Source organism: Neoarius graeffei, chromosome 2, assembly GCF_027579695.1.
Source record: "Neoarius graeffei isolate fNeoGra1 chromosome 2, fNeoGra1.pri, whole genome shotgun sequence".
Lineage (NCBI taxonomy): Eukaryota > Metazoa > Chordata > Actinopteri > Siluriformes > Ariidae > Neoarius > Neoarius graeffei.
The window spans coordinates 14,639,372-14,700,647 of NC_083570.1; the positions used below are offsets into that span (position 1 = coordinate 14,639,372).

Sequence of the window (61,276 nt, forward strand, 5' to 3'; positions counted from 1 at the left end):
CTGCATTCTTTGAGGAGAACAACTTGGATTTGGCGCGCGTCAACATGCTGGTGACGGATGGTGCGCCCTCCATGGTGGGCAGGGATCAGGGGCTGGCCGCGAGGATGGCAGCCACGGCTCCGCAGATGAGATCGCTACATTGCCTTATCCACCAAAGCCTCCTGTGTGCCAAACTCAGTGGTGAGTTAAAAGAGACCATGGACTCTGTCATGGCAACTATAAACTTTATCCGTTGCACCTCCAGTTTACAGCATCGGCTTTTCCGCAAGCTGTTGACTGACATGTCTGCTGAATACAGAGATTTGCTCATTCACAATGATATGAGATGGCTTAGCAAAGGAAACGCATTGAAACGTTTTTGTGAACTAAGAGAGGAGATTCTGGTGTTTCTCCGGTCTTCAAAACTGAAAAAGTTTCTGTCTCTGATGGAAAATGATGAGTTTAATGCCACTGTTTGCTTTTTGAGTGATGTTTTCCATCATTTGAACCAGCTCAACATGGCGTTGCAGGGCAGAGATAAAACAGTTTCAGAACTTGTGGAGAAACTTCATGCTTTTCAAAGAAAGCTCTCACTCTTCTCTGCTGATCTTTATCCTAGAAAGACGCTCCACTTCCCCACATTAAGGAAATCTGGCCTGCAAATTACAGAGGTGATGTTAGGCTTTATTGACTCATTGAAAAACAACTTTGCCACCAGGTTTGATGATTTCAGCATCTCCAGTAAAGTGATGAGATTTGTTAAGGACCCTTTCTGTGTGAATGTTGAGGCAGACTTTGCATTGAAAGGAAAGGAGCTAGTACCATCATTGGATGAGGGTTTTTTACAGCTGGAACTCATTGACATTCAGTCATCAGATGACTTGCGACAGTCATTGCAGCAGGCAGGTTTTGAAAAATTCTGGACCCATGTAGTCAGTCGAGAGAAATTTCCACACTCAAGGGCTCTTGCACTTTTTCTTCTGACAATGTTTGGCTCAACATACACTTGTGAGTCGTCATTCTCACACATGAATGCCATTAAAACACACAATCGCATATCCCTGACTGACCAGCATCTGCAACACTGCTTGCGCATTGCCCTGACAACATATGCACCTGACTTCACTGCTCTTGCTAAGTCAAAAAAATGCCATTTCCCTCATTAGATGGCAAATGCTGGCAAAGTACATGCAAGATACAGACATGTTAGTCAAACAAGTAATGAGGACTGATTTTTGAATAGTATGATGCAGTTAACATGTTATTCACCTCATATTATGTACTGAACTGAATATTGAGGTGTCTGGTGCAATTTTAATACATGTATAGGCAGATCTCATCTCATCTCATTATCTCTAGCCGCTTTATCCTGTTCTACAGGGTCGCAGGCAAGCTGGAGCCTATCCCAGCTGACTACGGGCGAAAGGCGGGGTACACCCTGGACAAGTCGCCAGGTCATCACAGGGCTGACACATAGGCCAAGTTTACATTAGACTGTATCTGTCTTGTTTTCTTCGCGGATGCACTGTCCGTTTACATTAAACCGCCTGGAAATGCCGGGAAACGGGAATCCGCCAGGGTCCACGTATTCAATCCAGATCGTGTCAGCTCCGGTGCTGTGTAAACATTGAGATACGCAGATACGCTGTGCTGAGCTCTAGCTGGCGTCGTCATTGGACAACGTCACTGTGACATCCACCTTCCTGATTCGCTGGCGTTGGTCATGTGACGCGACTGCTGAAAAACGGCGCGGACTTCCGCCTTGTATCACCTTTCATTAAAGAGTATAAAAGTATGAAAATACTGCAAATACTGATGCAAATACTGCCCACTGTGTAGTTATGATTGTCTTTAGGCTTGCCATCCTTCCACTTGCAAGTGGTAAGTGATATGCGCTGGGATCACACACACAGCGGCTCAGTCCCGAATCACAGCTTGTTCACTTCACTCACGCGCTCTGTGAGCTGCGCAGGGCCGGAGTGCGCACCCTCCAGAGGGCACTCGCTGTTCAGGGCGGAGTGATTTGGAGCGCAGGATGCCTGCGGAGCCGAGCGTATCCGTGTATTGGTGTTGCTGTGTGCATGCAAATCGTGTATTGGTGTTGCTGTGTGCACACTAATCATTTTAAAAACGTTAATCTGATGATCCACTGATACGGTCTAATGTAAACCCCACCATAGACACAGACAACCATTCACACTCACATTCACACCTACGGTCAATTTAGAGTCACCAGTTAACCTAACCTGCATGTCTTTGGACTGTGGGGGAAACCGGAGCACCCAGAGGAAACCCACGCGGACACAGGGAGAACATGCAAACTCCGCACAGAAAGGCCCTCGCCGGCCGCGGGGCTCGAACCCGGACCTTCTTGCTGTGAGGCGACAGCGCTAACCACTACACCACCGTGCCGCATATAGGCAGATAAGAAAAAAAATAAAGAGAGGTCAACTAAGGGACTGTGTTTTTTTCTCATGTTAGCAGGGCTAAAATGGGTGAGGTGGTTATTGTTGAAAGCACTGAAATGTTTTGCCTTGATAAAGTGCCATGCACTGTTACATTGTTATAATTAGAAGCATACTGTGCAGTTTGGTTTTCTATTTGTTGATGCACTTGGAATTTAAGTTAAGTTGTCAGTTAAATTAATGAAAATGTAAACAACTGATATGGCTCACCTAAACTGGGTGCAATTTGAAATATATTGCCTTGATAAAATACCACGCACTGTTATGTTGTGATAATTCTTTTCTGTACCATACTACAGTATGCACTTTGGTTTTATTTTTGTTGGTGGAGATAAATTTGATGGTGCCTCTCACTTAAACAAGTGCAATCTTAAGTATCTGTGATATGGCTGACCTAGACTGATAGACTGTTATGATGTCTGATTTATGTTCAAAATGGACAAAAGTTATTACAGTAGCAGTCCATGTGTGGATTTATGTGCATATATTGTTCTGCATTTATAAAATATATTGACTCCTTCAGTATGTTGTTGTAATTTCTTTATTTGTTACTCATCTCATCTCATCTCATTATCTCTAGCTGCTTTATCCTGTTCTACAGGGTCGCAGGCAAGCTGGAGCCTATCCCAGCTGACTACGGGCGAAAGGCGGGGTACACCCTGGACAAGTCGCCAGGTCATCACAGGGCTGACACTTTTGGCCCTTTTCCACTACCCTTTTTCAGCTCGCTTCAGCTCACTTCAGCCCGACACGGCTCGCGTTTCGACTACCAAAAACCAGCACGACTCGGCTCGCTTCAGCCCTGCTTAGCCCCTAAAACTCGCACCGTTTTGGAGTGGGGCTGAAGCGAGCCAAAGCGAGCCGAGTGAGGCTGGGGGCGTGAGCAGACACTCCCCTGTGCACTGATTGGTGAGGAGGAGTGTCCTCACATGCCCACACACGCCCCGCGAGCGCGGTGGGATCTGTAAACACCGCAAACCCGGAAGGAGAAGAATTACGAATTACGAGAATTTCTGAAGCCTTATGCGCCTCGCCTCATCTATACGCTCTTGCCAGTATCTGTTGGCGTTGTCGGTGACAACAAGCCACAGCACCAAGACCAGCAACACTAACGACTCCATGTCCTCCATGTTTATTGTTTACTATTCGGGTCATGAGACTACCGCTTAAAAGCTCACTGATGTCACTGTTTACGCTGCTTAACGACATCACCTGACGTCCAATCACTTTCGCTAACTCCACCCAATGTGTCCACCCACTTCCAGCCATCACGGTTCAGCGCGGTTGTAGTCGAAATGCAACTCCAACAGCCCCGCTCAGCCTGACTCAGCCGCGTTTATAGTGGAAAAGCGGCAATAGACACAGACAACCATTCACACTCACATTCACACCTACGGTCAATTTAGAGTCACCAGTTAACCTAACCTGCATGTCTTTGGACTGTGGGGGAAACCGGAGCACCCGGAGGAAACCCACACGGACACGGGGAGAACATGCAAACTCCGCTCAGAAAGGCCCTCGCCAACCACGGGGTTCGAACCCAGGACCTTCTTGCTGTGAGGCGACAGCGCTAACCACTACACCACCGTGCCGCCCTTATTTGTTACTGTGATTACTTATATTCTCCAGCCCCTTATTTTGCCTCAGATTCATGAACTGGCCCCAATTCCAAATTATTTGAATAGCCCTGGATGAGATAAGAGGGTAGTGATCACTGAAGTCCTCTGTTTCAAGAATTTGAGTTGTGCACGTATCAGAAACCTCATAGCACCTGTAGTGTTCAACATACCACGATGAAAGCTTTCTACAAATGAAAGACACGGTGTTACCAGAATTCTGAAAAACTCTGGAAACCCACTCTGTTCTACAGAGGACAAAACCATGCCCTTACTGTAGTGAGTACCATTCAGATGTACATCTGGTGTGAGGCTCACATCTCTTCTATGAGGGTACTTTTGCAGCACTGCAGCCTTTTGTTGCACATCAAGGGTGCACATTCTGACATGTTTAACCTTTTGCACAGATATAACGGGAGGAAAGAGACTTGGGACATCCAGGTAATGGGCCATCATGAGCTGGTGTTTAGCTGCCAAGGTGAGGAGAATATTTTTGAAATTGCGCACATCATGTACAACACTTTTGAAGTAGCTATGTTTGGCCTCAAATCACATTGTCCATAGCTCGATCAATGGGCCAAAGCACTGACTCAAGTAAGGGTAGTGTTCAATAAAGTGGTGCTTGGGTTTGAATTTGAAGTCAGGGAATGTGTCTTTGATTAGCTGTCTGTGATCAAGAATTTTTCTGTGAAGCCAGGCTAGAGATGCTGATGAGAATTCTGATGAAACAACCAACTCAACTATCTCTTTCAGCTCCATTAAAATCTCCCATGATGGCTCCTGCTCTGGCACATAATGAGCAATCATTAATGGCAAAAGACGAAGCAATGCCCAGTTCTCATGCCCGTTCCCACGTATAGTTTTCTTTGCAAAGTTAGACTGAGTAATGACCCTGGGTCGATTCACCTTATCTGAGTGCATGTAAGGGAAGGACCTGATACACTTAATAAGAATGCTGTGTGAAATACCTCTTTCTAATGAGTTCCTTCAAGCAAACAGACAACTCATAAGGTACAACTCCCTCAAACAGGTCGTGTAATAGATCTGGAGGAAACCCTGTTGCTGGATGGAAGTAGGATAGGTGTTTACCAAGGACGCACTCTTGTTTCACACCCAGGTTACAGCCAAGTTCGTCATTGTCTCTCAGTTCTGCTAGGATGGTATTATGCTGTTCAATGGTTCTTAATGGAAAAGAGCCGGCATCCCTTGTCTGTATTTCGTCATAACAAGCTAGACAAAATCTGCAGGGATTTCCTGCCTGAAAGTTTTCTTGGAAGCCAGCAAGACTATGGGCTCCAAGATTGTCAGCACATACACAATACACAGTTCCCTTGAGGTTAGAATTGAGAAGTTTGACAAAGACACCTTGTTGTTCTAGATGACGTATGTCTTTCACCAGTGGATGAAAGAACTTGTCAAAGCCAAATCTCTTCACGCCAATGCTTTTTCCAAGCAGTGCAAGTTGTATTGAGGAAAGTGTGGAACGGAACTTCACTGGCAAATTTAGTAGTATCCAATATACAGCAGTGATATTATGAACCTTCTGTGATGTGCCCAGCGGATTACAGACCTCAAATTCATCAATGTATATGGCAATAGAAATAGCATCACTCTGAAAGCCTAAAAGTGGATTTCCTTTTAAATACTGTCCACTACATGTCGACTTGTACCATCCTGGCAACTCCTCCTCACTGAAAACTGCTTTTTCCAAGACATCTTCTCTGTTTAACAAAACTTCAATAACTCTTAAAATCGAGACATAGACAAAGCTATTTTGATGCAGTCCATCATAAAGGTACTCATCTGGGTCAATCACTTGAAAGTTTCTCCTGAAATATGCTTCTCTTCTATGTTCTGTTGAAAGGATACCTTTCTCTGAAGTGCTGTGATATGAAGGATTTGTAGTGTATACAGCCTCTGAAATCAGTTCTGTTAGTTCCTCTCTTAATAAAGCGTCAATGTTTTCGTACCTCTTTAAAACATCAATTGTTTCCTTTGCATTAAGTTTTGAGAAAGACAAAAGCATATGAATTCTACTTAATATTTCCCGTGTTGCACCTTTAGAAATGTGCAGTATAGTCTGCATGTAAAGTATCAGTGAAGCAAACTTAATTTCAAGGGTGGCATAGTCCACTGGCTCTGGGTAGGACGTTTCAGATGCAGGGCAAACTACTGGAAAAGGGTTATTCGTTGTGGGTTGTGGATCACATGGAGGATCGTCTCCAGCAGACAAGAGTGGTTCAATGCTTCCAGACACATCTTGCTGAGATGTTATAGATAATCTAAACTCTTCAAGCGAATGAGACTTATGCTTCCTAGATATGTGACTCGTAAAACTTGAAAGAAAATTTGTGCTAACCTGGCAGTTCCGAAAAGGACACCTCACAGTTTCATGATTCCTTAAATGGCTTTTGATGTGGTTTAAAAAGGTTTTTGGTTGGCAATTATCTCTAAATTCACAGGCTTCGCACACAAAATTAAAATGGGCTGCTTGTTGTGGAAGTTCTCTGTGTGCTCGTGACAAATGTGACTTCAACGCACCTGGAGTTCTGAAAGTGCAAACGCACTGAGGATAGAGACAGGGCAACAGACAAGTGCGTCCTTGATAATGACACAACAGGTAGTGCTTCAGAAGAACGTCAGGACTGGGACTCTCAAATCTGCACAGTTTACATTGAATTCCAAACCTGCAAGCACACGCACACACACAAATTAGTTAAAAGGTATTAAATTCAACAATTCTAAAATAAAACACTAATTCATTAACCAGACTTATTTCTGCCAATAAAATCTCTTACTGCAAATCTGTGTTGAGTAACTGTACTAACACTTTATAATTAACTCTGGATATGCCCAGGCATTCTACAACCCCGATTCCAAAAAAGTTGGGACAAAGTATAAATTGTAAATAAAAACAGAATGCAATGATGTGGAAGTTTCAAAATTCCATATTTTATTCAGAATAGAACACAGATGACATATCAAATGTTTAAACTGAGAAAATGTATCATTTAAAGAGAAAAATTAGGTGATTTTAAATTTCATGACAACAACACATCTCAAAAAAGTTGGGACAAGGCCATGTTTACCACTGTGAGACATCCCCTTTTCTCTTTACAACAGTCTGTAAACATCTGGGGACTGAGGAGACAAGTTGCTCAAGTTTAGGGATAGGAATGTTAACCCATTCTTGTCTAATGTAGGATTCTAGTTGCTCAACTGTCTTAGGTCTTTTTTGTCGTATCTTCTGTTTTATGATGCGCCAAATGTTTTCTATGGGTGAAAGATCTGGACTGCAGGCTGGCCAGTTCAGTACCCAGACCCTTCTTCTACGCAGCCATGATGCTGTAATTGATGCGGTATGTGGTTTGGCATTGTCATGTTGGAAAATGCAAGGTCTTCCCTGAAAGAGACGTCGTCTGGATGGGAGCATATGTTGCTCTAGAACCTGGATATACCTTTCAGCATTGATGGTGTCTTTCCAGATGTGTAAGCTGCCCATGCCACACGCACTAATGCAACCCCATACCATCAGAGATGCAGGCTTCTGAACTGAGCGCTGATAACAACTCGGGTCGTCCTTCTCCTCTTTAGTCCGAATGACACGGCGTCCCTGATTTCCATAAAGAACTTCAAATTTTGATTCATCTGACCACAGAACAGTTTTCCACTTTGCCACAGTCCATTTTAAATGAGCCTTGGCCCAGAGAAGATGTCTGCGCTTCTGGATCATGTTTAGATATGGCTTCTTCTTTGAACTATAGAGTTTTAGCTGGCAATGGCGGATGGCACGGTGAATTGTGTTCACAGATAATGTTCTCTGGAAATATTCCTGAGCCCATTTTGTGATTTCCAATACAGAAGCATGCCTGTATGTGATGCAGTGCTGTCTAAGGGCCCGAAGATCATGGGCACCCAGTATGGTTTTCCAGCCTTGACCCTTACGCACAGAGATTCTTCCAGATTCTCTGAATCTTTTGATGATATTACGCACTGGAGATGATGATATGTTCAAACTCTTTGCAATTTTACACTGTCGAACTCCTTTCTGATATTGCTCCACTATTTGTCGGCGCAGAATTAGGGGGATTGGGGATCCTCTTCCCATCTTTACTTCTGAGAGCCGCTGCCACTCCAAGATGCTCTTTTTATACCTAGTCATGTTAATGACCTATTGCCAATTGACCTAATGAGTTGCAATTTGGTCCTCCAGATGTTCCTTTTTTGTACCTTTAACTTTTCCAGCCTCTTATTGCCCCTGTCCCAACTTTTTTGAGATGTGTTGCTGTCATGAAATTTCAAATGAGCCAATATTTGGCATGGAATTTCAAAATGTCTCACTTTCAACATTTGATATGTTGTCTATGTTCTATTGTGAATACAATATCAGTTTCTGAGATTTGTAAATTATTGCATTCTGTTTTTATTTACAATTTGTACTTTGTCCCAACTTTTTTGGAATCGGGGTTGTATTAATATTAGTACTACTCAATACAATATCAAGATAGGCCTTACAGATACAGTGGGGCAAAAAAGTATTTAGTCAGCCACCAATTGTGCAAGTTCTTCCACTTAAAAAGATGAGAGAGGCCTGTAATTTTCATCATAGGTATACCTCAACTATGAGAGACAGAATGGGGGAAAGAATCCAGGAAATCACATTGTAGGATTTTTAATGAATTAATTGGTAAATTCCTCGGTAAAATAAGTATTTGGTCACCTACAAACAAGCAAGATTTCTGGCTCTCACAGGCCTGTAACAACTTCTTTAAGAGGCTCCTCTGTCCTCCACTTGTTACCTGTATTAATGGCACCTGTTTGAACTCGTTATCAGTATAAAAGACACCTGTCCACAACCTCAAACAGTCACACTCCAAACTCCACTATGGCCAAGACCAAAGAGCTGTTAAAGGACACCAGAAACAAAATTGTAGACCTGCACCAGGCTGAGAAGACTGAATCTGCAATAGGTAAGCAGCTTGGTGTGAAGAAATCAACTGTGGGGGCAATTATTAGAAAATGGAAGACATACAAGACCACTGGTGATCTCCCTCGATCTGGGGCTCCATGCAAGATCTCACCCTGTGGGGTCAAAATGATCACAAGAACGGTGAGCAAAAATCCCAGAACCACACGGGGGGACCTAGTGAATGACCTGCAGAGAGCTGGGACCAAAGTAACAAAGGCTACCATCAGTAACACACTACGCCGCCAGGGACTCAAATCCTGCAGTGCCAGACGTGTCCCCCTGCTTAAGCCAATACATGTCCAGGCCCGTCTGAAGTTTGCTAGAGAGCATTTAGATGATCCAGAAGAGGATTGGGAGAATGTCATATGGTCAGACGAAACCAAAATAGAACTTTTTGGTAAAAACTCAACTTGTCATGTTTGGAGGAGAAAGAATGCTGAGTTGCATCCAAAGAACACCATACCTACTGTGAAGCATGGGGGTGGAAACATCATGCTTTGGGGCTGTTTTTCTGCAAAGGGACCAGGACGACTAAAGGAAAGAATGAATGGGGCTATGTATCGTGAGATTTTGAGTGAAAACCTCCTTCCATCAGCAAGGGCATTGAAGATGAAACATGGCTGGGTCTTTCAGCATGACAATGATCCCAAACACACCACCCGGGCAATGAAGGAGTGGCTTCGTAAGAAGCATTTCAAGGTCCTGGAGTGGCCTAGCCAGTCTCCAGATCTCAACCCCATAGAAAATCTTTGGAGGGAGTTGAAAGTCCGTGTTGCCCAGCGACAGCCCCAAAACATCACTGCTCTAGAGGAGATCTGCATGGAGGAATGGGCCAAAATACCAGCAACAGTGTGTGAAAACCTTGTGAAGACTTACAGAAAACATTTGACCTCTGTCATTGCCAACAAAGGGTATATAACAAAGTATTGAGATGAACTTTTGTTATTGACCAAATACTTATTTTCCACCATAATTTGCAAATAAATTCTTTAAAAATCAGACAATGTGATTTTCTGGATTTTTTTTTCTTATTTTGTCTCTCATAGTTGAGGTATACCTATGATGAAAATTACAGGCCTCTCTCATCTTTTTAAGTGGGAGAACTTGCACAATTGGTGACTGACTAAATACTTTTTTTCCCCACTGTAGTTAGGGGAAATATCAATGTTCGACTTGCTAGTCATGCAGTCATTACTGAACCAGGTATATTCTGCAAACCTTTCCACTGTTCAAATGCTGCTACTGAAATCACAACGTCTCTCATTCAATCTCTCAAATAATTTTAGTACAAGAATAAAACACTTCATATCTGAGCATATTCCGAGTAGCACTACAACCATATGTATGGCAAAAGGCTTTTGAAATAAAACAGCGAATATCCATTGGTTAACACTAGTGTTAATGTAACGGCATCATGTCATGCCTCCCGCCACTTTATAGTTACTAAAAGCAATTTCTAATAAGATTTATTTAGCAGCATCGTGTAGTTAAACGTACACATGCTGTTACCAATGTCAATTGTTTCACATTCCAAGAAGAAATTTCACAACGAAATTACTGAAAGGCTTAAATTAATATTTGTTTGGTATTGGTGCTAGCAAGCGGGCTAAACTGGAAGCAAAGACCGACTCCGCTTGAAGCATGACCGCAAACAATGTTCGCTACTCACTCAAGCCAAGCCACGGTTAGCTATAGCTAGGAATGGCTGATGTTAGCAAGCATGGGAATGCTAAGCACTTGATGCAAAGCTTGGTTAATAATTTATCATTTATTCTCTGACTACAACTTTACATGGAAATTGTTTCAGTTCAAACTATCCAAAGTAATGACACATGACTGGATAAAGTGCAAAAGTAGCGGTGTCACTTACCTTCAGACCCATTGCAACAAGGTAGGCAGACTTGGCAATTGCCTAGGGCCCCAGCCCTCGAAGGGCCCCCGCTGCCGAACGACTGGTTATGTATTCAATAGCAATGACAACTTTTTGAGCGCAGCAGCACAGCGCCTAATGACACTTGTTGAAATACCCTAGTTCCAAGGGGGGCCCCCTAATGCACAACAGCACCTCCCTACATGCTTTGGCCGAAAAGTGCAATGACAGTCTGTTGTCAACCCCTCAATGCCCATCTCTGTCCAGTCAAGTGGTTGCAGAGCTCCGCGGCAAAAATAAAACAAAATCAAATATGAAGCGAAATTACCCCTCAGGGAGCCAGAAGAGAAAGAAGAAAAGGGAAGAGGAAGACAGAAAAAAACAAGACACTGGTAAGTGAGAATGTACACACTCATTAATACCAAGCGGGTCGACAAGCAAATTTGGTAGCTAGCTTACGTTAATGGTAGTTATCTTGTAGACAGTGTTTATAACAGTGATGTAAACGTTGTCATGCACAACAGGCTTACAAACTTGCAAGGACTGGCTAAAAATTCTAATATGTGCCACACAAATAGGTGAAAGACTGTCAACTTCTCCCAGATTAACTTATTGTGTTTATCAAAATGTCATAGTCAGAGTTAGTTTCAGCGAGCTGCATGGCTTTCATCAGAAGTAGCTAGTGTGTCGTGAGCATGAATGGAGTAGGACAGGGGATGGCTCACAAGAAAGCTCTTTTTTACATAAATAGCCTATTTATGTAAAAAAGTGGCACTGATGTCAATTGAATGTGATGTCCGCAGGTCTTTGGACATGGAGGGTATTGCGGCTGCCTTTACTGAAGCCAAAGCCCGCAAGCAGCAGTTTTAGACATTTTGCCCATGATTCTAGTTGTGTATTCTTAAATTTTTATGTGTTTTTCTATACCTTTTGCACTTTTCTGTGTGTGCTGGTTCTTATTAAGATTCTTATTCATGTTTGTAATCATGTTTGCACATTTTATATTACTTTGTCTTATTTTCATATTTTATATATATATATATATATATATATATATATATATATATATATATATATATATATATCATCTCATTATCTCTAGCCGCTTTATCCTTCTACAGGGTCGCAGGCAAGCTGGAGCCTATCCCAGCTGACTACGGGCGAAAGGCGGGGTACACCCTGGACAAGTCGCCAGGTCATCACAGGGCTGACACATAGACACAGACAACCATTCACACTCACATTCACACCTACGGTCAATTTAGAGTCACCAGTTAACCTAACCTGCATGTCTTTTGGACTGTGGGGGAAACCGGAGCACCCGGAGGAAACCCACGCGGACACGGGGAGAACATGCAAACTCCGCACAGAAACCCGGACCTTCTTGCTGTGAGGCGACAGCGCTAACCACTACACCACCGTGCCGCCCATATATATATATATATATATATATATATATATATATATATATATATATATATATATATATATATATAGTGGTGGTTGAAAGTTTGTGAACCCTTTAGAATTTTCTATATTTCTTTATCTACTTTTAGGACTTGTGTGAAAATCTGATGATGTTTTAGGTCATATTTATATATGACCTAAAACATCATCAGATTTTCACACAAGTCCTAAAAGTAGATAAAGAGAACCCAGTTAAACAAATGAGACAAAAATATTATACTTGGTCATTTATTTATTGAGGAAAATGATCCAATATTACATATCTGTGAGTGGCAAAAGTATGTGAACCTTTGCTTTCAGTATCTGGTGTGACCCTCTTGTGCAGCAATAATTGCAACTAAACGTTTGCGGTAACTGTTGATCAGTCCTGCACACCGGCTTGGAGGAATTTTAGCCCATTCCTCCATACAGAACAGCTTCAACTCTGGGATGTTGGTGGGTTTCCTCACATGAGCTGCTCGCTTCAGGTCCTTCCACAACATTTCGATTGGATTAAGGTCAGGACTTTGACTTGGCCGTTCCAAAACATTCACTTTATTCTTCTTGAACCATTCTTTGGTAGAACAACTTGTGTGCTTAGGGTCGTTGTCTTGCTGCATGACCCACCTTCTCTTGAGATTCAGTCCATGGACAGATGTCCTGACATCTTCCTTTAGAATTTGCTGGTATAATTCAGAATTCATTGTTTCATCAATGACGGCAAGCCGTCCTGGCCCAGATGCAGCAAAACAGGCCCAAACCGTGATACTACCACCACCATGTTTAACAGATGGGGTAAGGTGGTTATGCTGGAATGCAGTGTTTTCCTTTCTCCAAACATAACGCTTCTCATTTAAACCAAAAAGTTCTATTTTGGCTCATCCGTCCACAAAACATTTTTCCAATAGCCTTCTGGCTTGTCCAAGTGATCTTTAGCAAACTGCAGACAAGCAGCAATGTTCCTTTTGGAGAGCAGTGGCTTTCTCCTTACAACCCTGCCATGCACACCATTGTTGTTCAGTGCTCTCCTGATGATGGACTCATGAACATTAACATTAGCCAATGTGAGAGAGGCCTTCAGTTGCTTAGAAGTTACCCTGTAGTCCTTTGTGACCTTGCCGACTATTACATGCCTTGCTCTTGGAGTGATCTTTGTTGGTCAACCACTCCTGGGGAGGGTAACAATGATCTTGAATTTCCTCCATTTGTACACAATCTGTCTGACTGTGGATTGGTGGAGTCCAAACACTTTAGAGATGGTTTTGTAACCTTTTCCAGCCTAATGAGCATCAACAACGCTTTTTCTGAGGTCCTCAGAAATCTTCTTTGTTTGTGCCATGATACACTTCCACAAACATGTGTTGTGAAGATCAGACTTTGATAGATCCCTGTTCTTGAAATAAAACAGGGTGCGCACTCACACCTGATTGTCACCCCATTGATTGAAAACACCTGACTCTAATTTCACCTTCAAATTAACTGCTCCTAGAGGTTCACATACTTTTGCCACTCACAGATATGTAAGATTGGATCATTTTCCTCAATAAACAAATGACCAAGTATAATATTTTCATCTCATTTGTTTAACTGGGTTCTCTTTATCTACTTTTAGGACTTGTGTGAAAATCTGATGATGTTTTAGGTTATATTTATGCAGAAATATAGAAAATTCTAAAGGGTTCACAAACTTTCAAGCACCACTGTGTGTGTGTATATATATATATATATATATATATATATATATATATATATATATATATATGTATATGTGTGTGTATTTTGTCTATTCTTGTGTTTAATTGGGTTTGCTAATTATTTATAATAATGTAAAGAGTTCATTTATTAAGTAAAAATCGTAAGAATGATTACAATATGTGTGATGTTTATTTATTAAGTCTTCAGTGGGTAGGCGGCCATAAGGCCTTTCGTCGAGGGGGGGATAATTATGGGCCCCAGATCCCCCTTTGCCTAGGGCCCCCAAATAGCTTGAAACGGGCCTGCTTACCTTACACGTAACCAACGACCGAAAAGAGTACCACCATTGAAATTTAGCAGACATTTCCATCCGTCGTCGTCTTTGCAAGAGAGAGAAGACGTGTGCGTGTGCAGGGACAGAAAGTACGGAATGTCGACAGTGAAACTGAAGATCGCGATTTAATTAAACTTACTTTCTCATGTCACTTGAACATCAGATGAAGAAATATGCGTAAACTCATGTTTTAAAGTGATATTAACTTTTGCTAGGTATATTTGTTCATTCAACATTGCATCCTAATTTAAGTTAACGATTTTGCAAGTTTTACTTTTTACAGTGCATCTACAAAAGGATTTCATTGAACTCTCACCTAGTGAGGGAAAAAGGTATTGCTTGTTGATGGCTGATATGTTCTCCAAGTGGATAGAAGTTTTCCCTACAGCAAAACAGGACTCAGATGTGGTGGCCAAGGCCCTCCTACAAGATATCATTCCCCGATGTGGCATTCCAAGGAAGATTTCCAGTGATAATGGCACGCCATTTATAAGCCAGGCGTTAAAACAATTGGGTAACTATCTGGGAATAGACTTAAGACAACATTGTGCAGACCACCCTGCTAGTGGAGGAGTGGTAGAAAGGGAGAATGGGACATTGAAGAATAAACTGAGCAAATGCTGTGCTGAAACAGGACTAAGGTAGACAAAGGTCCTACCCATAGTATTAATGCAGATGAGAATGAGAGAAAGACCAAAGCATGGTTTGAGCCCCTTTGAGATATTGTTTGGAAGGCCCCCAAACACAGGAATAGGTCCCATTACACCAGGATGCCCTGACATGTCCTTATGTGATGATGTGATGCTGAATTACTGTGCAAACCTCTCTTCTGCTCTGAATAAGATTCACAAACAGGTGAGGACAGCCTTACCAGTCCCGGCACTGGGACCACTGCATGACCTGAAACCTGCTGACTGGGTGGTGATAAAGGACTTCAGAAGGATGAAGTGGAACAAGCCCAGGTGGACGGGACCATCCCAAGTGCTGCTCACCACACAGTAAGCTGTAAAGGTGGACAACAGAGCCACGTGGGTACATGCCAGCCACTGCAGAAGAGTACCTGAACCAACAGACAAGCAGCACAAGGAGGGCCTGGTACAGGAAGGAGATTAAGACAACATTCAAGAAGCCCTCAGAGGGCCTCGTCACGCCATGAGTGAACACTCTGCTATCAAGAGGCCCTTAGGGGGACCAACAAACACGAGCAACGACACATCCACACACACAGCCACATGACAGACTGTGCATTCCAACACATTCTTCATTCTGTACCTAATTGTGAACCTCACACATGGTATAAGTAGTATTTGGTAGCTTGTCCAGTGGCAGAGATTAATACACGTATTACAGGAGCAGTGTCTGGCACCACAGGTACTCCAGGGGACAGACTTCTCAGCTGGAAAGATAACATAGAAAGAGATCAAACTGTTAACTGGGTTCATGACATATTGACTGATAATACCAATCACACAGTGGTAGCTGAAATAATACATTCTGACTACACATACACTAGCGTACCATACCTAGCTGATTTAGATAACGGGACTAAGTGCCTTAGGCATAGAGACTTCTATAGAAAACAGCCCTAGCATTATTTCCTCATGACACTCCTCATGAAAGACCTGGTTGAATCATCTTGAATTCCAGGCAGTGATGTATCTGTTGTCATGAACTACCTCGATCTCATTTTGTCTGACAGTATTATAGATTTAATGTTGTGTTATCATTTACATGATAAAAGGGGGAATTGTAGAGTAAATTTTACTGTCATCTCATCTCATTATCTCTAGCCACTTTATCCTGTTCTACAGGGTCGCAGGCAAGCTGGAGCTTATCCCAGCTGACTACGGACGAAAGGCGGGGTACACCCTGGACAAGTCGCCAGGTCATCACAGGGCTGACACATAGACACAGACAACCATTCACACTCACGGTCAATTTAGAGTCACCAGTTAACCTAACCTGGATGGACTGTGGGGGAAACCAGAGCACCCGGAGGAAACCCACGCGGACACAGGGAGAACATGCAAACTCCGCACAGAAAGGCCCTCGCCGGCCACGGGGCTCGAACCTGGACCTTCTTGCTGTGAGGCGACAGCGCTAACCACTACACCACTGTGCTGCCCCTTACTGTCATACTGTTTTGTAATTTTCCTTTTCACTGAGTGTTGCCTCTTCAAGGACTAACGACTTAGAACATTCTGTACCGAAACATGTTCATCTTATCATGCTTGTTACATGCGTAGCAGATGTGCATAGCAGATGTGTGTGTAAGCCAGTGATTGGAGAAGAACCAATCAGCTTGAGAGCTGATCACGCTCCCGGAGTGTGATCAGGGCATGTAATGCAATAGATGTAATGCAGTAGATATCTCCTTTTTATCGAGTAAAGAGTATATATAGATTTGAGAATAAAGGGACAGTATGAGTGGTGTGCTGAACCCTCATCGCTGTGTCCGTTTCTTCAATAAACCTTCTTTGACTTACAAAAGGATGAGACTGGTGTTGGTGTTTGTCATTTTTCCATGACATTTTACAGCTTTACAATTTTTATTAATTTTAGATTAATGATCATTATATCACTTCAACAAACTTATCAGATTGTAATCTCAGAGGAATTGAAAATTAATCGCAGTAATGTGCTGTTCTTCTGTCTGTATCTCATGACAGTGGTGCTTGAAAGCTTGTGAACCCTTTAGAATTTTCTACATTTCTACATAAATATGACCTAAAACTTCATCAGATTTTCACTCAAGTCCTAAAAGTAGATAAAGAGAACCCAGTTAAACAAATGAGACAAAAACGTTATACTTTGTCATTTATTTATTGAGGAAAATGATCCAATGTTACATATCTGTGAGGTGCAAAAGTATGTGAACCTCCAGGATTAGCAGTTAATTTGAAGGTGAAATTAGAATCAGGTGTTTTCAATCAATGAGATGACAATCAGGTGTGAGTGGGCACCCTGTTTTATTTAAAGAACAGGGATCTATCAAAGTCTGATCTTCACAACACATTTGTAGAAGTGTCATGTCACAAACAAAGGAGATTTCTGAGGACCTCAGAAAAAGCATTGTTGATGCTCATCAGGCTGGAAAAGGTTATAAAACCATCTCTAAAGAGTTTGGACTCCACCAGTCCACAGTCAGACAGACTGTGTACAAATGGAGGAAATTCAAGACCATTGTTACCCTCTGCAGGAGTGGTCGACCAACAAAGATCACTCCAAAAGCAAGGCATGTAATAGTCAGTGAGGTCATAAAGGACCCCAGGGCGACTTCCAAGCAACTGAAGGCCTCTCTCACATTGGCTAATGTTAATGTTCATGAGTCCACCATCAGGAGAACACTGAACAACAATGGTGTGCATGGCAGGGTTGCAAGGAGAAAGCCACTGCTCTCCAAAAAGAACATTGCTGCTTGTCTGCAGTTTGCTAAAGATCATGTGGACAAGCCAGAAGGCTATTGGAAAAATGTTTTGTGGATGGATGAGACCAAAATAGAACTTTTTGGTTTAAATGAGAAGCGTTATGTTTGGAGAAAGGAAAACACTGCATTCCAGCATAAGAACCTTATCCCATCTGTGAAACATGATGGTGGTAGTATCATGGTTTGGGCCTGTTTTGCTGCATCTGGGCCAGGACGGCTTGCCATCATTGATGGAACAATGAATTCTGAATTAAACCAGTGAATTCGAAAGGGAAATGTCAGGACATCTGTCCATGAACTGAATCTCAAGAGAAGGTGGGTCATGCAGCAAGACAATGACCCTAAGCACACAAGTCGTTCTACCAAAGAATGGTTAAAGAAGGATAAAATTAATGTTTTGGAATGGCCAAGTCAAAGTCCTGACCTTAATCCAATCGAAATGTTGTGGAAGGACCTGAAGTGAGCAGTTCACATGAGGAAGCCCACCAACATCCCAGAGTTGAAGCTGTTCTATACGGAGGGAATGGGCTAAAATTCCTCCAAGCTGGTACTTGATACCTTAATATTTATAGTTGGTTTAGGGTACCAACTTCATATTTTGTGCATTTGCTAATCAAAACAAGCTATTTCCAGTGGTATAATTGCTTTTATGGTAGATCTTGTCATACATTTGTAATATGCATTTGAATTATAGGTGCAAAATGTTTTTTTTTATTTTTAAAGCCTAATAAATCAGAAAGTTTGATTTCTTTTGAACACATACCAAGTTGCCTAAAGAGTACTATAACATGAGTAATAAATAAGAAAATTTGAAAGATCTGGTGCGCTTTAATGTGGAGATATGGGGCGTCAAAGTTGCTCCAAAGGACGATAGAAGACTTTTTTTTACGATTTTCAGCAAGCCATAACTTGGCAAATATTGAACTGTGAACTTTCTATTTTAGTATTTAAAGGCATCTGGCATTGAAGAACAATCCTTGAAATTTTCATGTATCTTGCATGAATAGTTTAAAAGTAATGACTTATGGAAGTTAGGTCCGCTTTCTGTAGCATGTGTTTCAACAATGAAATTGGGGCCACGCCCCTTTTTTAAAGCCCCTATATCTCAGAAACTAATGAAGGTACAAGCCTAAAATTTCGTAGACTATTCATTGGGCACACTGACAATATTTCCAGAAAGTATGAAGCAAATCTGAGATAGTCAGTGGCGAACATTTTTCTAAATCTGGTGATTTGGGGCGGAATTACCCCAAATTCTAACAGAAAACGAGAGCGCCTGAAAGGGAAAACCTAGCCAAGCCGAGCCGCCATTTTGAATCCTCATTCATGGCTGTAATGCAAATTGCTTCCTCCTCGGTATACAAGTGCACTTCCATGGCAGGAAAAAAACTACATTTTGCGGCCTATGTAGTCCCCTATTTATACAAAATTGAGTCATTCAGGATTCAGCCATGTTTTTGCTCGGCGTTAGCAACAGTTACAGGTTTTTAGCTTTCTCCTGAAATGTTTTCTTTTATTTCTTCTTCTTCAGGGTAGTAAAACTCGCTTTCGCTGTGAAGACTGTCATTATCGCTATCCATGCTGTAAAATTAATGCTATTCTCCTGAGAAATGCAAAAATAAATGTTGACAAAAAATTGATACTATGTTTGTTGTTGTTGTGAACGAGCGAGTCGCCAGAGGTCCGTAACCGGGGTCCGTATCGTAGGATACGGACCCGCTCACCAGCCAATCAGAGTGCAGGATTTGATGGAAACCAGACCAAGAAAAAAAATAAAAAGCTGATCTTAACTCTCATTTCACGGCTCAAAATTCGCGGTGGTCCGGTCGCCCGAGGCAACTTAATTTGTCATTTGGCGGGTAATTCCTGTCACTAGCCAGCCCGGCTGGCTAGTTGAAAATAAAAAATACATATGAAGCGAAGATTCAGACACACCGTCAACTAAAGCCGCCACATATTAAGCGTGTGCCGTGTCTGTGTTAATCGATGTGTTTATCGGCAGGACGGAAAATACCAAAGAATTCCGAATCACATCGTGTACGAGTCAGGCTGTCGGTTTTTTCACTACTGCGCATGCATATAACGCATCTCGTTGAATATCGCGGTAATCACGTTATCAAAGTCAATAGATGTGGCCACATCATCGCCCATTTAAACACGTGTTTTTGTTGTTGTTTACATCTACATCTGCCAAAGCTACATTGCAACGTGGAATTTTCTGAAAGGTGTACAGAAACCGCCAGAGACGGGGACAAAGAGACCTCGGTCTGAAGAGGAGAAAAAGGCCGCCGATAAAGCGTACGAGAAGGAGAAACGGCAAAGGACTTATAAGCAAACGTGGAAGCAGGGTAGGCCTTGGCTGCGATATGATTTTTATGGAATAATTAATTTTTTTCAAGTTGATTCCTAGTCAATATGAAGCACCTAATGCTTTCTCTCTCATAAATGGTTAAATACAGAAAGCATGTTGGACATATTTTGGGTGCTATAGTCATGACAGTAAGTATATTTGTTTTCAATACTCATACACTATTATTTGTTGATATATTATGGTGCTCTGTGTTGTTCTCATTTATGTATTTAACATCAGTATCAAAATACTCGGGTATTGAAATAAATCCACATTAGTCATGAACAATGGTAACTACTCTCTTTTGCGTTATTTTTGACAGAAGTAAAATTCATACATGAACAAATTTTGGCTAGTTGATTTTCTGTTTGGCGAGTTACTTTGGAAGGTAACTTGTCTGGCTGGCTGGTGAAAAAATATATGAATTTCTAGGCCTGCATTTATACATCACAAAAAAGGAGAAATCAGTGTTAAGTATAAAATATACATCAATAAGCACTGAATGGGGGCGGCACGGTGGTGTAGTGGTTAGCGCTGTCGCCTCACAGCAAGAAGGTCCGGGTTCGAGCCCCGGGGCCGGCGAGGGCCTTTCTGTGCGGAGTTTGCATGTTCTCCCCGTGTCCGCGTGGGTTTCCTCCAGGTGCTCCGGTTTCCCCCACAGTCCAAAGACATGCAGGTTAGGTTAACTGGTGACTCTAAATTGACCGTAGGTGTGAATGTGAGTGTGAATGGTTGTCTGTGTCTATGTGTCAGCCCTGTGATGACCTGGCGACTTGTCCAGGGTGTACCCCGCCTTTCGCCCGTAGTCAGCTGGGATAGGCTCCAGCTTGCCTGCGACCCTGTAGAACAGGATAAAGCGGCTAGAGATAATGAGATGAATATTCACAGCCTTCAAGGTGAACCTGTCTGATCCAGCGAAGCGCGCACACAAAGCCATTACTCTCTCGGACACGCGCTTTGATTCCGCGCATGCGCAGTCCGGTCTGAATTTTGAACCAGAATGGCGGTGCTGCTCGAAACAACATTAGGCGACATTGTAGTGGATTTATACACCGAGGAAAGACCCAAAGGTACTGTTTAAGTGAAAATAATATTAGGTATCAGGCGTTCGTTTGCGTATTTAATACACGGAAGGAAGTAGGGTTTTTTTTTTGTTTGTTTGCTTCATGAATGCTAATTTGGCTAAACAGAGATAACGATATGCTAGTCAGCTAGCATGTTATTATCAAAGTGTATCTGTTTCCGGTTTATGTTCAAGTAGTATCATGAAAATTAATAAATTTCACACGTTTTCTCGTTAAACTGTTATGTGCTTATACGAGGCAGGGAGCACAGCTTTTCTTCTCCCTCAGTGTCGCAGCTCTTTTCAGGGGGAAATTAGCTTATGAGAGCTGAAAAGGTCGCTGGTTGACGTCATGGCGTCATTTACATATTCATCAGATCTCCAGAGTAATTTGCATATCAAAATGAGATGAAGTGTTAAAGCACTATTTACTAGGGCTGTAACGATACACCCAACTCACGATTCGATACGCCCACGATTTTTTTAAAATGTTTTTTTAAAGTAGTAAATTTGACTTATTAACATTTACTTACTTACATTAACTATTTAATAACAAATAATTCAGACCACTGCAGAGAATGAGTAATATGTATGCAAAAATGAACAAATGTATATCCAAAGTTTGTTTTATTTCTCAAAATAATACTGTTGAGCCGGAAGCTCTGGTTTTTTCGGTTCTGAAAAAGTCATTTTTCCAAATCGTGTAAATCCGTTAAGATTTTTTTTTGGGGGGTGGCTCTCTCACTGTCTCACTCTCATAGGGCCAATGATTTTCTGTGATCGCGGAAAACAGATGGAAATTACGGAATTTTTATGGTGAAACATTGCTCGCGTGTCAAAATGTAACTGCCGCAGAAGGCTTCCGCCCAAGCAGACATGCCTTCAGTGTTGCCAGATATTGCTAACGTTTTCCACCCCAAAATATGTTCAAAACCAGCCAAAAAGCACCTAAACCTGCCCAATCTGGCAACACTGCATGCCTTTCCGGTCAAGTGATTGTGATTGGCTTGTGGCACACCTAGCCAGCCAATGAGCTGCTTGTTTACAGATTCGCTCCCCGCGTCGCAACCAGAATGGCGACCGCTTAAAAGAAATGAATGCTCTGCCAGTGGCGAGTGTGGACGTTGCGTGACTCGCAGAAGATTGTCGCAGGTCGGCGAAAAAACGACTTACTAATAGATATAAAAAATAAAAGTAATTTAAGTAAGTTTAAAATGTAATTTAAATAAAAAGTAAAGTATTCATAAATTGAAGTTTGGAAGCGCCTCTGTTTTTGGGCTGAGGAGAAGTTTGAAAGGGTGTACCGCGATTCTGCCTTCTTGTATCGCGATACGGATCGTGGCTCTGCGTATTTCGATTTCGATACGCATATCGTTACAGTCCTACTATTTACAGATGAGAATAAAAGTGAATTGAAACTGTGTTTTTAAAAAAAAAAAAGTATGAAGGAGAGAGTTGTGTTTAAAAGAGTTGAATAAGCCATGTATTACTCAAAATATCAACAATTATCTTCTTCTTTTGGCTGCTCCCGATTAGGGGTCGCCACAGCGGATCTCAGGGATCCCAGCAGTAATTGAAAAAAATAGAGGAATGTAAGAAACTATCACCGGGCGACACGGTGGTGTAGGCTAGTGGTTAGCGCTGTCGCCTCACAGCAAGAAGGTCCGGGTTCGAGCCCCGTGGCCGGCGAAGGCCTTTCTGTGCGGAGTTTGCATGTTCTCCCCGTGTCCGCGTGGGTTTCCTCCGGGTGCTCCGGTTTCCCCCACAGTCCAAAGACATGCAGGTTAGGTTAACTGGTGACTCTAAATTGACCGTAGGTGTGAATGTGAGTGTGAATGGTTGTCTGTGTCTATGGCTAAGTTTACATTAGACCGTATCTGTCTCGTTTTCTTCACGGATGCACTGTCCGTTTACATTAAACCGCCTGGAAACGCCAGGAAACGGGAATCCGCCAGCGTCCACGTATTCAATCCAGATCGTGTCTGGTCCGGTGCTGTGTAAACATTGAGATACGCAGATACGCTGTGCTGAGCTCTAGCTGGCGTCGTCATTGGACAACGTCACTGTGACATCCACCTTCCTGATTCGCTGGCGTTGGTCATGTGACGCGACTGCCGAAAAACGGCGCGGACTTCCGCCTTGTATCACCTTTCATTAAAGAGTATAAAAGTATGAAAATACTGCAAATACTGATGCAAATACTGCCCATTGTGTAGTTATGATTGTCTTTAGGCTTGCCATCCTTCCACTTGCAAGTGGTAAGTGACTTCCGCACAGCGGCTCAGTCCCGAATCACTGCTCGTGCACTACACTCGCGCGCTCTGTGAGCTGCGCAGGGCCGGAGTGCGCACCCTCCAGAGGGCACTCGCTGTTCAGGGCGGAGTGATTTGGAGCGCAGCCGCTGAGGAGGAAGCGAATAGCCGCACTGACACATTTCAACTTACGTGCCGAATTAGTCATGTGATTAGCATATCCGTGTATTGGCGTTGCTGTGTGCATGCTAATCGTTTTTAAAAACGTTAATCTGATGATCCGCTGATACGGTCTAATGTAAACCCCACCTATGTGTCAGCCCTGTGATGACCTGGCAACTTGTCCAGGGTGTACCCCGCCTGTCGCCCGTAGTCAGCTGGGATAGGCTCCAGCTTGCCTGCGACCCTGTAGAACAGGATAAAGCGGCTAGAGATAATGAGATGAGATGAGAAACTATCAGCAGGGGTCAAGGGGGCTGCCTGAAGCTGTTGAGATTTTAACATTTAAAGATGCTATAGAACACATTTTTTTACATAGATTTAACATAGAAAAGCAACAGAATTTAACCATAATGTGTATCTATTTGATGCCATATTTTGTAATCCATGACATAAGTGGCAAAAAAAAAATTATAAAAATTAGACAAAAATGTAGCTTTGAAGAATATACTTGCCTAAATATTCCACTGATTTTGTTATAACAATAGTATCCAGAGTTCATCTCATTTGTTTATTTTTTTTTTGTTTCAAGTTAATGTCAAAACTAGTCTAATATAAGCCACATTCATTTTTCAAAAATCATAAATATGAGCAGAAATCAATGACTCAGTAATATTAGATATATACACATGTACAACAAATACTGGAGATATTTGATTTAAACCTCTCTTTTTGAAAGGTTTCACTGCAAAGGAATTTAATGCTCTTTTCTGGGGTGCATTCGGTCTTTCCTCCAGTTTTCTCTGCTTTTGTTTCTCTGATCTATCTTTCTGCTTTTCTGATGTTCCTGCAGTGCTCTGAATTAAGTTCAACGCATTAGAAACAAAAGCACGAACGGAGTTAAAACATGTTTTCTAGCAAATGGGCGCAGCCATATTGTTTTCTTGTCCTATCGCATACAGTCTCGCGGTCAGTGTTGCCAGATACTCCTGACGTTTTCCAGCCCAAAATATGTTCAAAACCCGCCAAAATGCACTTGAAACCCCCCAACTGGGCGGAGAACCGCGCAATCTGGCAACACTGCTCACGGTATTTACATCAGTTTAACTTCCGAGTGTTCCCGAATGTCAACGAGAACAAACGAAGCTGACGAAAACATCGCTAAACAAGCAAACCAAATCAGAACGTATTCTGCTGATCATTTTACTTAAACATATTTTTAATGGATATACAAGAAATGAAAAAAAACCCCACTTTCGCTAGAAAATAGCGGAATTCCGCTAAATAGCGGACGTCTGGGATCTTTCATCTCCATTGCTCCCGGTCTTCTGCATCCTTCTCTACCACACCTGCCACTTTCATGTCCTCTCTCACCACATCCATGTATCTCCTCTTTGGCCTTCCTCGTTTTCGCGTGCCTGGCAGCTCCATCCTCAACATTCTCCTTCCAACAGGATGTGCCCATACCGTCTCAGTCTCGTCTCTCTTAGCTTAACACTACGTTCAGACTGCAACCTGAAACGACCCATATCCGATTTGTTGTGAAATCCGATTTTTTTGTTAGGCCGTTCACATTACCAGTTATATGAGGCTTGTATGCGATCTCCAATATGAATGGAAAACGACCCAAAAGTGTCCCGCATGCACAAATTGACACGTAATAAGCACATCTACGTAATACGTAAACAAAAGGCGCACTCTTCAAGTTTGCAAGTAAAGCATGGAGATGAGGCGAGACCTGGCGATGTGGTTTTTGTGGCGGCAGCGGAACTCGCACAATAATCTGATTGTGGGCAGCAGACTAATGAGACCGAAGGTGTCAAATTACTGGAAATTTCCAGAACAATCTTATAATCTTGTAATACAGGATGGTTTAACATCCAGGTCCCTACCAAATCCACCATTAGCTTGATCAATTCTATAAAAGTCTATTTAAATTCTGAAAACTGTACAAATGTTGTTTTCCACCAAAGAGGCGGGATTAGCCAACGCAGAATAGTGACGTTTGTCTCTTGTTGATGACGTGTAGGTCGCATGAATGCGACCTGTCCGGTCAGACTGCAGTCGCATGTGAAAATAACGGATATGCATCGGAATTAGGACCACATATCCAAGCGGCCTGGGTCGCATGTGAAAAAAATCGGATCTGTGTCATTCAGATTGTCAATAACAAATCGGATACAGGTCGCATATGAGCAAAAAAATCGGATATGGGTCGTTTCAGGGTGCAGTCTGAACGTAGTCTAATTCCCAAGCTCTCCACATGTGCTGTCCCTCTGATGTGCTCGTTCCTTATCCTGTCCAACCTCCCATCGCAAACCTTAACATCCTCAACTTTGCCTCCTGTCTCTTCATTAAGGGTAAGGTCTCCAATCTGTACATCACAGCTGGTCTCACTACGGTCTTATACATCTTACCTTTCACTTTTGCTGGGACTTTCCTATCTCCCGAAATCCTTCTCCAACTGCTCCACCCTGCCTGCACTCTCTCAGGGTTTTTTCTAGAAAAATTTAGTATGAGGGCGCTCACCATGGCGAGGGAGCGAAGCGGGGGGGGAATGGTGCTGGTTGTCCCCCGCGCCGGTGGGTGAAAGGTCATTCAGTCTCGAGAAATCTCGCTCTACAAGTCAGCCGACCTTGTATGTAACCCATGTCAAATCTCGCGAGAGCAGCCGCGACAAGTAAACAACTAAACAACATGGTGCCTCAGTCTGGAAAACGCCAATTCGGATTGTTTTTGCACCGTCTGGCGGTGTATCTACTATGATTGGAATATTTTTGGAGTAATTATAACGTATTTGATGATCAGACACGTTGTCACGTGGTGTTGCTGGGATGTTTTCACGGAGAAAAGATCGTTTTGAGAAAGATTGCATGTTGTGCAGTAGCATATAAGTGCATGGCCTAAGTGTGACTTGGGGTTCAATCGGCATTTCGGTAAGGGGGCGCACGCCGAGAGTAAGAGGACGCAGCACCCCTGTTCCCCGGTTTAGACGAAAGCCTGCTGCAGTGCCCGCAAGGTCCCCCTGCTCAAGAAGGCACATGTGCAGGCCCGTCTGAAGTTTGCCAATGAACACCTGAATGATTCTGAGAGTAATTGGGAGAAGGTGCTGTGGTCAGATGAGACCAAAATTGAGCTCTTTGGCATTAACTCAACTCGCCGTGTTTGGAGGAAGAAAAATGCTGACTATGACCCGAAGAACACCATCCCCACTGTCAAGCATGGAGGTGGAAACATTATGCTTTGGGGGTGTTTCTCTGCTAAGGGCACAGGACTACTTCACCGCATCAACGGAAGAATGGACGCGGCCATATACCGTAAAATCCTGAGTGACAACCTCCTTCCCTCTGCCAGGACACTGAAAATGGGTCGTGAATGGATCTTCCAGCACGACAATGACCCAAAACATACAGCCAAGGCAACAAAGGAGTGGTTCAAGAAGCAGCACATTAAGGTCATGGAGTGGCCTAGCCAGTCTCTGGACCTTAATCCCATAGAAAACCTATGGAGGGAGCTGAAGCTCCTAGTTGCAAAGTGACAGCCTCAAAACCTTAATGATCTAGAGATGATCTGCAAAGAGGAGTGGACCAAAATTCCTCCTGACATGTGCGCAAACCTGGTCATCAACTACAAGAAACGTCTGACCGCTGTGCTTGCCAACAAGGGTTTTGCCACCAAATACCAAGTCTTGTTTGCGAGAGGGTTCAAATACTTATTTCACTCAAAGAAATGCAAATCAGTTTATATCTTTTATATGAAGTTATTTTCTGGATTTTCTTTTTGATGTTTTGTCTCTCACAGTTAAAATAAACCTACCATTAAAATTATAGAATGTTCATTTCTTTGTCAGTGGACAAACTTACAAAATCAGCAAGGGATCAAATAATTATTTCCTCCACTGTACATGTATTAATCTAAATACAGGTAAACAACGAGTGGTGGTGTTGTGATGTAACCAAATGAGAGTCGGAGCTTACCCGTCTGTGTTCTTGCTTCTTGAAGGCCGAGCTTGTGGCCGATTGTTTTGAAACAATCTGACTCTCAGTTCTTCGTTTATTCGCTTCTTCCACGTAAGAGTGAGATATTGCTGCTGAGGCAAGCAGATCCAGCGGAGAAATCTGACGACTGGTCCACTCATTCTCCATTTTCTCTAATCTGAGTACTCCGCCATTACTGCTCGGCTCACACTCCGGGAGAACTGATGCAACTGAACTTGCTTTCCTTTTCTTGTAGTTTTCTTTTCTTTTAATTGTTGGTACTGCACCCGCTTTCAATACGGGCTTATAGCTCCTCAACAGATCAGAGGTCTCGTACAAGTCATCGCTAAAATGTGCCCGTGAATTTCTTGCAAAACGCGTCCAAATTTTTGCAGTTTGAACATTCTTGGACCATGAATGCAACGTAAATCCACCTTCTGTCTTGTTGCTGCACCCGCCAGCAACACATCTACATGGCATGGCGCTAAATTAGCTCAAAATGGAGGATCAAAGTTGTAGTCAGCTCTGTGTTTTAGTATAGCGGAAATGGCCATGAGACCGATAGACTTCCTGCTGTCACTTCTAAGGTCGAGTCCATGCCAGGAAAAAAAAACAAATTTAACTGAACTCTACCACGAAGAGTTGTGAAATATTCTGCCAGAAGCTTGTTCATGGTAAACAATAAACGTTTGGTCAAGGTGAATCTTGCGAAGAGACATTTTACGGATCTCGAGAAAACAACACAACTAATTCGAGATCTCGAGAAAACAAAACCGTTATTTCGAGATCTCGAGTAAACAGCTGAGAAATGGTTCATTCAGTTACGCCAAGAGACTTGTGATATGCTGACTTTGGGGCTATTTCTCATTCTGTATAGACGCAACTTTGGTCATTAATGTCTGGAATAATCGATCACCTAATAAGGCAATATTTTGATCAGGGGTTGACACAGGGAGAGATTGCATTAAGTCTTTTAATAAGGGATCATTTCAAAATTAGTCCGGGGGCGCAGCTCTGCTAGAAATCTCAGCTGTTTTCTCGAGATCATGAAATAATTGTTTTGTTTTCTTGAGATCTCGAATTAGTTGTGTTGTTTTCTCGAGATCTCGGGATAACAAGGTGAATAAAAAAAGATTATATGAAGGGCCTCTCGCGGCTTCCGTAGATTTCAGAAAACCCAAAGGAAATTAAAACTTGTGCACCAAATTCTCGTGTTTTTTTTTTTAATTAAAGATGTATGCTGTACAATCGTTCTGCCACAGAACAGTTCAAAGAAATTACTGAAAGCCCAAATATTGCCATGACATTCATATCGCTGTATGTAAACTTCTGACCACAACTGTAGTCATGGGGGTATCTGGTTATTTAGCACAAAAGTCTTTTTGCACAAATCCAAAGTCTCTTGGCACAACTCTGGATTATGGTCACAATAATGGGGGGGGGGGGGAATACTCCTCTTGATATACAGTGGTGGGCAAAAGTTTACATACCCCAACAGAATGTTTCGTTTCTTGCCTATTTCTAAGAGAAATTGAATGATAATGCACAAAAACCTTTATTTCACTTGTGGTTAATGGTTGGCTGAAGTTATTTATTGCATTCATTACTGCGTTTACTCTTTGAAAACCATGAAAACAACAAAAACTACCTAAATGACCCTGATCAAAAGTTTACATACCCCTGTGAATTGGCCTGAAAACCTGTACACAATTTGACAAACAGGACTGAATGGCAATTAAAGGCAACTACCTTCACCTGTGATCTGTTTTCTTCTAATTAGTGGGTGAAAATAAGAGTCAGTAAATTGCTGGACTTTTGAGAGAACCTTTTATCCCTCATCCAGTGCTGCGCGTCATCTTTGAGATTGAGCCATGGGAAAATCAAAGGAATTGTCAAAGGACCTGCGTGAAAAGGTAGTTGAACTTTATAAATCAGGGAAGGGATATAAGAAAATATCAAAGCAATTAAAAGTGTCAGTCAGCACTGTTCAAACAATAATCAAGAAGTGGAAAGTCAGGGGCTCTGTAGACACCAAAGCCCGTTCAGGTAGACCAAGAAAAATTTCACCCACCACTGCTAGAAGAATTGTGCGTGATGTAAAGAAGAAGCCCCAAATAACATCTGGTGAACTTCGAGATTCTCTGAAACAAGCTGATGTGGATGTTTCAAAGAGTACAATTAGGAGACTCTTGAGAAGAAATGAGCTGCATGGGAGAGTTGCCAGAAGAAAGCCCCTTCTACGCAAATGCCACAAAGAAGCCCGTCTATGATATGCCAGACTGCACAGAGACGCACCCCAAACCTTCTGGCAAAAAGTTGTGTGGAGTGATGAGACCAAAATTGAACTTTTTGGGCACAACACTAAACGCTACATCTGGCGAGGAATCAACAAGGCCTATGATGAAAAGTACACCATTCCCACGGTGAAACATGGTGGTGGATCTCTGATGTTTTGGGGATGTGTGAACTACAAAGGCACTGGAAATTTGGTAAGAGTTGATGGCAGGATGAATGCAGTCACTTATAAAAAAATACTGGAGGAAAATCTACACGCCTCAGCCCGGAAGCTGCGCATAGGACGAACTTGGACATTCCAGCACGACAATGATCCAAAACACAAGGTCAAATCAACTCGTCAGTGGCTACAACAGCATAAAGTGAAGGTCTTAGAGTGGCCATCTCAGGCTACATCCACACGACAACGGCAACGAGATGTTGTTATTTAAAAATATATCGCGTCCAAATGGGCAACAATCAGTAAAATATCAGGTCCATATGGCAACGCAACGCTTGCTGAAAACGATGCAATACACATGCCACACCTCTAGGGGCGCTGTAAGACGGACCCTTCGGAGACACCAGAACAATAGAAGAAGTAAGGACGCATGCGCATAAACTATTATGCGCGAGACTTCATATTAGCCACAAAGTCAGAAAAATCTGTTCGTAAAATTACATTATAATGACCAAATACAATGAAAAGTATTTTTCCAGTCTCACCTGTGAAAGGTAATCCCATGTGATCTCGTTTGGACAGAAAACCTGTTGGTACAGTTAAACGCAGCTAATCTTTATTCTCCGCTTTGACCTATCCAAAATGGCGGCGAGGATGACGTATGATTCTACGCGGAAGGCGGCGTCTTCAATGGTCCGGAATAAAGTGAATGATACACGTTGATGGAATTAATTTGTTGTTTCTCACCTGTGAAAGGTAATCCCATATGATCTCGTTTGGACGGTAAACCTGTTGGTACAGTTAAACGCAGCTAATCTTTATTCTCCGCTTTGACCTCTCCAATATGGCGGCGAGGATGACGTATGATTCTACGCAGAAGGCGGCGTCTTTAATGGTCCGGAATAAATTGGATTAATTTGCTCCTCTACGCCCTTTTTAAGGAATGTATTGTCGGACTTAAATCAACATCTGAAGAGGTGAGATCGCTCCTTTTTTCCCCTATTTTTGCTGGCAGGATTGCACCATTACACAATAAATATTCACAGTGAAAATATTTTGTAAGCGCGTTTCATGAACCAAGTTATAGGATTTGTTGACAACTCGCATCGCATCGCAATGAGAAGATCATTGGCACTACTGGTGTTAAGAATCAGACCATTTCATAAATGAATATTTTGCTGTAGAGCTGCAGTGTTTGTACAATTGCATGTTTTTGCTTCACTATTACTGTCACTATTCTGCTTCTTGCATTACTACTGTGAACTAACACTGAACATTATAATAATAATAATATCCAAGCTCGTGTTTCACTCTCACTAGTGCTCTGTAAGGCTTTTTCCTGGTGATATTCGTTACACTTCTACCCGGCGTGAAGCACTCACAGTCATGTGGTTGTGACGTCATCGTAAACAAATCCGTTCTACTCATCCAGACGACTTCACAATGGCAACGTTGCCAGATCTTTCCACTCTGGAACCCGTTCTCAAAAAGATTGCGTTTTGGGCACCCAAAACGCCGGTGCCGTGTGGACGCCAGGCCTAAACGATAAGCAATTGTATCGGAGTCACCTGAATCCGTTGCCATGTGGACAGGGCCTCAGTCTCCTGACCTCAACATTATTGAGCCACTCTGGGGAGACCTCAAACGTGCAGTCTATGCAAGACAGCCCCAGACTTTACAGGAACTGGAGGCTTTTTGCCAAGAAGAATGGGCAGCTTTACCATCTGAAAAGATAAAGAGACTCATTGACAACTATCACAAAAGACTTCAAGCTGTTATCGATGTTAAAGGGGGAAATACACAGTATTAAGAATTGGGGTATGTAAACTTTTGATCAGGGACATTTGTGTAGTTTTTTTTGTCGTCATAATGGTTTAAAAAGAGTTAACATTTTCTTGACAATAAATGGCTTCAGCCAACCATTAACCACAAGTGAAATAAAGGTTTTTGTGCATTATCATTCAATTTCTCTTAGAAATAGGCAAGAAACGAAACATTCTGTTGGGGTATGTAAACTTTTGCCCACCACTGTAAGAAGGGGTTTATGATCTAAAATGTAAATAAAATAATTGAAATGGCTGTACATAGGTTGTTTTTTTTGTAAAAAATGTAAAATGAAGAACAAACAAAGCTTTCTGTAAACTCGTCTTGTAAATTTCGCTTGAGACTTCATTCTTTTTCAGATTGTAAATAATAAATATGATATATAATTTAAGCTTAGCACTTTAATAAAGACAAAACAAACCTGGAAGTTGGCTGGAGCGGTGTACTGGGTCAGGGTGCGTGCTGTGTTAAATAATTTGGAGGGAGGATTGGTGACTAATCTACAGGCGCCATCGAACACGGCAGTTTCAAGATGGCGGAGCGGGGAAAAGCAGTCACTCGCTTTCGATCGGCAACTTTCGTTAAAAAAAACCCGTGAAACGTGATCAGTAAGTATTCATGATTTAAGATTGTGTTCTTGGATCTTGTGCTAAAGAACTTAGAGTTGTGCTGAGACTTTAGAACTTGTGCTAAAAGACTTTAGTGCTAAATAACCGTAAAGCGTCACGGGTTAGGGTTATTGCAGAGCTTGGGGGCCATGGCGCTGAAGGACCTGCCACCCAGGGTGGCAGCAAGGAGATCATGGCTAGAGGATCTGAGAGAGCAGGATGGAGTGTAAGGGGTCAGAAGTTTAAAAAAAAAAGTATTATTAGGATATCAGAGATATTTCCGTTAAAGCAACTTACTGTTTTGTGAAATTTTATTTCCTCCTTTGGCAGCCTGCTTGAACTTCTTGAAGCTGTGTAAGATCAAGTACTACAACTACTGCCTCGTTCACAATGTCCAGGTAAGAACTTCCTAACCCGAAGAGACAACATTTTCCCCCCGTTAAACTCCGTATTGTGTGCCGATGTTCTACCCATCACTGTTACTTGTTACCGTCTTGTCATCGATCACAATTAACTTCGTGATGTAATCAGATTGCTACAGCGCGGTTTTAATAATTATTCTCAAGCAAATGACATCACCAGCAAACCTGACCTTTATTGCTGGGTTTCACGTGACGTCACATCCGCCTCATTAGTTATTCCAAACTTTAGCTGGTGGTGAAGGTGCATTGCTCGCGTGAAAAATGCCGTACGGTCGCGTTGTTTTAGGTCGATCAAACCGTAGAACTGATTAAAGTTTCTTCAGGGTTCCTCATGAACTAATAAAAAAGGGTGAACCAACACAGGACGTGGAGAAAGGTGGCTTTCGAACCTCAGTGAGCCGAGTCGAAGCGTGCTCGAGTTTGCAGTGATCACTTGGTGAAAGGTTTGTGTTTCCCTCTCAGCTCTGGCCTTGGTGGTTTCCAAGGACTTTTCTTGCTATGTGTCGTTATTTTGCAGTACTGTTTTTAGTCACGAAGCGCTAAAGTCCCCAGCTGTTTTGTTCACTCCTCACTCCTCTCAAAGTCCGTATGCATGAAGGTCGCGACAAAACTCTTCCCCAGCCATACAGTTACAATGCGCCGTGAGGCCATCCTTAAAAAAAATCCGTTTCCTGTCCACCGGGTGGGCAAAAAAGTATTTAGTCAGTCATCAATTGTGCAAGTTCTCCCACTTAAAAAGATGAGAGAGGCCTGTAATTTTCATCATAGGTATACCTCAACTATGAGAGACAGAATGGGGGGAAAGAATCCAGGAAATCACATTGTAAGATTTTTAAAGAATTTATTTGCAAATTATGGTGGAAAATAAGTATTTGGTCAATAACAAAAGTTCATCTCAATACTTTATGTACCCTTTGTTGGCAATGACAGAGGTCAAACGTTTTCTGTAAGTTTTCACAAGGTTTTCACACACTGTTGCTGGTATTTTGGCCCATTCCTCCATGCAGATCTCCTCTAGAGCAGTGATGTTTTGGGGCTGTTGCTGGGCAACACGGACTTTCAACTCCCTCCAAAGATTTTCTATGGGGTTGAGATCTGGAGACTGGCTAGGCCACTCCAGGACCTTGAAATGCTTCTTACGAAGCCACTCCTTCATTGCCCGGGCGGTGTGTTTAGGATCATTGTCATGCTGAAAGACCCAGCCACGTTTCATCTTCAATGCCCTTGCTGATGGAAGGAGGTTTTCACTCAAAATCTCACAATACATGGCCCCATTCATTCTTTCCTTTACACGGATCAGTCGTCCTGGTCCCTTTGCAGAAAAACAGCCCCAAAGCATGATGTTTCCACCCCCATGCTTAACAGTAGGTATGGTGTTCTTTGGATGCAACTCAGCATTCTTTCTCCTCCAAACACAAGTTGAGTTTTTACCAAAAAGTTCTATTTTGGTTTCATCTGACCATATGACATTCTCCCAGTCCTCTTCTGGATCATCCAAATGCTCTCTAGCAAACTTCAGACGGGCCTGGACATGTATTGGCTTAAGCAGGGGGACACGTCTGGCACTGCAGGATTTGAGTCCCTGGCGGCGTAGTGTGTTACTGATGGTAGCCTTTGTTACTTTGGTCCCAGCTCTCTGCAGGTCATTCACTAGGTCCCCCCATGTGGTTCTGGGATTTTTGCTCACCGTTCTTGTGATCATTTTGACCCCACGGGGTGAGATCTTGCGTGGAGCCCCAGATCGAGGGAGATTATCAGTGGTCTTGTATGTCTTCCATTTTCTAATAATTGCTCCCACAGTTGATTTCTTCACACCAAGCTGCTTACCTATTGCAGATTCAGTCTTCCCAGCCTGGTGCAGGTCTACAATTTTGTTTCTGGTGTCCTTTGACAGCTCTTTGGTCTTGGCCATAGTGGAGCTTGGAGTGTGACTGTTTGAGGTTGTGGACAGGTGTCTTTTATACTGATAACGAGTTCAAACAGGTGCCATTAATACAGGTAACGAGTGGAGGACAGAGGAGCCTCTTAAAGAAGAAGTTACAGGTCTGTGAGAGCCAGAAATCTTGCTTGTTTGTAGGTGACCAAATACTTATTTTACCGAGGAATTTACCAATTAATTCATTAAAAATCCTACAGTGTGATTTCCTGGATTCTTTCCCCCCCATTCTGTCTCTCATAGTTGAAGTGTACCTATGATGAAAATTACAGGCCTCTCTCATCTTTTTAAGTGGGAGAACTTGCACAATTGGTGGCTGACTAAATACTTTTTTGCCCCACTGTGTATATGGATGGATAAGAATTTGCAATGCTTTGTTTGCTTTTTCTTTCAGTACTTTTTATTACAAAAGCAGACACATTTAATAAAATATGACAGTTTAATCAACTGAAACTTGTACAAAAACTTTAATATTATTATAAAACCTACCGTGCAGGAACAGGCGTCACCACAGACGGTCCTCGACATTTCACTGCCTCTTTGATTATGTCCTGGCGGCCGTCTAAATACCACAAGCAGTGTGCAATGTTCATTACTACATTTGTTCCTTCAGTTTGGCCAATATGTCTAGATAGACAAGGTCCTTCTCTCTGGATGTCTTTTATAATTTCGTTGTGTAATTCGTTCTTTTTATTTGCTACAGACACAGTTTTTAATTCTGTCCAGCCAACCTGCATTAGTTCCGTAAACGCATTTTTTTTTTTTTTGTTCAGTTCCGTTCTCATTTTGAATAGATCTATTAGGTTCTCCTCCAGATCTGTCAGGGTCATTAACAAAGTAGGTAATGAATTTCACATAACAAAACTCAAAAGCTGTTTGTAACGTCTCGGATGGATCAAGATCAAACGAATTTTCCAGTAACGGTTTGTGACGGTCCGACACACGGACTTTTTGTAGTTTTAAATCAAGCGTTAGGCCTAGTTCGGATGAAATTACACTATTAAAATTATCACTGAATGATTTGTTTTTCTGAATCTTTACTATTTTGTTGTTCGCTAGAATACCATTTTGCGCAGAGCTGATTCGATTCTATATTCTGCGCGGAATGCGTAAATGTCAAGTTCGATTTTAGATTTTACAAACCTGAAAAAAATGTCGAAAAACCGGCGTTAAAAAAAAATTTCAACTGCACAAACGGCACTCACCCGGCCGGTGGACCGGAAACAGAGCGTTTTTTAATAATGGCCTGATCACTTGTTTAACTAAGATCCAGGTCTTTAAAGGGGTTTCTGATGATCTTTGTGAATGATTTAGCTGAGAGATAAGAGCCAACACAAGTGAGAATCGAGCCAGCTGTTTGTTTGTTTGCGCTTCGTTGTAAAGACACGAATGAAAAGCTTAAACATACGTACACGGGCAAAAACAATCCAGGATTCATTCGGCAGCAACTTGATCCCGAGGTCCTTTACCCAGCCATATAGAAAAAAAGTCGTAAGCTTCCGTACTTTTCCACGCTTTCATCTGTTTTGCGGTGTCGAAGGACGTCTGCAGCACCAGATAGTTTGAGATGTCGGAGAACTCGACTGAAGGGTAGTTTTCGAGATCGTATGACAAATCCACCTTTCCCAGACTGTAGGGGTCGATTCCATTGCACATAGCAACCTTCTGAATATATCTAAAGCCAGCAGTGGCTTCTAGATTACGAGCGTACTCCGATAACTTATCGCTAGTTGTTTGCACTACGGCAGCCGTTTAGACCACCAGCTATTTCACTTCCGGTAAAACCTTCCGCTAAGAAACGTCACGTGACTGAAACCCAGCAATTGTGATGTAATTCGGATCACCAGTGTGTTCATTAGGACTGGGCACACTTTTCTGAGATATTGCAGATTGAAAAAAAAAAAAAAACAGTCCGACAAATTCCGATTGAAAACTTTTGATTTGAAAATTTAAATTTATGTAAAATGTCGATTGTTTGAATTATTACATTTAGACTTGTATTAAGTATTTAATTTTCATAGATGTATGATTTATTCATTTGTTGGTTGTTTGGTTTGTTTTTGAAATGCAACACTGTGGTTCGGCTGAAGATTTGTTAGCAAGCCTGATATATAAATATCCAGTGCTGTGCAAAAGTCTTCGGCACATGCAAAGAAATGCTGTCGATCTAAAAAATAATGAAACGAAATGTTTCAGCGTTTAAAAAAAAAAATACTGTAAGTAGTAAGCCATAATAAATGAGACAAAGTCAAGATTTGGTGTGAGACGACTCTTTGCGTTTTTTTTTTTTTTTTTTTTTTTTTAAGTCTGAGGTCCAGTGAGTGCAGTTTTATAAGGAAATGAGCTGTAGGTTTTACTGAGCATCGTACAGAACCAGCCACAGTTCTTCTGGACACTTTGTGTCCGGGGTGGCACGGTGGTGTAGTGCAGTGTTTCCCAACCACTGTGCCGCGGCACATTAGTGTACCGTGAGAGATCAGGTGTACCGTGGGACATTATCCAATTTCACTTAATTGTTCTGAAAATTATTTATTTACTGCAAATAATTGGTCTTCGTTCGTCTATGCCAGCGACATATACTGTAGTGACCGGCAGAACAATTAAATACTCTTCCAATAGATGGCAGCAGGTAGCTAATTAACCTGTGTATCTACCTGTTGCCATTCAAACAGTAGAATTATGGCCCTTTTCCACTACCCTTTTTCAGCTCACTTCAGCCCGACACGGCTCGCGTTTCGACTACCAAAAACCAGCACGACTCAGCTCGTTTCAGCCCTGCTTAGCCCCTAAAACTCGCACCGTTTTGGAGTGGGGCTGAAGCGAGCCGACTGAGGCTGGGGGCGTGAGCAGACACTCCCCTGTGCACTGATTGGTGAGGAGGCATGTCCTCACATGCCCACACACGCCCCGCGAGCGCGCTGGGATCTGTAAACACCGCAAACCCGGAAGAAGAAGAATTATGAATTACGAGAATTTCTGAAGCCTTATGCGCCTCGCCTCATCAATACGCTCTTGCCAGTATCTGTCCGCGTTGTCGGTGACAACAAGCCACAGCACCAAGACCAGCAACCCTAACGACTCCATGTCCTCCATGTTTATTGTTTACTATTCGGGTCGTGAGACTACCGCTTAAAAGCTCACTGAATCAGTGACATACAGAGCATCGTGGACGAGTTCGCGGAGCGCAAGGCTCGCCGTATGCCCTTCAAATAATGCGCGCAGTAGGCTATTGATGTTTTATTATGAGCCATGTACAGTATGTCGCCGAATGTTTTTTTGTTTCTGAGTTACATGTTCGTTTGAAGGACTTAATGTACAAAATAACATAGTTGCACCCCGTAGTGTTGAAATTGGTAAACACAGTGCATTCAGTGAGGTTTGCACCGCCCTCCTTTTATTTCTGACTCTTCCTGTCACCACTCTGAGCGCTCATTCGTATGCCCTTCAAATAATGTGCGCAGTATAGGCTATTGATGTTTTATTATGAGCCATGTACAGTATCCTAATGTTTTTTGTTTCTGAGTTACATGTTCGTTTGAAGGACTTGATGTACTAAATAACATAGTTGCACCCGGTAGTGTTGAAATTGGTAAACACCGCAGTTGCGGACATTTTGTAGCCTAAAATGATGTTATGATAAGCTTTAATAAAGGGCCCGGTCATTTGCCCCGCCCCCGGCCCGGCTCTGACTTGTTCCGCCACTGTCACTGATGTCACTGTTTGCGCTGCTTAACGACATCACGTGACGTCCACCCACTTTCGCTAACTCCACCCAATGTGTCCACCCACTTCCAGCCAGCACGGTTCAGCGCGGTTGTAGTCGAAATGCAACTCCAACAGCCCCGCTCAGCTCGACTCGGCACGGCACGGCTCAGCCGCGTTTGTAGTGGAAAAGCGGCATTAGTAATGCTTCGGGTGTGACAGCGGTGATGGCGATAGCAGGGATGAGAGTTTTCTGCTTTTTCTGAGTAAAAATTGACCTTTTTATATTCTGCCAAATCCATTGAGATATATATTTTTTCATTTATTGAGGGGGGTTGGGGTATGTTCCTTCGTGATACTCAAGCGTAATTCATTCCTACGACGATCTTACAGGTTTACATTTGCGCGTTCTTTAGTCTCGCAGTAGAATACGCGTTATCTACAGTGTAATTGGCCAATCATCGATGGCGAGAGCATGATAGCCAATCATAACAGTTCTTACAAAAGAGAGGCCCGACAAGCTCTTGTCTTTGGCCAAAAAGCTGAAGAAGTCGTCGAAATGATTAAATGAAAATGAGAAGCGACTGAACTATAAATAATTGTATAAAGTGTACATGGACATTTTCCCATAAACTTGGCATTTGTTTGATTTAATACGTTGAACATGTATATGATAGTCAGTAAATCTGAATTAATGCTGACAGTTTTGAAAACTTAAATATTTCAAAAGACTTCTTGAAGAAATCCTATGCAACTAATGAGGACATGCGGAGAAAAGGTCAGTCACCCTAAAATTTTATTTAATATATGAACATTTCGATAATTAATAGAACTTAAGTTGAATGTGAATTTAGTTTGTCATTTTTGTTGATCATAAATTATAACCATACCCTTGAATGTAGAATGTGATTTTATTTTGAATTCAAACAATACTCCTATTGATTTTAAACATACAGTGGTGCTTGAAAGTTTGTGAACCCTTTAGAATTTTTGATATTTCTGTATAAATATGACCGAAAACATCATCAGATTTTCACACAAGTCCTAAAAGTAGATAAAGAGAACCAAGTTAAACAAATGAGACAAAAATATTATACTTGGTCATTTATTTATTGAGGAAAATCATCCAGTGTTACATATCTGTGAGTGGCAAAAGTATGTGAACCTTTGCTTTCAGTATCTGGTGTGACCCCCTTGTGCAGCAATAACTGCAACTAAACGTTTGCGGTAACTGTTGATCAGTCCTGCACACCGGCTTGGAGGAATTTTAGCCCGTTCCTCCGTACAGAACAGCTTCAACTCTGGGATATTGATGGGTTTCCTCACATGAACTGCTCGCTTCAGGTCCTTCTGCAACATTTCCATTGGATTAAGGTCAGGACTTTGACTTGGCCATTCCAAAACATTAACTTTATTTTTCTTTAACCATTCTTTGGTAGAACGACTTGTGTGCTTATGGTCGTTGTCTTGCTGCATGACCCACCTTCTCTTGAGATTCAGTTCATGGACAGATGTCCTGACATTTTCCTTTAGAATTCGCTGGTATAATTCAGAATTCATTGTTCCATCAATGATGGCAAGCTGTCCTGGCCCAGATGCAGCAAAACAGGCCCAAACTATGATATTACCACCACCATGTTTCACAGATGGGATAAGGTTCTTATGCTGGAATGCAGTGTTTTCCTTTCTCCAAACATAACGCTTCTCATTTAAACCAAAAAGTTCTGTTTTGGTCTCATCCGTCCACAAAACATTTTTCCAATAGCCTTCTGGCTTGTCCACATGATCTTTAGCAAACTGCAGACGAGCAGCAATGTTCTTTTTGGAGAGCAGTGGCTTTCTCCTTGCAACCCTGCCATGCACACCATTGTTGTTCAGTGTTCTCCTGATGGTGGACTCATGAACATTAACGTTAGCCAATGTGAGAGAGGCCTTCAGTTGCTTAGAAGTTACCCTGGGGTCCTTTGTGACCTCACCGACTATTATACGCCTTGTTCTTGGAGTGATCTTTGTTGGTCTACCACTTCTGGGGAGGGTAACAATGGTCTTGAATTTCCTCCATTTGTACACAATCTGTCTGACTGTGGATTGGTGGAGTCCAAACTCTTTAGAGATGGTTTTATAACCTTTTTCAGCCTGATGAGCATCAACAATGCTTTTTTCTGAGGTCCTCAAAAATCTCCTTTGTTCGTGCCATGATACACTTCCACAAACATGTGTTGTGAAGATCAGACTTTGATAGATCCCTGTTCTTTAAATAAAACAGGGTGCCCACTCACACCTGATTGTCATCCCATTGATTGAGAACACCTGACTTTAATTTCACCTTCAAATTAACTGCTCATCCCAGAGGTTCACATACTTTTGCCACTCACAGATATGTAACACTGGATCATTTTCCTCAATAAATAAATGACCAAGTATAATATTTTTGTCTCGTTTGTTTAACTGGGTTCTCTTTGTCTACTTTTAGGACTTGTATGAAAATCTGATGATATTTTCGGTCATATTTATGCAGAAATATAGAAAATTCTAAAGGGTTCACAAACTTTCAAGCGCCACTGTATTTTCATGTAAATATATAAAAAAGACAACAGATATATTTTTTATCTACTACAGCTCAGATTGCAGGAAAAGTGGTTTGTAAGGCCTTATTTTTCAAAATTTTCCTGGGGGGGTATCCCTCCCAGACCCCACACACACACACACGGTGGCTTTGGCTTTATATGCAGTGGTGCTTGAAAGTTTGTGAACCCTTTATAATTTTCTCTATTTCTGCATAAATATGACCTAAATCAACAGCAGATTTTCACACACATCCTAAAAGTAGATAAAGAGAACCCAGTTAAACAAATGAGACAAAAAAATTCTGCTTGGCCATTTATTCATTGAGGAAAATGATCCAATATTACATATCTGTGAGTGGCAAAAGTATGTGAACCTCTAGGATTAGCAGTTAATTTGAAGGTGAAATTAGAGTCAGGTGTTTTCAATCAATGGGATGGCAATCAGGTGTGAGTGGGCACCCTGTTTTATTTAAAGAACAGGGATCTATCAAAGTCTGATCTTCACAACACATGTTTGTGGAAGTGTATCATGGGACGAACAAAGGAGATTTCTGAGGACCTCAGAAAAAGTGTTGTTGATGCTCATCAGGCTGGAAAAGATGACAAAACCATCTCTAAAGAGTTTGGACTCCACCAGTCCACAGTCAGACAGATTGTGTACAAATGGAGGAAATTCAAGACCATTGTTACCCTCTCCAGGAGTGGTCGATGAACAAAGATCACTCCGAGAGCAAGGCATGTAATAGTCAGTGAGGTCATAAAGGACCCCAGGGCGACTTCCAAGCAACTGAAGGCCTCTCTCACATTGTCTAATGTTAATGTTCATGAGTCCACCATCAGGAGAACACTGAACAACAATGGTGTGCATGGCAGGGTTGCAAGGAGAAAGCCACTGCTCTCCAAAAAGAACATTGCTGCTTGTCTGCAGTTTGCTAAAGATCACGTGGACAAGCCAGAAGGCTACTGAAAAAATGTTTTGTAGATGGATGATACCAAAATAGAACTTTTTTGTTTAAATGAGAAGTGTTATGTTTGGAGAAAGGAAAACACTGCATTCCAGCATCAGAATCTTATCCCATCTGTGAAACATGGTGGTGGTAGTATCATGGTTTGGGCCTGTTTTGCTGCATCTGGGCCAGGACGGCTTGCCATCATTGATGGAACAATGAATTCTGAATTATACCAGCGAATTCTAAAGGAAAATGTCAGGACATCTGTCCATGAACTGAATCTCAAGAGAAGGTGGGTCATGCAGCAAGACAACGACCCTAAGCACACAAACCGTTCTACCAAAGAATGGTTAAAGAAGAATAAAGTGAATGTTTTGGAATGGCCAAGTCAAAGTCCAATCGAAATGTTGCAGAAGGACCTGAAGAGAGCAGTTCATGTGAGGAAACCCACCAACATCCCAGAGATGAAGCTGTTCTGTACGGAGGAACGGGCTAAAATTCCTCCAAGCCGGTGTGCAGGACTGATCAACAGTTACCGCAAACGTTTAGTTGCAGTTATTGCTGCACAAGGGGGTCACACCAGATACTGAAAGCAAAGGTTCACATACTTTTGCCACTCACAGATGTGTAATATTGGATCATTTTCCTCAATAAATGAATGATCAAGTATAATATTTTTGTCTCATTTGTTTAACTGGGTTCTCTTTGTCTACTTTTAGGACTTGTGTGAAAATCTGATGATGTTTTAGGTCATATTTATGCAGAAATTTAGAAAATTCTAAAGGGTTCACAAACTTTCAAGCACCACTGTGTGTGTGTGTGTGTGTGTGTGTGTGTGTGTGTATTTATTTATTTATTTGTGATATTTTTGTTTGGTGGTGTGCCATGGGATTTTTTCAAATGTAAAATATGTGCCGTGGCTCAAGAAAGGTTGGGAAACACTGGTGTAGTGGTCAGCACGGTCACCTCACAGCAAGAAGGTTCTGGGTTCGAGCCCCGTGGCCGGCGAGGGCCTTTCTGTGCGGAGTTTGCATGTTCTCCCCGTGTCCGCGTGGGTTTCCTCCGGGTGCTCCGGTTTCCCCCACAGTCCAAAGACATGCAGTTAGGTTAATATGGGACGGCCTTGGGCTGAGGTGCCCTTGAGCGAGGCACCGAACTCCCAACTGCTCCCCGGGCGCTGTTAGCATGGCTGCCCACTGCTGTATGTGTGTGTGCTCATTGCTCACGTGTATGTGTGCATGTGTGTGTTCACTGCTTCAGATGGGTTAAATGCAGAGGAAATTTCACAAGTTTCTTTCTCTCTCTCTCCCTCCCACCCCCCCAAAAAAAGTATCCTTCATTATGTTTTCTTCTTTAATCTTTAAGTGCTCTCTTAAAAGTGGTAATATGCTGCTCAGACATATTACGAACTTTTTTTTTTTTTTTTAATCCCCCGCTGGCTGAAAGGCCCGAAGGGGGATTATGTCGTGGTGATTTCTGTCTGCCCGTCCGTCCCGGGAAGGATGCTCACCTTCTGAAATCAACTCCTCTCTCAATTTTTGGAGGAATTTCACGAAACTGGATTCTTTGTTATATATCATTAATACGCGTATTCAATTTCGTTCAATTCAGTCACATTTTACCAGAGTTAACAACCTTGTACTTTCACAGTTTCATGAAGGTGCGCTCGCCTTTTGACATCAACTCCTCTCTCAATTTTTGGACGAATTTCTCGAAGCTTGGCAAAAGGCCTTGTTATATGATGGTAATACGCAGATTGCGATTTAATTTCATTTGTGAACATTTTTCCCAGAGTTTTGACCCTTGATTAAATAACTTGTCCTTTGACAATTTCACAAGGGTGTACATTCTTCTGAAATCAGCTCCGCTTACAATTTGTGGAGGAATTTCACCAAACTTGGCAACAGGCTTTGTTATATGGCAGTTTATACGCATGTTGAAGTTTCGTTTAATTTGAGCCAATTTTATCAATATCCGTCCGTCCGGGGAAGGGTGCTCACCTTCTGAAATCAACTCCTCTCTCTCAATTTTTGGAGGAATTTCACAAAACTTGGCAGGGTTCTTTGTTATATGTTGGTAATACGCGTCACATTTTAATTCGGTCACATTTTACCAGAGTTCCAGCCCTTGATTAACTACCTTATAATTTGACAATTTAATGAGTGTGTTTTCTTCTGAAATCAACTCCTCTCACAATTTGTGGAGGAATTTCACCAAACTTGGCAACAGGCTTTGTTATAGGACAGTTATACGCAGATTGAAATTTCGTGTAATTTGGGCAAATTTTCCCAGAGTTATGCCCTTGATTATTAACAAACTTTGGTAATTTCATCAAGGTGTGCTTGCTTTCTGAAATCAACTTCCCTCACAATTTTTATTATCCCCCACTGGCTGAAAGGCCCGAAGGGGGATTATGTCGTGGCGATGGCCATCTGTCCGTCCGGGGAAGGCTACTCACCTTCTGAAATCAACTCCTCTCACAATTTTTGGAGGAATTTCACGAAACTGGGCAGGATTCTTTGTTATATGTCGGTAATCCGCATATTGCAATTTCGTTCAATTCAGTCGCATTTTACTGGAGTTACGGCATCGTTGCCAGCAGGGGATATTGTGCTCTCAGAGCACTCCTGCGTTTTTTTTTTTTTTCCCCCTCCTCCCCTGTAACTTTCAGTTTTGTGCTGGAAAATAAACGAACATTTGGAGCTCGACAATGTTTTGACTCAGTGTACAAGTCATGAAATAGAAATCGATAATGAACAATTTATATGAAGAAAATAAAAATAGGGTGCCTAAGACTTTTGCACAGTATATCGTGATGCATACAAGTATCGTGATGTGATACTCTGATCGTATCGCCCAACCCTGGTGCTGTTCGTCTCCCAATAACTGAAGCAGTAGTTCATGTAGTAACAGTAACAGTTAATTTCACTGTAAATACCTGTTTTGTTTGTGAGAATAGAGTTACACAGAGGTACCACTGGTGCTGTTTGGTTTTATTTCCTCATTTCAGAGAGATTTTATCATTCAGACCGGTGACCCGACAGGCACCGGCCGAGGAGGAGAGTCCGTGTTCTGGTCAGTAAGAAACACCTCACAACGATCATGATGATGATTTTAATCTGGTTGCCTCTTCAACAACTCTGGACTGACAACTGACATACAATTGCTATATGTTTTTTATAATTAAATAAATCATTTCGAGACCTGGGATGAAATTTTGAATAGAATCTATTGTCTAATTAAAGAATGAACACCACGTAGGTAAGAAATAAAACACTCCATGTTATGCTGTTTTAGGAAAGTAATCAACACTAGAGTGGTCTGTTGAAGTGCAGTGACTGCCCCCACCCTGAGGCTGATTGTTTTCTTTCCTATACACTGTCCAACACAATTATTAGCACCCCTTGTAAAGATTAGTGAAAAGGGGGGAAAAAAATCACCTTTTAGTGAAGTCGCTTCATCTCATGCTGAAAAAATGAGAAAAATCCAAGCTTTAATTGAAAAATTTCTCATTAAGAAATATTTTCAACAAAAGCACGTGCCACTGGGGGGGTTTGCTTTTCTTACCCTCCTCCTTACTGTATGTGGGGGGCAAAATAAACTTTGCTCCTCTTCCAAGCGAGTTTGGAACAGTTCCAGTTGGTCGTCGTCGTCGTCTTATTATCGCCCTAACAGGATTATAAGAAATGGACATCTTCAGTTGAGTAGCTATTTTTTTTTTATAACCATTCCCTTACTTATGAAGGTCAATACACTTCTTCTTCTTCTCCCTCATTTGGTTTGTGTGTTCTCTTATCTTTCCCATGTTGATGTTGAGAGAATTTGGCTTCTGTGTCGCCTCATATTTGTTCCCCAGTTAATCAAGAAGTCATGCCCTGTGTCCGAAATCGCTCCCTAGTCACTATCGGGCACTATATAGTGGGGACGCCATTTTGTAGCGCTGTCCGAAACGATAGCGAGGATTATTTACACCCTATATAGTGCACTCAAAGTATCCCACAATGTATCACGAAAAGTAGTGTACAACCGATTGTCACTAACCAAAGCAATATATAAGCCATTCCACCGAATCGGTGCCATTTCCGTCCCTAGAAAATTATATGTATAAATGCACATAAAAATGTACTTTAAAATGCATTTCCTTATTACGCAGAATGCCCTGCACATTGATCTGATTTCAAATTTAAGATATATAATTGTAAGGATTAATAAAAACTACCTACAACACTGAAAAATAGCATGTTACACCTGTCCCCGCACTCTAACTTTATACTTGATTATGTGATTAAAATCCTTCAGAAACAGTATTTCTTTTGCACTGTTGTGTGACTCCATATCCTATCCATGGTTTAAATATATTTCTTCATAAGAAATCCACAATATCTTAGTTAAAATACACATTTTAGTCGTGTCCCTGGGTTTTCACTCAGTCCTGTTACCCAAACATATTACCCCGTCTGACAAATTTGGAACATTCCATAAATCACATGCTTAACAGGAAGTTAACAGTTGTGTCTTCTGAAGGCCATGGGAAGACCAACAGTTAGTTCTCTCATTTACTTTTCTGTATATTTGATGATTTTTTTTTAACTTTGATAAGGTCAATGTCAACATACAGTACTGTCCTGTTACTTAAATTATTTCTTAGATGATATTTGTTTTATTTTAAAAATACAGATTGTTGGTAAATCACTAGAATGTGCTAAGTAGAGGTCTGTGCGGGTCGGATTTTTCAGTCCCGCTCCCGCAAAGAATTATGATTTTCAGTCCCGCTCCCGCCCGCAAATCCCGCATGATGCAGACGTTCGCGTTATTTCTCAGGAAAGTTCTTGTCTTGACACAGCGTGATGGTGCCCCGCCCCCTACTTTGAGTGGATTTGAGCATAAATATCTGCAGCTCACGTTCACGTTTGTTATTATTTACCTTGTTTCTGAATTCGGAATGTTGAAATGGCAACATGTAGACCTAATAATAATAGTTATTTAAGTAGGCTAATCATTTAAGTATGCGCTCTCCCGTGGTGCGTCTCCTATGAATAATTAGTGTGAAAGGAGAGATGGATCGCACTCTTGAACTTATTCTTTTAGTTACATTTCTTTTCAGTTGTTTTTAGCAGCAGAAGGAGACAAACGTTTTGGCTGTTGCCTTCGTCAGTGTCTCTAATAATAATAATAATAAACAATAAAAAAAGACAGGCGAGCACGTAATTCCAAGTGGAAATTTGGTATATTTATTGTTCAGCCATACAAAACATTAGGCTAACCCAGTTTACATTTGTAAAGCATTTCTAACTAGAATATCCTAGCATGTCAGAACCTTTTGGCACTTATCACAGCAAGCAAAGGGCAGCTGATTTCCCTCCGCGTCGTACACGAGTGAGAATGATTTCCAAATGTCCGACTTCAGGACTCTTGACTTTTTAACGGTAAATGTACCTCTTTTTAAAGCAGCACTTACTTTTGAAGCACTGTGAGCTTCAGTAGAGGAGCTCTGCTCTTCTGCCATGATCGGAGATCTCAAACACGGAAGAGGAAAGGAATCGGAAACTTACGAGAGTTATTGATCCTCTCCTGGATCAGAATCAGAATTCTGATGACCAGCTCATCTAAGGTGTCATTGAGGCATCATGTTAGTGTGGGTCACTGGAGGCTGGGTGTGAACGGCGAGTCATTAGAGTGATCAAAGGATTGGCCGTTAGGGTGATCAATGGCAATCTGACTCTCTCTGCAAATTTAGGCATCTTAAAATGTTTTTATTCATGCCAAATAAAATATCCAGCACAAATTATATATGATAGACATAAATTAATAATTTATAAATTTTATTTTAAACACGTTTTTAGTTAGCGGGACTGCAGCTTATCACCGCTCCCGCCCGCGCCCGCATTGTGCACTCCCGCCCGCGCCCGCAATGAGCTTTCAAAATTTGTCCCGCGCCGCACTGCTTTGCAGCGGGTCCCGCGGGACTCCCGCGGGAGTGCAGGGCTCTAGTGCTAAGTGTAGTCATGCTATTAGCGATGACGCCATGTGGCTTAATTCCATGTATTAGCTAATCCTAGGCTAAAAACTCAGTCCTGTTACTTTCAGTCCTGTTACTCATATAAAGAGTATGCAGCCATCTTTGACTTCCAAACCTTGTAAAAAAAAAAAAAACGTAGCCTGAGGTTGACCAATACACATTTTGAATAGTTAAATATGTGTGTTATTATAATCAGTGTTGAAAAGATATAACAAATTAAGTTTAATTTGGGAGTGGTACAACAAGCAAATGGCACCCATTCGGTGGAATATCCCATATCCCATCATGCATTGCGGTCACTCTGAAGGAAATCAAATTTAAAGTCTCAAATTTTATTTAATAAAAGGTAGTGGCGAAGAAGAAAAAGTGTTCAGCCTTGATTTAAAAGAACTGAAAGCTGCAGGTACTTTGTATTGATTAATGTTGGAAATACGCTCAGTATAATGTGGATTTATCACAAAAACACACACGTGTTTATTATTTTGAAACCCACCAGCCGACTGATCTGGCACGTTTTAATTGTGCGACAGTAATGACGTAAATACCAGCGCGACCGCCTAGTGTCCGAAAGCGTGTTTGTTTTTTTTGTTTTGTTCTCCCCCCGTTTTACCAACGAGCTCAATATATATTCGTCTATATAGTGATTCCCTATATAGGCAGTAGTGAATGAGTGAGCGATTTCAGACACAGGGATGGATTCAAAGTTACAGCTTGAAAGTTCCTACACACTCCAATCAACTCAAACATGCTGTACAATTTAAACGGGAAACGTGCTTCAGGCACGTGTTTTTGTTGAAAGTACACTACCGTTCAAAAGTTTGGGGTCACCCAGACAATTTTGTGTTTTCCATGAAAAGTCACACTTTTATTTACCACCATAAGTTGTAAAATGAATAGAAAATATAGTCAAGACATTTTTCTGGCCATTTTGAGCATTTAATCGACCCCACAAATGTGATGCTCCAGAAACTCAATCTGCTCAAAGGAAGGTCAGTTTTATAGCTTCTCTAAAGAGCTCAACTGTTTTCAGCTGTGCTAACATGATTGTACAAGGGTTTTCTAATCATCCATTAGCCTTCTGAGGCAATGAGCAAACACATTGTACCATTAGAACACTGGAGTGAGAGTTGCTGGAAATGGGCCTCTATGGACCCTTTTCACGTGACGTCACGACAAACGCGGCCGCCATTTTGGACATGTACTACCAGTAGTTTACCACAGCCAGCATTGAGGAATGGCAGCAAAGAAAGTGTTTATTTTCAGCAAGACTTCCATCATGCCACTATATTGTTGTGCACCTGGATGTAGTAACCATCAACAAACAAGGCAAGGGTTATCATTTTATCGGATCCCGGTAGATGCTGACCGACGGAGAAGATGGATAGCGGCATACCAATGCTTGTGTAGTGACCACTTTGTTGGAGGTAAGACGAATAAAATTAGCCAGAAAAGGCATTACATTGCTGTTAACATTCCATTCTAGTTTACTGTAATTATGATCTGGCAGCTATTTACACCGGATCCAGTGTAAATAGCTGCCGGAGCCAACGTCCGAGCTTGCCGGAGCGCGCTCCGGCGGCCGCGAGCTAGCGCGCTCCGGCAAGCTCGGACGTTGGCTCCGGCAGCTATTTATACTGGATCCGGTGTAAATAGCTGCCAGATCATAATTACAGTAAACTAGTAAATACAGTTTTCTGCATCTCGCTCCTTTTTCTTTTATGTTTGTCGCCTTCCTCGCATTCAAACCGATTCGAGCCGAAGTCCACTACATGTCCGAAATGGCGGTTGCGTTTACGAAGGTCACGTGACTGAAAAGGGTCTATAGAGATCTTGCATGTGACGTCACAGCCGATCCAGATTGTGACAGACGCCATCTTGTCAGTCAAACGCCATATTTCCGCCTTCTACTTCTGCTTCTAGCTTTTCTTCTGGAAAACCCTACTATATACAATTCTACTACAACGGCTGCGGCTACAAGCTCTCCCTACCTGTGCACGTTTTTTGTGTTTTGTGTGTATTTTTGCGTGTTGTTCGTCTGTACCGGACTTCAATATCCACTACAACCGTATGGACTTACTGGACATTGGTTTCCAGCGGAAAATGATGGTTTGTAGCGATTTCCATCGCATGCACAACATTCCGGACGAGATAGCGACACCAGTGGGGTCTCCGTGGATTGTTATCGGAAGCAAAGCTAAGGAGGCGGCGCCGGGAGCAAAAGCGAGGCTGCAGGCAGAGCCGGCCTGTTGACTAAGCTCAGAAAACAGCCACTCAAATCTCCACTGCTAAGCCTCTACCTCTCCAACGCCAGATCCATGGTAAACAACACGGACGATTTGGAATTACCTTATTCTATTCTATAATCGGCTGGTCAGTGCAGTACTAGTAATACTTAAGTGACTTACCCATCCAATGAGGATTGTTTTTTTCTTGTTTACAAGATGCCACATCTGAGTCGCTGACAAATCCTGAATTTCTATAAAAATAACTGTCCAGAGATTTATAAGCACGCAGTGCTTCACCACTGAACAGCGAGGGAAAGTTAATGAGGTAATTATACACGTCCGGGTATTCCACCTCCGGCAGTTCAAAATCCACTGACACGGTCGTGAAAACTCCGTCCGGTAAGCCATAAGGGTCACTAATCTGTAGATCGTTTATTTTAGACATATATCTAGTTATCTGTTCATTAGAAAAATGAGCCGTGTAGTCCGTCGGTTGAAATTGATCCATCCTGTACACGAGTGCAGCAGTATTCAGCTGTGTTTTTTACCGACAAGATGGCGGCTGTTAACTTTCCGGTCACGTGACTGCAAGGTCTCTATACACCTATGGAGATATTGCACCAAAAACCAGACATTTGCAGCTAGAATAGTCATTTACCACATTAGCAATGTATAGAGTGGATTTCTGATTAGTTTAAAGTGATCTTCATTGAAAAGAACAGTGCTTTTCTTTCAAAAATAAGGACATTTCAAAGTGACCCCAAACTTTTGAACGGTAGTGTATATTTCTTGAGGAAGGATTTGTTTTTCTCGGAATAAATTTATTTCAATTAAAGGTTGGATTTTTCTCATTTTTTCAGCGTGAGATGAAGCGACTTCACCAAAATGCGGATTCCCCCCCCATCTCTTTTGACTAATCTTTATAAGGGGTGCCAGTAATTGTAGAAGGCACTGTAACAGCACATCCTGAAACGTTTTATTCCTTTTATACCACAGCACTTTCCCAAAGATTAGAATGTTTAACTTATTAAATAAGGACACAAAACCACCATGACACTAGATTCCTTCCATGAACGTTAAATTAAAAACGTCTCTTTACAGAACCTTCTCTGTAACAACAATTTGAGTGCGTGTGTGTGTGTGTGTGTGTGTGTGTGTTAGTAAGCTGTATGGGGATCAGGCACGCTTCTTCGATGCAGAGAAGGCTCCCCGGATCAAGCACAAGAAGAAGGGGACCGTCTCCATGGTGAACAACGGCAACGAGCAGCACGGCTCTCAGGTTTGATTTATTTATTTTTTAATATATGCTAGTTTATTTTACACGCACGTCTTCTGATGATAAATGATTTACTACTTTGATGAACATAAATGCATTTATGTAAATGCGCTGGTAGTAAGACGTGTGTGTGTGTGTGTGTGTTTCCTCCTCACCAGTTCCTGATCACTACCGGAGAGAATCTCGACTACCTGGACAGCATTCACACCGTGTTCGGAGAGGTCACAGAGGGAATGGACGTCTTGGCCAAAATCAACGAGATGTTCGTCGACAAAGACTTCGTTCCTTTCCAGGACATCAGGTGAGATGAAAAAAACAAACAAAAAAAACCCTATATATCGCGAATAAATTTCTTCCGAGACTCATTTTGGAGGATCGCTGGTATCCGTCATGTTAAACTCGCGTGCTGTGGTTGCAGAATAAATCACACGGTCATTCTGGACGACCCGTTTGACGACCCTCCAGACCTGCCGGTCCCGGATCGATCCCCCGAGCCCACGAAACAACAGCTGGATGTGAGTATGGTTCGTTTAGAGCGTCAGAATTCACTCGAATTCTGACCGTCACCGAACCACATCATAGTTCATTACCGTAAACCTTCCTGGACTTCAGCTTTATTCTGGCGTCCCACTGCCTAAGACATGCCGCCAGCGGTCATGCTGCTGCTCGACGCTGACTCGCGTAGAAACTGAAAGACTTCCGATGGCTTTGATGTTCTCGCTGTGTTTGGTGTGAACACATCATGAGATGAGCTTCAGGAACGCCATGCTTTTGCTCGGACAGGTGTAAATCGGCTGGTGAGGAGTGTGTGTGTGTTTAAGCAGTGGGCTAAACGCAGCATGGACCTCCTGACTGTAACAGTTTTATAAAATGTATAAAAATAAGGTAATCGTGTGCTCACGGTTACCGGCTCACTGACTGACTGATTCACTGATGGATTTCCTGACTGACTCGCTGCCGTAGTTACTGACGAGCACACTCTGACTGAATGGATCACTGTGTGATTGGTGGATTGATCGATCAGTACAAACTTGTTACTTTTTTCCTTCGTAGTCAGCTTGTGGTGCTGAAGTTTTCCCCCCCATGTGCCTGTCAGCTCAGATGATTAGTACAGACTGAGAGTGAAGGGATTTTCCATCTTATTTCATAAACTGATCCCACATACTCGAGTCGATTAGATTTGCATGACATGGACATCATAAGCAAATTGTTAAACAATAATAACAACATGAGATGTGAGAAATTAAGATTAAAGTGTGTGTGTATGTGTGTGTGTCTCAGAGTGGCCGTATCGGAGCTGACGAAGTGATAAATGATGCTGAAGGGAAGGATGCAGAGGAGCTGGATGAACTGATAAAGGAGAAGGAAGCAAAGACACAAGCCATTCTGCTGGAGATGGTGAGACTCTGTCTGTCTGTCTGTCTCTTGCTGTGTGTGTTTCTGTCGCTCTGTCTCGCTCTTGCTGTCTCTCTCTCTGTCGCTGTGTGTCTCACTCTTGCTGTCTGTGTTTCTCTCTGTCGCTGTGTCTCGCTCTTGCTGTCTCTCTCTCTCGCTGTGTCTCGCTCTTGCTGTCTCTCTGTGTCTCTCTCTATTGCTGTCTGTCTTGCTCTTGCTGTGTTTCTCTCTGTCTCTCTGTCGCTGTCTGTCTCGCTCTTGCTGTCTTTCTCTCTTTGTGTGTCTCTATTGCTGTCTCTCTCGCTGTGTCTCTCTCTCTCACTGTCACTGTCTGTCTCGCTCTTGCTGTCTCTCTCTCTCTCTCGCTGTTTGTCACTGTGTGTCTCGCTCTTGCGCTCTCTCTCTCTCTCTGTCGCTGTGTGTCTCGCTCTTGCTGTGTGTCTCTCTCGCTCTCTGTCGCTGTGTGTCTCTCTCTCTCTGTCGCTGTGTCTTACTCTTGCTGTCTCTCTCTCTGTGTCTCTTGCTGTTGCTGTTTCTCTCTGTCGCTGTCTGTCTCGCTCTTGCTGTCTCTCTCTATCGCTGTCTGTCTCGCTCTTGCTGTCTCTCTCTGTCGCTGTCTGTCTCGCTCTTGCTGTCTCTCTTTGTCTGTCTCTCTTGCTGTGTGTGTTTGTTTCTGTCACTGTGTCTTTCTCTGTCTGTCTCGCTCTTGCTGTCTCTCACTGTCGCAGTCTGTGTCTCACTCTTGCTGTCTGTCTGTCGCCGTCTCTCTCTCATACTTTCTCTGTGTGTGTTCATTCCAGGTGGGCGATCTGCCCGACGCAGACGTTAAACCCCCGGAGAACGTGCTGTTTGTGTGTAAACTGAACCCGGTCACCACTGACGAGGACCTGGAGATCATCTTCTCTCGCTTCGGCCCAATCCAGTGGTGCGAGTCTACCTCCATCATCACCGTGTCAGAAAACGGACATATAAATTAAATACACTTTACGGGCTGGATTAAAATTATTTGGGGGGCATCAGTGGGTCTAAGAGGGGAAAAAATTATTTCATTGAATAATTTCTATAATTGGTTGAACTGAAATATGGGATTAGGGACAAAACAGATGGAAGATTCACGCCAAGGTTAATTTTTTTTTTTCCTTTTCTGTACGCAGCTGCGAGATCATCAGGGACTGGAAGACGGGCGAGTCTCTGTGCTACGCGTTCATCGAGTTTGAGAAGGTTTGTGTTCAGTCTCTTTATCGTACAGTAACAAACATGCTCCAGTACAAATGACAATACTGTTGTCATGGTGACGGACGTCTTCCAGTCGTCCCGAGAGATAACAAAACGAACAGGAGCCTTTTAATCTTCCTGCTTTTTCACAGACCTTGTTTTGTTTTCTGAATGCGCAGTATAATTAAAAATATATATATATATATATATTAGTGCTGTCAAGCGATTAAAATATTTAATCGCGATTAATGTCGCGACTGTCATAGTTAACTCGCGATTAATCGCACATTTTTGTCACATGAAAAACCATTGTAATTCTCTTATCAGCATAAAAAAGTGAATGGGCTTGCTCACCGTTCGAACTACGGGGGTACACGGGGGATCCGAGATCCCTTGAAAACATGATTTGGGAAATGTTGGGGGGTCTCTCAAATGTTGGCAAAATGATGTTTATTGACATAGCAATCGTGTGTAACGGGAAGCATTTGCATATCCGAAGTGAGCGCGCGATGGAGAGCCGCGCTCTGAGACAAGCGCAAGCACCCCCCCAAGGGAAAATATCGGCATAGTTCGAACACTGGTTGTACCAATGTTTTTTTTTTTTTTTATTGCAGAGCATAACACGTCTTGTCACAGCCACTGCAAAGTGGGGCTGGAGCCGCCGATGGGAAAACGAAACCTTAAGCCGAGCACCGTGGCTCTTCGGGGGAGGGCAGAGGACTCTGGCTGTGCGGGGCGTGGCATCATGTCACAGAGCGTTAATCTCGCGATAAAAAAATTATCGCCGTTAAAATTGAGTCAAGTTAACGCGTTAATAACGCGACATTTTTGACAGCACTAATATATATATGAGTGATTCCACGCTTATGGGTACTGAAATGGGGACATGAACTTATTTTTAAAAATTCACCTAAAACCATTTCTTTTTTTTTTACCATCAGGTCACAAAACATGTAATCTTTAATGAATGATATGTTAAAAGATAACTTGAATTTTCTGAGATGTAATAAAAACATATTTATATGCCAAAGTCAGAACGTAACAGAAGTGTTGTGGACATATATATTCTCAATTTTAACAATGTAGAATTACTTTTTGAAACATAGGAAGGTGATGTTTTAGCAAATATAATTAATAAACATGTGTAGTAGAATAAACATACACATTCTTTCAATAAGATTAACATGGTATATAGCTAGATTGTAATTAATTTGTAACAGACGCGAGATGGACAATCGTAACAGAAGTAATGTAACAGACATCATTTTGGAACTCATAGGCTTGACTTTGGCATATAAATATGTTTTTATTACATCTCAGAAAATTAAAGTTATCTTTTAACATATCATTCATTAAAGATTACATGTTTTGTGACTTGATGGTAAAAAAAGAAATGGTTTTAGGTGAATAAGTTCATGTCCCCATTTCAGTACCCATAAGCGTGGAATCACTCATATATATTCATTCCCCCGAGTGTAGTTATGCCTCGCTGTGCAGCGTTTAATTGCCGAGCGAGACGTACGGAGACGATGTGACAGGTGAGCTTTTGTGCGCATGTAGATGCGCCTCGAGTCCTCCAGGGGGCAGCATAGACCCACTCTGTCTCCCCTCCCATAAGAACCCGTGGGCAAGAAAATGTCACGTTCAGGACGTTCCAAGTTCCACTGACGGTTTTAGTGAACTGTAGTTGTAATTTATCGTTCTAAAATGGACCGTGTTTGCGTTTCAGGTGGAGGACTGTGAGAAAGCGTACTTTAAGATGGATAATGTGCTGATTGATGACCGACGCATCCACGTGGACTTCAGCCAATCAGTGTCGAAGATCAAATGGAAGGGCAAAGGTGTGTGTGTGTGTTGCACCAGTCTGTTTTTTTTTTTTTGGTTAAAAGTGTAAATTTATAAATCGGTTAATAAAAGTTTGTGTATCTTTATGTCCGTCATAGGTGGGAAATACACTAAAGATGATTTCAAGGCTTATGAGAAAGACCTGGACAAAAGATCCAAACTGGCTCTGAAAGACAAAATCAAACCCAAGCAAGAGTATCCTTTTTTTTTTGGTCCTTTTATTCACAACTTCAATGCACTGAAAACAAAATATTAACAAATACAGGCTCCTGCGAGAGACCTGAATTAAATTTAGCTCGGTGTGTTTTACTTAACGCTCGCGTGAAAGTTCTCGTTATGATCTTCTCCTGGACGAGGAAGAGGAGGACGTGGGGCGGAAGGATGACCGGGATGACAGGAAGCAGCGGGAAAAGAGGCGCCAGTCGGACGACGAAGACGACAGGAGGGCAAAGAAATCAAAGGTGTGTGTGTGTGTGTGTGTGTGAAAATTAAAAATTTGAAAGGCTCTGGAAATTTTTGTCCAGCATTTATTTGAAAAAAAACTTTAGAGTAATTTAATATTTGGACGTGTTTGTTCCTGGGTACAGGACAGTCTTGAAACAAGAGCGAGACTTAGAAAAGAAATGCGATCTATTTTTCTCACCCTGTTTTCACTTTAGGAGCTCAAAGAGAGCAAGCAGCGGTCGCGGTCTCGCTCCAGAGACCGAGAGAAGGACCGACACAGAGACCGAGAGAGAGACGGTCACCATAAACACGGTAAGCACAAGCAGAAAAGCCACAAACGTGATCGCAGCCGCAGTCCAAAGAGGTCAAAGGACAAGGAGCGCAGCCGACATCGCTGATGCCGATTTACAGAATCGGCCACCGCGGACGTTTCAACTCCATCGCAGAGTGACACTTTGTTTTGACTTTGTTTTATTCTAGTTTAGTCGCTCTTACTGCCACAGAAAAAACACGATGATAAATGAGTAAAGAAAGCTACGCATTACATGTTAACGTAAGTGCTTTTTGTATGCATTAAAGTGAATATCCCTAAACCAGCCTTTTTTTTTTTTCCTCCTTTGTGCAAAGCGACAACCATTATGTTGATTCCATGCGTTTTCAAACAATCGCTGATCCAAAAGGCCATAAATTAATGGAAAATCAGCCGGTTTTCACAGAATCTGCCGAGACTCATCCAAAAGATCCCGAAGGGCTGCGTGGCGATCCATCAGGTCACACAATCCTGGTATCCGTTTCGTTCCTGTGCGCAGCAGTGGTTAGACCAGTCTCGATATGGAATCACGTTTCGGAGAGAATTCTAATCGTGATTGGGGTCTTTATATAGAGATGAAAGTGGAGCAAAGAAAAAAATCCTGAACTTTTGAAAGTCAAACTAAGATGGGGGGGGAACGTCCCCCGAAAAAATTTTAATAACACGCAAAACCCTGAATTCTAGTGCATTTTAGGACTTATTTTCACTCAAACAAGCTATAACTTTTAAGCCTTTTTCTTTCATGTACAACCCCGATTCCAAAAAAGTTGGGAGAAAGTACAAATTGTAAATAAAAACGGAATGCAATAATTTACAAATCTCAAAAACTGATATTGTATTCACAATAGAACATAGACAGCATATCAAATGTCGACAGTGAGACATTTTGAAATTTCATGCCAAATATTGGCTCATTTGAAATTTCATGACAGCAACACATCTCAAAAAAGTTGTGACAGGGGCAATAAGAGGCTGGAAAAGTTAAAGGTACAAAAAAGGAACAGCTGGAGGACCAAATTGCAACTCATTAGGTCAATTGGCAATAGGTCATTAACATGACTGGGTATAAAAAGAGCATCTTGGAGTGGCAGCGGCTCTCAGAAGTAAAGACGGGAAGAGGATCACCAATCCCCCTAATTCTGCACCGACAAATAGTGGAGCAATATCAGAAAAGAGTTCGACAGTGTAAAATTGCAAAGAGTTTGAACATATCATCATCTACAGTGCATAATATCATCAAAAGATTCAGAGAATCTGGAAGAATCTCTGTGCGTAAGGGTCAAGGCTGGAAAACCATACTGGGTGCCCGTGATCTTCGGGCCCTTAGACGGCACTGCATCACATACAGGCATGCTTCTGTATTGGAAATCACAAAATGGGCTCAGGAATATTTCCAGAGAACATTATCTGTGAACACAATTCACCGTGCCATCCGCCGTTGCCAGCTAAAACTCTATAGTTCAAAGAAGAAGCCGTATCTAAACATGATCCAGAAGCGCAGACGTCTTCTCTGGGCCAAGGCTCATTTAAAATGGACTGTGGCAAAGTGGAAAACTGTTCTGTGGTCAGACGAATCAAAATTTGAAGTTCTTTATGGAAATCAGGGACGCCGTGTCATTCGGACTAAAGAGGAGAAGGACGACCCAAGTTGTTATCAGCGCTCAGTTCAGAACCCTGCATCTCTGATGGTATGGGGTTGCATTAGTGCGTGTGGCATGGGCAGCTTACACATCTGGAAAGACACCATCAATGCTGAAAGGTATATCCAGGTTCTAGAGCAACATATGCTCCCATCCAGACGACGTGTCTTTCAGGGAAGACCTTGCATTTTCCAACATGACAATGCCAAACCACACACTGCATCAATTACAGCATCATGGCTGCGTAGAAGAAGGGTCCGGGTACTGAACTGGCCAGCCTGCAGTCCAGATCTTTCACCCATAGAAAACATTTGGCGCATCATAAAACGGAAGATACGACAAAAAAGACCTAAGACAGTTGAGCAGCTAGAATCCTACATTAGACAAGAATGGGTTAACATTCCTATCCCTAAACTTGAGCAACTTGTCTCCTCAGTCCCCAGACGTTTACAGACTGTTGTAAAGAGAAAAGGGGATGTCTCACAGTGGGAAACATGGCCGTGTCCCAACTTTTTTGAGATGTGTTGTTGTCATGAAATTTAAAATCACCTAATTTTTCTCTTTAAATGATACATTTTCTCAGTTTAAACATTTGATATGTCATCTATGTTCTATTCTGAATAAAATATGGAAATTTGAAACTTCCACATCATTGCATTCCGTTTTTATTTACAATTTGTACTTTGTCCCAAGTTTTTTGGAATTGGGGTTGTACATTAATGATTCACATGTCAAAAATATCAAATTTAATTCCCCTAGTTAATGAGTAATTTTCAGGAGTGCGTTGTGATTTTCCTGCTACACAGTTCATTACTTTAGAAAAAAAAATCAGACAGTTGAAGGTAAACTCAGCAAAATCCCAAACCAGTCCTGTTAAAAAGTAAAGGTCTGTTAGAGTTTCTAAAGCTTTCAGGTTTCAGTGTTGGGGACGTTGAGCCTCGTTTATCAATCTTTTAGTAGAGTTGTGCGTTTGCAGAAGCTAAAGCGAACTAAACATTTCCAATTCAGATTTATGCGAGTTGAAGACGATTGTTTACATTAGTCCGTATTGTCTGTAAATTTAAACACGCCAATGAATACCAAATTTCTCATGGAAATCAGGGGCGTAGCTAGGATTTTTCGCGGGGGCGGGGTCACACACTGACTGGCAGCCTGAGTGCATTATGGAACAAAAAATACATAATGTCATTGCTAGTTTTGGGCAGCTTAGAAACCGGCTCTTCCATTATTGCTGTTTCTTCCACGTTTTCTTGATGTCGTGTTCTAGAAACGGCACTAAAACTTAGCTTCGAAACCACAAAATGCAACTTTGATGGAAAAAAATATATAATAAATTGCTGACCTCTTTTCACGTCGAAAGGAGGAGGAAAGTTTCGCTTGTTTTGACATGGTGAATTATTAACACAAGAGGAAATACTCGTAATTCGCAACTAAAAAGACCGCAGCTACACTGGCAGCTTGAACATGCTTTCTAGTGCGATTGTGTTGCGCTTGCGCAGAACGGTGTCAGTCCTAACGAGCTCCGGCACACGCGCCGTTAACAAAGAACATCTGTCTTTAATCAATGAACTATGTTTGGGCTGTTTAAGGACCGCGCCCAGGCAAGGACGATGCGAGGTATTGCGCCGCGTCTAGGAACACGAAAAATACATTTCTCCATTCGGAAAACCGGAGATTTTTATCTATATTTATATGTCTGATGACGGGGCAGATGATCATCAAGGATATTCCGGAGTAAACGGTTATCTTTGTGAGCCCTCGAGACGAGAAACGGATGCCGGTTCACGACAGTCCCGCTCACCGCCGATAGCGCACCACCAGCCAGAGAGAATTGGAGAAACAGGCTGCTTTGTGGATTTTTTTTTTTTTTTTTTTTTTATTCTAAGCTGGCCACTGCAAAATGTTTAAATATACCTCGGTAAATGCAGAAATATAATCTTCAAAACATGCACTTGGTGTAATTACTGAAAGGAACATACGATGCAGGTGATAAATATTTTTCCTCCCCTCCCTCCGGTAATTCCCATGTGGTCGTTCTGGTGGTGATGAATCAGATTTATCATTAGTAGGCGACACTAGGGTGGTCCCGAAATGTATGGGAAATTTTTTTTTTTTACCAAAACATTCCGACCACCCTACCATTTTTTACATAGGCTAAAAGAAGGCAACAAGCAAAATTTCAGGAAAATTGGTTAATATTTAGAGGTGCCACACGAGGTTGCAAATCGGATTAAGCCATTAACATTAGTTGGTGCGTAGACTGTTGCAGAGAAGATCTCAAACCCCCAAAAAGTCACAGTTCTAGAGGGAATATGCCACTTCTATGAAAAAGAAGAGGCAGGAAGAGTTTATAGACTGATAGAAGGTTAACTTTCATGCACTAAGGGGTTCTTAAACAGTGAGCACTGATCGTAATATCAGAGATGCCAACCTTTCAATAAACAGATCTGTAGTCCGGGGCCGAAGAATCTGTAGTTTTCGTATTGTCCGCTGTGCCGGACAGAAATATCGCAGTTGCAAACCGTGCATTGTGCGAAATACATCCCCTTTTGCGAAGGAACAATACACGGCCATGTTGCTGTATATTTATCGTTAAATTTCTGGTTATTCTTGCTTGGCTTCTCCATTGTCGGACGGCACCATCACGAATTTTGATTGGTCGAGTTCAAACCCGGAAGCGAATATCAACCAATCAGCGACGACGTATCACGAAAACTTTGAATGATTCCTGCGGATTTCATCCTTCCGAAAATGCGGAACGGACTGAATTTTCTTCGATCGTGGCGGAGTTCAACGTACCAAACGAAAATGTGAAAATTTTTTTCCGATCACTGCGAAATT

General features: G+C 42.1%; 1 protein-coding gene across 2 annotated transcripts; it reads left to right on the forward strand.

Annotated features, from left to right (window-relative positions):
* Nucleotides 1–21,125: 21,125 nt before the first annotated feature.
* Nucleotides 21,126–57,082, forward strand: ppil4 (peptidylprolyl isomerase (cyclophilin)-like 4). Of its 2 annotated transcripts, XM_060913897.1 has the most exons (13): nt 21,126–21,221; nt 32,820–32,887; nt 45,077–45,141; nt 51,472–51,589; nt 51,745–51,887; nt 52,005–52,101; nt 52,868–52,984; nt 53,782–53,906; nt 54,136–54,202; nt 55,926–56,037; nt 56,140–56,236; nt 56,370–56,502; nt 56,701–57,082. In XM_060913897.1, exons 1-13 carry the CDS (start codon nt 21,152–21,154, stop codon nt 56,881–56,883), a joined length of 1,395 nt encoding a protein of 464 aa, XP_060769880.1. In that variant the 5' UTR covers nt 21,126–21,151; the 3' UTR covers nt 56,884–57,082. The 2 variants fall into 2 exon arrangements, with proteins under 2 accessions (XP_060769880.1, XP_060769881.1); XM_060913898.1 differs by lacking the exons at nt 21,126–21,221; nt 45,077–45,141 and having other exon boundaries at nt 32,848–32,887.
* The last annotated feature ends 4,194 nt before the right edge of the window (nt 57,083–61,276 follow it).

What these genes read in the sequence shown, in the direction of transcription:
- ppil4 (XM_060913897.1), top strand. Translation starts at nt 21,152, where the DNA reads ATGGCGGTGCTGCTCGAAACAACATTAGGCGACATTGTAGTGGATTTA. An exon ending in CCACGAAACAACAGCTGGAT is followed by an intron (nt 52,102 to 52,867) that starts GTGAGTATGGTT and finishes TGTGTGTCTCAG; the next exon opens with AGTGGCCGTATCGGAGCTGA. An exon ending in AAAATCAAACCCAAGCAAGA is followed by an intron (nt 56,237 to 56,369) that starts GTATCCTTTTTT and finishes CTCGCGTGAAAG; the next exon opens with TTCTCGTTATGATCTTCTCC.